This window comes from Leptodactylus fuscus, chromosome 1 (assembly GCF_031893055.1).
Source record: "Leptodactylus fuscus isolate aLepFus1 chromosome 1, aLepFus1.hap2, whole genome shotgun sequence".
NCBI lineage: Eukaryota > Metazoa > Chordata > Amphibia > Anura > Leptodactylidae > Leptodactylus > Leptodactylus fuscus.
In genome coordinates this window covers 332,285,427-332,354,521 of record NC_134265.1, presented here as the reverse complement: position 1 = coordinate 332,354,521, position 69,095 = coordinate 332,285,427, and the positions used below count along the sequence as shown (strand labels likewise).

The window sequence follows — 69,095 nt, the reverse complement described above, 5'->3', positions numbered from 1 at the left end:
TGATGTCACAGTACAGGGATAATACACACAGTGATGTCACAGTACAGAGATAATACACACAGTGATGTCACAGTATACAGATAATACACACAGTGATGTCACAGTACAGGGATAATACACACAGTGATGTCACAGTACAGGGATAATACACACAGTGATGTCACAGTACAGAGATAATACACACAGTGATGTCACAGTACAGAGATAATACACACAATGATGTCACAGTACAGGGATAATACACACAGTGATGTCACAGTACAGGGATAATACACACAGTGATGTCACAGTGCAGGGATAATATACACAGTGATGTCACAGTACAGGATAATACACACAGTGATATCACAGTACAGGGATAATACACACAGTGATGTCACAGTACAGAGATAATACACACAGTGATGTCACAGTACAGGATAATACACACAGTGATGTCACAGTACAGGGATAATACACACAGTGATGTCACAGTACAGAGATAATACACACAGTGATGTCACAGTATACAGATAATACACACAGTGATGTCACAGTACAGGGATAATACACACAGTGATGTCACAGTACAGGGATAATACGCATAGTGATGTCACAGTACAGGGATAATACACACAGTGATGTCACAGTATACAGATAATACACACAGTGATGTCACAGTATACAGATAATACACACAGTGATGTCACAGTACAGGGATAATACACACAGTGATGTCACAGTACAGGGATAATACACACAGTGATGTCACAGTACAGGGATAATACACCTAATGATGTCCCAGCAGAGAGCCATGAATTAATGACACCTGGCTCTGTGTGATTATTTTGCACTTTATATCAGATATTTTGAGTGAAGGCAATCCTATGACTTATTCTCTGATATTTCAATCTATCAGACTGTTGTGTTAAGGAAGAAGGCAGTAGATGAGTGTTTAATAAATTCCCCCAATGTCTATAGAGGGTTTTCAGGTCTGAATCAATAAACCAGGACTCAGATTATTATAAAGAAATGAATCGGAGCAGAATTTTGGATCTCAATGGTTTCCCTCATCTTTTCCTGGTGCACGGAGGAGGCTGCTCTGCCCTGGTCTGGGTATCTGGGAATAGCCTCACCCCTTGTACACCCCTTGTACATGGACCCTCCATTTTCACGCTGACAGCCATTGGTGCTAAGTTTACAATTAGTGAATCCATCTATAAGCCTATTCCAGGAAATGTATTATTGATAGACACCGCTGAGATATTATCTCCTGTCCTTCAGCACACTCTCTGCAGTTCTTCTCTACTGAAGCGTTTTCAATTAGCGGCTGAAACACAATGAAATATCTGATAAATATATCTACCAGCACGATTTCTGGGAAATAGCACTGAAGAGAAGACGGCGCTCTGCATACAATATGAGCATTTCACATGCTTGTCATCATCTATGCTTTTAACCTGAGAACATTATTGTGTGCTGTACAATGTAATGCATACAATCCGCTTACACAAAGAAAGGCGGTATATCAGAATAATACCACACCTAATAATACTGGAGGATCTGACCCTTATTTCCTTCCTTGAAGGAGAAAACATAGTCCTATGCAGGGGTGGGGATGGGAGGTTCCTGACACTCTTCAACCATCCTCTGATCACTGCAGGAGAAAAATGGTCATATTAAATTATATAATTACTTCTTACACCACTAGACGGAGCTAACTGCATGTTAATTTATATTGAATTCAATTGGAGCTGCATAAATCCTTATGCAATGAGCGCCTTCTATTGGCAGGTGCTGGTAGACAAAAATTTAACAGTGATTAGAGATGGGTGAAACTCTAAGGATTCGTTTCATTTCGAAGAACAAGTCTGGTATGAACCACACTTTAAATTGACTTAAAACATAGTGTAGTACACTGTCAGGGCTCCTAGGAACCTATCTATAAAACATAGTGTAGAACACTGTCAGGGCTCCTAGCAACCTATCTATAAAACATAGTGTAGAACACTGTCAGGACTCCTAGGAACCTATCTATAAAACATAGTGTAGAACACTATCAGGGCTCCTAGGAACCTATCTATAACACATAGTCTAGTACACTGTCAGGGCTCCTAGGTACCTATCTATAAAACATAGTGTAGAGCACTGTCAGGGCTCCTAGGAACCTATCTATAAAACATAGTGTATAACACTGTGGGGGCTCCTAGGAACCTATCTATAAAACATAGTGTAGAACATTGTCAGGGCTCCCAGGAACCTATCTATAAAACATAGTGCAGAACACTGTCAGGACTCCTAGGAACCTATCTATAAAACATAATATATAACACTGTCAGGGCTCCTAGGAACCTATCTATAAAACATAGTGTAGAACACTGTCAGGGCTCCTAGGAACCTATCTATAAAACATAGTGTAGGACACTGTCAGGGCTCCTAGGAACTTATCTATAAAACATAGTGTAGAACACTGTCAGGGCTCCTAGGAACCTATCTATAAAACATAGTGTAGAACACTGTCAGGGCTCCTAGGAACCTATCTATAAAACATAGTGTAGGACACTGTCAGGGCTCCTAGGAACTTATCTATAAAACATAGTGTAGAACACTATCAGGGCTCCTAGGAACCTATCTATAAAACATAGTGTAGAACACTGTCAGGGCTCCTAGTAACCTATCTATAAAACATAGTGTAGAACACTGTCAGGGCTCCTAGGAACCTATCTATAAAACATAGTGTAGAACATTGTCAGGGCTCCTAGGAACCTATCTATAAAACATAGTGTAGGACACTGTCAGGGCTCCTAGGAACCTATCTATAAAACATAGTGTAGAACACTGTCAGGGCTCCTAGGAACCTATCTATAAAACATAGTGTAGAACACTGTCAGGGCTCCTAGGAACCTATCTATAAAACATAGTGTAGGACACTGTCAGGGCTCCTAGGAACTTATCTATAAAACATAGTGTAGAACACTGTCAGGGCTCCTAGGAACCTATCTATAAAACATAGTGTAGAACACTGTCAGGGCTCCTAGGAACCTATCTATAAAACATAGTGTAGAACACCGTCAGGGCTCCTAGGAACCTATCTATAAAACATAGTGTAGAACACTGTCAGGGCTCCTAGGAACCTATCTATAAAACATAGTGTAGAACACTGTCAGGGCTCCTAGGAACCTATCTATAAAACATAGTGTAGAACACTGTCAGGACTCCTAGGAACCTAGCTATAAAACATAGTGTAGAACACTGTCAGGGCTCCTAGGAACCTATCCATAAAACATAGTGTAGAAAACAGTCAGGGCTTGTCCCTGTGATGACGTCACTACAAGGTCCTTCGTCGTCTTCTAAGTAGTGATCTATGCAGAGCAGAGGCTGCAGCTCCCTGTGTCTATCATAGCATAGATGTACTGTACACATGGAGAGCTATGATAGACACAGGGAGCTGCAGCCTCTGCTCTGTATAGATCACTACTTAGAAGACGACGAAGGAGCTTGTAGTGATGTCATCACAGGGAAAACCCAATCACAAAACAGTAGTGACGTCATCACAGGTCCTTTTCCAGAAGCAGGGAAGAGACAGTTGGAACTGGTGAATTGAAAGCAGGAGGAGGGACTTACATAGAACAACCAAGAGAGGAGGGCGTGAACAGAGTATGATGTGAGGGGTGCACGGGAACGCCCACAGTGCACGGAGGGCTCATTTACATATAAGTTTAAAAGGTTGATCATTAAAAAGGGGGGGGTCTTTTAACAAATGATTAGCAGGGCGTGAATAGCCTTTTTAAAGGCCACTCAGGCATGTTTATCGAAAATAGCGAAAATCCAGTGATAGAGCCCCTTTAAGGAGTCTGATGTTCACCAACAAGTTAGCCACCTATAGGTGGCACTAGAGGAGCGTTTTTTTTTTTTTTTCTCTCATAGTAATCTAATGCTTAGTAAAACTGTATCTAGAGAGAAATATGACATTGGGATTATACAAAGCAGCGCTTTCTAGCATTTTAAGCAGCAGCTCTTCCATATTTTATGACTGTTGAGAATGTGTTTAACTGCGGTAATTGTGTTAAATGTTGTACAATCACATCCTGCTAAATATTACATCTTATAATTCCTCACAAGTACACCGCCATACTGCTGTAGAGGTTGAAAGATTCATGAGACTTGGATTTAATTCACATTATTATCTTGTGTTTCCATTGGCGTCTATAGATGCTTGCCTGGTGTGATTGCTTTTCCTTATGATCACAGTAAGAGCTAGGTCATTGTTTCTCAACGTTATTAAACGAATTATCCCCTAGTCCCAACCGAGTACCCCCAACGTAGTGATCACAGTGCCCCCACTTATAGTATAATGGTCCCCTCAGTACTGCCACGTGTAGTATAATGGTCCTCTCAGTGCCTCCACATGTAATGTAATGACCCCTTCAGTTCCCCCACATGTGATATAATGGCCCCCATAGTGCCCCATAGGTAATATAACTGAACCCACACTGTGCCATGTAATATAAAAACCTCCGCAGTGCTCCATGCGTAATATAATGATCCCCACAGAAATCCACATGCAATATATTGGCTTTACGTGTAATATAATGACCCATACAGTGCTCTACATGTAATATAAGGTTCCCCACCCTGCCCCAATGCATTATAATAACCCTCTAGTGCTCCACATGTAATATAATTGCACACAAACTGTCCCCTTGCTCTATAACAACCCAACAGTGCTCGATATCCTATTAATATTATAAATGTGAAATGTTTGTGAGTTTGTAGGTTTGTGACTTTGGATGTTCGGATGTTTGGCGGTCAATCACGCAAAAACCGCTCCACCGATTTGGCTGAAATTTTCCACAAACATAGTCTCTACACTCGATTGCGCAATAGGCTACTTTTCGTCACAATAGTGCACATACGTTTTTTCCCAGGACCCCCACAAAACCCAAACTCACATCACTATCTCTGCAATCTCACACACTTTGGACCATAGCAAGCCACAACATTCATATTACCCTACAGCAGAGGTCAGCAACCCCTGGCACACATGCCAAGAGTGGCACTCCTGCCATATTTCACTGGCATGCCAGCAGCACAGGACCTGCAAGAGTTAAATGAAGTCCGAGGTCCCTTCAGTGCTCTGCTAGAGCTGAGGCATAAGGACACTCCCCTTTGTGAGGGGTGCAGGAAACCCAGGGGGTGGAGCTTAATCGCTCAGGTCTGTGCCTGCCTGCTATAGTGATTGCTCCTGTCATCTGCACCCTGCAAACGTTCCCCAAGGAGGAGAGGAAGCTGCTAGCAAACTGAAAGTAAGAAACACACAGCTACTTCCTTTAGTTCCTATTCTCATTAATGTCAGGCATTTGGGGTTATTAGTTTAGTGTTAGTAACTCCATGTGCCTCACATTAATAGGAATAAACCCCATCATGTCCCTCATATTAACCCCTGTGTGCCTCACATTAATAGGAATAAACCCCATCATGTCCCTCATATTAAACCCTGTGTGCCTCACATTAATAGGAATAAACCCCATCATGTCCCTCATATTAACCCCTGTGTGCCTCACATTAATAGGAATAAACCCCATCATGTCCCTCATATTAACCCCTGTGTGCCTCACATTAATAGGAATAAACCCCATCATGTCCCTCATATTAACCCCTGTGTGCCTCATATTAATAGGAATAAACCCCATCATGTCCCTCATATTAACCCCTGTGTGCCTCACATTAATAGGATTAAACTCCATCATGTCCCTCATATTAACCCCTGTGTGCCCCATATAAAGGTTACTAATATGTGAGACATATGGAGGTACTAATAAAAGACCTCAATAATGAAGATACTTAATTATTACCTCCAAGTCTCTCACATATCAGTAACTAGAGATGAGTGAGTACTGAAGGGATCAGCTGATCCGAACAGCACGCTCCATAGAAATGAATGGATGCACCTGGTACTTCCGCTTGGACGTAGCCGGTGCGCTTAACCCCCCGTGTGCCGGCTACGTCCATTCATTTCTATGCGAGCATGCTGTCCGGATCGGCTGATCCGAACACTACTCGCTCATCTCTATCAGTAACTCTTACACAGGGGTTAATCTGAGGGACATTATGGGGTTAATTAATAAGAGGCGCATGGAGTTACTAAACTGTCATGCACAGGGACAGACTTTATGTGGCTTGCTCAAGAGTATCCTGTGCCCAAAACTTACATGTACTGGCGGAAAATAACAAATCATACAATGTCGTATATCCAAGTATATTAACCTGAAATACCTCTGTCCCAAAGACACTATGTACAGTTTCTTAGAACACCGTATAGCAGCTGAAATACAAATTACATTCAGCACTAAAGTCTCACGTGTTCTCAGAATTACAGCAAAAACAAGATACACAGTTACATTTCATATCCCATTCCTTATACACAGTACTAAAACCTACGCGCCTAAGTACCCACTTCTACAATCACCGCAGACGAAGTCGCGGGTACCAGCTAGTATAATATAATGACCACCACGGTACCCCACATGTAATATAATGACCCAACAGTGCATCACATGTAATATAATGGCACCCTCACTGCCCAATATAACAACCCCAAGTATAATATAATGATCCATACATATAGTATAATTGCCCCACACTGCTTATAACAGTCCTCACATATGTAATACTAGCTGGTACCCGCGACTTCGTCTGCGGTGATTGTAGAAGTGGGTATATACAGGTGCGGGTAAGGTTTTCGTACTGTGTATAAGGTATGGGATATGAAATGTAACTGTGTATCTTGTTTTTGCTGTAATTCTGAGAGCACATGAGACTTTTGTGTTGAAGGTAACTTGTATTTCAGCTGCTATACGGTGTTGGTATAAACTGTACATAGTGTCTTTGGGACAGAGGTATTTCAGGTTAATATACTTGGATATACGACATTGTATGATTTGTTATTTTGCGCCAGTACATGTAAGTTTTGGGCACAGGATACTCTTGAGCAAGCCACATAAAGTCTGTCCCTGTGCATGACAGTTTAGTAACTCCATGTGCCTCTTATTAATAGCAATTAACCCCATAATGTCCCTCACATTAACCCCTGTGTAAGAGTTACTGATAGAGATGAGCGAGTAGTGTTGGGATCAGCCGATCTGAACAGCACGCTCACATAGAAATGAATGGACGTAGCCGGCACGCGGGGGGTTAAGCGCGCTGGCTACGTCCAAGTGGAAGTACCAGGTGCATCCATTCATTTCTATGGAGCGTGCTGTTCGGATCGGCTGATCCCTTCAGTACTCACTCATCTCTAGTTACTGATATGTGAGAGACTTGGAGGTAATAATTAAGTATCTTCATTACTGAGGTCTTTTTTTAGTCCCTCCATATGTCTCACATATTAGTAACCTATATATGGGGCACACAGGGGTTAATATGAGGGACATGATGGGGTCTAGTCCTATTAATGTGAGGCACACAGGGGTTAATATGAGGGACACGATGGGGTTTATTCCTATTAATGTGAGGCACACAGGGGTTAATATGAGGGACATGATGGGGTCTAGTCCTATTAATGTGAGGCACACAGGGGTTAATATGAAGGACATGATGGGGGTTATACCTATTAATGTGAGGCACATGGAGTTACTAACACTAAACTAATAACCCCATGCCTGACATTAATGAGAATAGGAAGTAAAGGAAGGGAGCTGTGTGTTTCTTACTTTCAGTTTGCTAGCAGCTTCGGCAGGAGCTATCACTATAGCAGGCATAAGGTAGTTATGTAAGAGGTGCAGGTGACTGGCAACAAACTCACTCAGACAACGGAATAAAACAGGAACGGCTTTACTTGTTATGATTCTTGAACACAGCAACAGGCTCTTGAACTATTGCAACAGGTAAATCATATACTGGAGGGACATAGTCTCTATAAGAACTTGGGTATGTAAAGGAGGGGTATGGCTACAGCTTTAGTGGCACTGTGTCACTTGTTACAGTCTCTCAATGGGCTTTGCTTACTGATCCTGCTGGAGGGCACTGGATTCCTCTGGGGCTCATGCTCTGTCTCTTTCCAAGGTAGTACCTTTCTCCTTATTGCAGTGGGGAAGCTGGCTGCACACTCCTGTGTCTTTTCTGCACTTCTATCACATGTGCTCTGCACTACAGTTACTTGCACTGCTCTGTGTTGCTCTCCTTCTTCAGTGTTTGCTTCAGCACTGCTGTGTTTCACTGGGCTGTTCTGCTTGGCTCTGGTCACTATATGACAGCACTCTTGCTTTCTGTTGGCAGACACTGCTTCTGCTCTCCAGCACTGTAGTCTTCTTCCCCTGGAAACACTGTGAGTCCTCCACTTCCTGTGCCCCCAGCTTCTACTTTCCCAGGTCACTCTATTGTCTCTAGCTGAGAACTGGCTCCCCCTGCTGGATTGGGATGATTGCAGCAAGCCTCCATGTTCTAACAATGCAGCCATACGTCCTGACATTACACCTTCTCTCCCCGATTTGAGGGTGGCCGTCCCGGCAACCTGAGTACCCCGGACATAGTCATTATAACGGGCAGGCATCCTTCCAAAGTTAGAACGCTGAGAATGTCGTAGCTCTACTGGCTGCTCCACAGGTGAACCATTGTTCTCCTCTTGTTGCACAACTGGTTCTTCCCTTCTTTCCAAGGAGATTGGTTCTGGTAGAGGTGGTACCCACCATTCCTCTTCCCCAGACGGCCTTGCTGTCATGGTGGGGTTCTCTGGTATGGGCTCAGGAGCCCTTCTCAGAAAAGTACATGGCCGGAGCATATTTCGGTGCACTGTGCGCACAGGTCCATTTGCACCTTCAGGTTTCACCTTGAACACTGGAATGCTTGGATTGGGTTGCTGGAGTACTTCGTAAGGAGTGGTCTCCCACCGCCAATGCAACTTCCCAGCCCTTCTGGCAGCCCAATTTCGTACCATTTCCCGATCTCCCACCTGCAACGGCAATTCCCTCAATTTCTTGTTTGCAGATAATGTGCGGGGGCCCAACCGTTGGGCAACCAGGTCATACATCTCTTGTACCTTCTTCCGATGGTCTCCCATCCAAGTCTCAGGGGTCCACCCCTCACCTTCTTCACTGACAGGCATCATCATATTCAGAGGGCACCTTCCATTTCTCCCGAACATCAGCAAAAAGGGTGAATAACCGGTGGCTGAATGCACTGTGTTGTTGTACACCCACACTAATTCTGCAATAAAGTCTGGCCATCTCTCCTTTTTCTGTTCCTCCAATGTTCGCAACAGCTGTAGTAGTGTTCTGTTCAAGCGCTCACATGCACCATTTCCCTGTGGATGGTAGGGTGTTGTGCGTGTTTTTCGAATCTGGTACAGCCGACATAGCTCTTCAATCACTCTGCCTTCAAAGCAAGCCCCTTGGTCAGAGTGCAGTTGCGTAGGACAGCCATAAGGCAGGATGAAATTCTTCCACAGGCTTTGTGCTGCCGATTCTGCAGTTTGGTCCCGGGTCGGGACTGCTACTGCAAACTTAGTAAAGTGGTCCACCATGACTAGCAGATACTTGTATCCACGCAGGGACTCTCCTACCGACAGATAGTCCATCATCAGAAGCTGTAGTGGGTAACCAGTCTGTATAATGCCAATTGGGGCCTGTTGATCCCCAGCTCGTGCTAGGTTGCAGTTTCGGCAGTTTCTGCAAATGTCGTGGGCCACTCTTTGTAAATTGGGATGATAGTAGAATCTCTGCAACCATGCATAAGTCTTGGCCGGTCCAAAATGCCCTTTCCTTTCATGCATCCACTCTGTTATTCTCCTTATTTCACTATCCGGCACTACTACTTGCCAGGTGGGACCAATCTCTGTAGGTAGCTGTACTCTTCTGCATAGGACTCCCTCACGGAAGGTCAGACGGTCTCTCTGCTGCCACAACTTCCTCTCAAATGGTGTCAAGGTCTCCCGCACACTGTATGCTGGCTGGTAATCGTTAAGGAGCCATTCTCTTACTCTGGCAATCTGTGAGTTTCGCTGCTGACAGTCCTTCCACTCTTCCATGGACCCTCTAGCAGTGACCTCAACTGCAGGTTCCCTCTCCTGGACTGGAGCACTCTTCAGTGGTTGAGGCGCTTTACCGAAATCGGGGGTCTCGACCTCCTCTCGCTCTTCATCTGTGGGACCACTGGGATTCTCCAACGGGTTACGAGACAAGGCGTCTGCATTAGCATTACTCCGTCCTGGCCTGTATTGCGTCTTAAAGTTAAATTTACTGAGGCGAGCTGCCCACCGCTGCTCTAAGGCTCCTAGTTTGGCAGTATTCAGGTAAACCAGTGGGTTATTATCAGTCATCAGTACAAACTCTGCTCCAGTCAGGATGTCTGCAAACTTTTCAGTCACTGCCCACACCACTGCCAACAGTTCAAGTTTGAATGAGCTGTAATTGTCAGGGTTCTTCTCACTCTCCCGCAGACTTCTACTGGCATAGGCTATCACTCGCTCTTGGCCTTCTTGTTCTTGGGCCAGTACAGCTCCCAGTCCCTTCAGGCTTCCATCTGTTTGCAACACAAAGGGCCTTGTGAAATCTGCATAGGCCAGAATGGGAGCACTGGTCAATAACTTTTTGAGCTCCCTAAAAGCCAGTTCTGCCTCCTCATTCCAATTGAAAAGCTTCCTCTTTGCTTCTCCATTTGGGCATCCATGGAGGAGGGTGTATAAGGGTGCTGCTACCTGGGCAAAATCCTTGATGAATCGCCGGTAATACCCTACCAGGCCCAGGAAGGCCCGCAGTTCACTGACGCTACTGGGTACAGGCCATTGTTGTACAGCCTGAATCTTTGAATTCATGGGCTGGACTCCTTCCCTTGTCACTACATGGCCTAGATACTCAATGCTCTTCTGGAACAAGTGGCATTTACTGGGTCTCAACTTCAACCCATGCTTCTCTAAGCGGCTGAGGACCACATCCAGCCGCTCTAAGTGTTCTGCAAAGCTGGATGAGAAGATGATTATATCATCTAGGTAGATCAGCAGGCATTCATAGTTCAAGTCACCCAAACACAACTCCATTAGTCTCTGGAAAATAGCTGGGGCATTGTTCAGTCCAAAGGGCATCCGGAGAAACTCATACAGCCCCATGGGCGTAACAAACGCTGTCTTTTCTCTGTCTTTTGCTGCCACTGGCACCTGCCAGTATCCACTTGCCAGGTCCAGAGTAGAGAAGAATTTGGCACGGCCCAGGGCCGCCAAGGAGTCTTCTATACGAGGGAGTGGGTATGCATCCCGAACTGTACATGCATTCAAGCGTCTGTAGTCCACACAGAATCGCAGAGTCCCATCCTTTTTCTTTACAAGTACAATGGGTGAGGCCCACGGGCTCTTGCTAGGCTGGACAATGCAACTTTCCTGCATTTGCTTTAGCAGGGTCTTGACCTCTTGGTACAGTGCTGGTGGTATTTGTCGGTAGCGTTCCCTCACTGGTCGAGCATCTCCAGTAGGAATTTCATGTTCCACTGTGTGTGTCATTCCAAAGTCTCCTTCATGACGGGAGAAAGCACTTAGGTGAGACCCCAGGACCCTGGCCAACTGCTCCCTTTCCTCTTTAGACATCTCGGCACCTTCCAAATGTACCTCTTTCAGGAGCTGTGCTCCTGTCGTCCCGACAGATTCAGTCATTACTTGACACAAGGTGAGAGTGGTAGTGGTCATGTCAGTCGACTTGATGTGCCAGCTAGGTTCCTGTAGAGCTTGAACCTCCTGGATGGGAAACACATCTGCCACCAGTTCCCTGGGTGCCAGAACAACACTGTGGTTATTAATGTTCATTAATCTCATCAGTACTTGGCCATCCTGGACTGTGCACAAGGTTCGTCCCACAGCTATCCCTTCTCTCTGTAGCGCAGGCTCTATCATGACTGTAGCCCCAAGCAATCTGTGACTGGTGCCCACTGGCAGGGGCAGCAACACCTCATGGCCAGCTGGCACTTCCAAGGTAGTTGAACAGGGTACTCTCACACATCCCACTTTTCCTGCTAAGCTGGATAAGGTCGCTTGCATCCGACACTGTTTGAGTGATCTCTGTAGGGCCACTTGTGGTGGTTTCAAGTTTGGGACATTCTTCCAATATTTGGGACCCAACTCTCGAGCCATCAGTCCATCTAGTTCTCGCAATACATTCATTCCTAGTATCACAGGGACTTCTGAGTCCATTGCTCTCTGTACCACCACCACTCCTTTCTTCTTCATGGTCCGGCCCCAAAGCTCAATGTCGACCTGCATGACTCCAACTGTTGGAATAGGAAGACTATTGGCAGCTTTCAGATTCACCCAGTCTGCACTGTCCCGGTGTAGGGAGGAGGAAAAGTGAGCCTCAAAGATTTCCCTGGCCATTGTTGTCACTTGTGACCCCGTGTCCAGTAGACAGGACAGTTCTATTCCATTGAACTTGGCTGTAACGACTGGGCTCTCTCCCACTAAGTCCATAGCTTCAAGAAAGGGGCGCAATTCTGTGCTTCCTCCTGCGATTTGCCCCTCAATCGCAGGTGGGACTAGTTTAAATCCCTCTGGTTGCAGCTAAGGCCACGGTTGGGGCAGTTCCTTGCTAAGTGTCCCTCTTGGTTACATGTCCAGCATCTTCTTGCAGGTCGGGCCCCTCTGTAGGACTGTTTGGGAACAGGGTAGGACTGCCCTCTATCATGGGTCTGAGGTGCCACTCTCTCCTCTCTCACAGTCAGTGCCTGTTTCAGTTCTCTAATCACCTCTTCTAATGATGACAGCCGGGCCTCCATACCTTTCTCCTTGGATGGTGTCACCTCCGCTTGGTGGGCTATTGGATTCATAGTACCCAGTTCCTCTTTTTCCAAGACAATGGCTTCCTTTAGCGCCTGGTGTAAGGTTAAGTGGGGCTCCGACTTGAATCTCTCACGTAGGATCCTCCGTAATGGCTGGCTCCTCAGGCCAAGGAGAAACTGCTCTCGCAGGACCACTTCTGCATTAGTGATGGATGTGACTGCCTGTTCTTCTTTTCTTTGTAATTTGGCCATAAGCTCTTGCAAGCCATTTGCATATTGGGGTAGTGTTTCATCTTCCCCCTGGTATCTGGTGAAGAATCTCTTCCTCAGCATAGCTTCAGATGTCGTATCCCCATATACATCTTCCAGGATGCTTGAGATCTGTTCAAACGTCTGTCTTGACCTCGCCGGCTGCAGCAGTACTGTCTTTCTGGCTTCCCCTTCTAATGTGTTCAAGGCAAGCTCTGCTTTCAGATGTGAGGCAATATTACATAGACGTGCAGCTCCCTCCAGCCTCTCTTTCCAGTCCTCTAGTAACACATTAGATCCATTAAACTTGGGCAGATGGCTCAGTAGCGCCCCCACTGGAATCATAGGCTGTGTCCCACTCACTGAGGATGTTGCCCCTTCTGTCACCATATTTGTTTCCATCCTGTTTGTGACGCCACGTGTAAGAGGTGCAGGTGACTGGCAACAAACTCACTCAGACAACGGAATAAAACAGGAACGGCTTTACTTGTTATGATTCTTGAACACAGCAACAGGCTCTTGAACTATTGCAACAGGTAAATCATATACTGGAGGGACATAGTCTCTATAAGAACTTGGGTATGTAAAGGAGGGGTATGGCTACAGCTTTAGTGGCACTGTGTCACTTGTTACAGTCTCTCAATGGGCTTTGCTTACTGATCCTGCTGGAGGGCACTGGATTCCTCTGGGGCTCATGCTCTGTCTCTTTCCAAGGTAGTACCTTTCTCCTTATTGCAGTGGGGAAGCTGGCTGCACACTCCTGTGTCTTTTCTGCACTTCTATCACATGTGCTCTGCACTACAGTTACTTGCACTGCTCTGTGTTGCTCTCCTTCTTCAGTGTTTGCTTCAGCACTGCTGTGTTTCACTGGGCTGTTCTGCTTGGCTCTGGTCACTATATGACAGCACTCTTGCTTTCTGTTGGCAGACACTGCTTCTGCTCTCCAGCACTGTAGTCTTCTTCCCCTGGAAACACTGTGAGTCCTCCACTTCCTGTGCCCCCAGCTTCTACTTTCCCAGGTCACTCTATTGTCTCTAGCTGAGAACTGGCTCCCCCTGCTGGATTGGGATGATTGCAGCAAGCCTCCATGTTCTAACAATGCAGCCATACGTCCTGACATTACAGTTATATCTGAAGAAGAAGCTCAGAGGAAGCTTCGAAACGTCATATTCTGTCATCATTATGAGTTAGCCATTAAAAAAGGTATCACCTACTGAAGACTTGCAAAGTTTTTTTGTTTTTTATATTTTATAACCACTGGCTAACACGGTACCAAAACAAACATTTTCCTTATAGCAGGCAGGCAGAGACTTGAGCGATTAAGCTCCACCCCCTGGGTTTCCTGCACCCCTCTCAAAGGGGAGCGTCCTTATGCCTCAGCTCTAGCAGAGACTTCATTTAACTCTTGCAGGTCCTGTGCTGCTGGCGTGCCAGTGAAATATGGCAGGAGTGCCACTCTTGGCATGTGTGCCAGGGGTTGCTGACCTCTGCTGTAGGGGGTAATATGAATTTTGTGGCTTGCTATGGTCCAAAGTGTATGAGATTGCAGAGATAGTGATGTGAGTTTGGGTTTTGTGGGGGTCCTGGGAAAAACGTATGTGCGCTATTGTGATAAAAAGTAGCCTATTGCGCAATCGAGTGTAGTGACTATGTTTGTGGAAAATTTCAGCCAAATCGGTGGAGCGGTTTTTGCGTGATTGACCGCCAAACATCCAAACTCACAAACATTTCACATTTATAATATTAATAGGATAATGGGCCTCCACAATCAATGATGTGTGAATAATAAGCTGCATATCATTACACTCTGCTCTGTGCTGCTCACTCCAGCTTTTAAAGTGATAAAGTGATAGTAGTAAGAAAAGCCATTGTGGCACAAAATAATGGTTTCCAAGTTTAAAGGGATTGTCCGGAGTCCTAGAGCTCATAATTTTCCATATTATTTATGATGTCAAAGAAGAGGGGCCCATAGAGCGCCAGAAATGGCTTTAGGTCGGTTGGTTCCCTTTGCAGTACTCTATAATATCTGCCCCTTCCAGTGTACTATATAGTGTCCATATAATGCAGTCACACAGTGCTCAAATACAACCCTCAGCCAATAAAGGTGCACACTCTGCACAGGTACAAAATCGAACTTTTGGGCAAGGCACATCAGCTCTATGTTCACAGACGGAAAAATGAAGCATGTCTTGAAAAGAACACTGTCCCTACTGTGAAACATGGAGGAGGCTCTGTTATGTTCTGGGGCTGCTTTGCTGTATCTGGCACAGGGTGTCTTGAATCTGTGCAGGGTACAATGAAATCTCAAGACTATCAAGGGATTCTAGAGAGAAATGTGCTGCCCAGTGTCAGAAAGCTTGGTCTCAGTCGCAGGTCATGGGTCTTGCAACAGGATAATGACCCAAAACACACAGCTAAAAACACCCAAGAATGGACAAGAGGAAAATATTGGACTATTCTGAGGTGGCCTGAGTGGTCTACCTGCTGAGAGGTCAGACGTCTCATTGACAGTTACGGGAATCGTGTGATCGCAGCGATTGCATCAAAAGGTTGTGCAACAAAATATTAAGTTACGGGAACTGTCATTTCTGTCCAGGCCGATGTCATGAGTTTTATTATTAAAAAAATTCTGTTGAAGCGGAAAGCAATGTCTGACTTCCATTTGTCCATTTTCATAGAATTTTTATTTATTACTTTTGTCAGATTCCAGTTATTTCTGTGACCATTGTGGGGTTTTCTTTCATAAAACGAGGGCGACCAACAATTTTGTCCACGTGTGTATAGTTTATCATGCTGTATATATTCAGCTTTTGCATGATATCCTTCCTCTTCAGTATTCTCTTCGCCTGATGTCAGGATCTTATGTAACTTGGAAGAGATTGTACAGCTTTCCTGTGACTCAGCGACCTATTCCGTATTCTGGCGGTGATGGGTGACAGCTGACATTTATCTGATGACTGGCACCGAGGTGACAACAGATAGTGAGAGCACGAGAAGGGCAAATTGTAAAGCTATGGAGAATAATGCTGCCATACACCGAGGGCCTAATATTGTGTAATGCGATTTCCTGCTGTTATTTCAGCATTAGGGCCCCCTGCTGGTGATGGTGGATGCATGGACTCACCTCCAGCCCATTCTTCTAGTGAAAAATGGGTAGGACAAAATTACCCTATGATGAAATACTCTTATTTTTTTTATCAATAAAGAGGCGCCCTCTGCAGGATATATATATATTTGTAAACCAAAAGCCAGACGCACACATTATGGTTGGCCAAATTCATATAGGAGACTGGCCAACCATCTGTTATATACAAAAGATGTTGTAGGAAATAAGTATCAGACAGTTGGATTTCAACATGCCCAATCCTTTTGGTCTCCAATAGAAAAGACTGGCGGGAACTTACTCCTCTGCCCCACTTCAGAATACATACACCCTTGGCTTAGCCAAGCATGCATGTGTATGGACGAGAAGGCTCAGATATAGATAGCCTATAGGTGGCTATCTATAGTGTATTGCTCTGCCCCGTTGATGAGTATCGCCCTTGGGTTATGTCACACGGCGGAATCTGGAGAGGAATTTGAGGCAGTCTTCTAAATTCCAGAGCATGAACAAACTCTATAGTGGTTTCCACGACTTTAAAAGGATCCTATCATTAAAACAAATTTGTTTCTACCTAACACGTCGGAATAGCCTTAAGAAAGGCTATTCGTCTCCTACCTTTAGATGTCTTCTCCACGCCGCCGTTCGGTATATAATCCGGTTTTCGTCGATATGCAAATGAGTTCTTTCGCAGCACTGGGGGCGGGCCCCAGCGCTCAAACAGCAATGGGGGCGTCCCCAATGCTGCGAGAGAATTCTCCAGCACCGCCTCCATCTTCTTCAGGAACAGGTCTTCTTCACGTCTTCTTCCGGCGATGGCTTCAAACTTCTAGGCCTTGAGCAGCCGACTGCGCATGCCTGCTGGCCACAAGAAAATGGCCGCTTACAATACTGTGTAAGTGGCCATTTTCTTGTGGCCGGCAGGCATGCGCAGTCGGCTTTGACCTAGGCCTGAGGCCTAGAAGTTTGAAGCCAACCTCCGGAAGAAGACGCGAAGAAGACCCGTTCCTGAAGAAAATGGAGGTGCTGGAGAGTTCTCTCTCAGTATTGGGGACGCCCCCCAGTGCTGTTTGAGTGCTGGGGCCCGCCCCCAGTGCTGCGAGAGAACTCATTTGCATATCGACGAAAACCAGATTATATACTGAACGGCAGCGCGGAGAAGACATCTAAAGGTAGGAGAAGAATAGCCTTTCTTAAGGCTATTCCTACGTGTTAGGCAGAAAAAATGAGTTTTAATGATAGGATCCCTTTAAAGGGTATGTCCAGAATTTGAAAAACATGGCCGCTTTCTTCCAAAACCAATGACACACTCCTCCATAGGTTGCATGTGTGTGTTCCCTTGAACGGAGGTGAGCTGCAATACCAGACACAATCCATGGACAGGTGTGGTGCTGTTTTCTGGAGAAATTATCCATGTTTTTGTAATTCTGGAGAAATCCTTTAATTGTGATGACCCAGGCTGTCACTTTCTCATTATTTACTAGTCAGTGTCAAACATTTCATAGCCACCGGGTATGCTTCTGTGGCTCAGTCCCTTTCATGTAAAAAGGACAGAGTTACATTGTGTAATACCAGACACAGCCACTACAGAATGTGTGGCGCTATGCTTGGTAATGAAGAGGCAGCAGCACTCACAAATAGCTGATCGGTGGAGGTGTTGGCGGTCAGACTCAACACTTATCTGATATTTGATGATATCATATGCCACAAAAAATGTTATGCACATCTCTTCTGGACATTACAATGCCAACTTATTATAACACCATGCCCCTTTCTTGTTATATGGGCACCAAACCTCCTTTTTGGCAGTGATTGGTGACCCCGGTGGCCCTGGAGTTCATCCCTTTTTTGTGGGAGCCTCTCGGAGAGTTTGGAAAGTGTGTTCTAGGGCCGATTTTGGAGGAACCGCATAACCGTGTATTGTATAGGGAGGTGTACTTGTAAGGGGTAGGGCAGAATAGCTATCCACCAATAGGAATGTGGTCCAACAGGGGTGCACTTACTGCCCCCTACTGGTGGCAACGGGTATCAGTGATTTTAGATACAAGTCAGACCTTATATTATTAGGGAAAATGACCCCTTAACTACTTATTTGTGAACCCCAAATGTCACAGAGTGCGATGACACCATTAGATCCCCAATATAACGCCACAATCCTGCGACAGCTTGCGGCACGACGCGGCGTTGCGGATCAGATGTTCATCTCTTTTCTTCCGTCCGTCTTACAAGAAACATATGTAATTCTTGAGTATACGTTTACAACCCCCACCACCCCTTACCCTTCATCATGTCACTTGTCTTAGGAGTACCGTTTCGGAGACTGCTCGGTTGCTATGACGGCTCGCCATGGTAACAAGCATTCCCTAATTCGCTGCGCACACAGCACTCGCTGACAAATGCAGAGCTGCTAGCAGATCGGAGCAGCCATATCTGATACCCAGAAGACAAAAGAAAAACAGGGGAAAGGTACAATGCATGCCGACCGCCATCCATCGCTGCACGTATGACATATATCACATTGCACTGGGATATGCATGACCACACCTTATAGCACAGCATAGGCGTCTACTATCTCTATAGGGAATTGTCATATCACTATCCACCTGAGCTGACGTTACGTGCAAACAAAGGGGATGATGATGATGATGATGCAATTAATAACCTAGATACATATATAGATGAATGTAGCAGAGCTGAATTCGTCACATATTATCCTTAAGGTACATTGCTGGTTTGTTGCCAATCCTATGGCAAAGATATATTCTCATGGTAAACTCAGCACCGCTCCATGTAACAAACTCAGCTCTTTATTCAATGTCATTTATTTTCACCTTGATTAGACTTAAAGGGGAATTATGTAGGTCATTGTTATGGTTTAGGCCCTGCCAGTCACTACGGGGTTAATGAGCGGTGCTTTGCGTTGACCGAAGGCTCAGCACTCACTGCAGACAGCGGGCTCAGTGTTTTCTGCAGTGGGTACGGGGCACTTTAGGAGATTTTTTTTGCCGGGATGGATTATGGGTTACATTCCACTTCATTAAAAAGTAATGAGCAGAATGACTGCATGCTATTTATCTATGCCCGCAGTGTAAAGCTTTACAGATTGCCATGTTTGTTTGCTTAGCGGAGCTGTAAGATTAGTACAAGAGGTGCCGTTATCTGGAGCAAAAGCATTTATTAAGATATTCCTCTATCTATCTATCTATCTATCTATCTATCTATCTATCTATCTATCTATCTATCTAGCTATCTATCTTCTATCTATCTATCATCTATCTATCTATCCTATCTATCTATCTCTCCTATCTATCTATCTATCTATCTATCTATCTATCTATCTATCTATCTATCTATCTATCTTCTATTGTGTGATTAATTATTGATTTATTACTCTGTATTGTCTCTGTAGATCAACCCATCTTATTTATATCATGAACCAGACTATGTTAGCGCTATATTGCTGAAAAATATTCATATCTGTCTATCTCCATCTCTCTTATCTCAACTATCTATCGCCTATCTATCTATCTATCTATCTATCTATCTATCTATCATCTATCTATCTCCTATCTATCTATCTATCTATCTATCTATCTATCTATCTATCTATCTATCTATCTATCTATCTCTCCTATCTATCTATCTATCTATCTATCTATCTATCTATCTATCTTCTATTGTGTGATTAATTATTGATTTATTACTCTGTATTGTCTCTGTAGATCAACCCATCTTATTTATATCATGAACCAGACTATGTTAGCACTATATTGCTGAAAAATATTCATATCTGTCTATCTCCATCTCTCTTATCTCAACTATCTATCGCCTATCTATCTATCTATCTATCTTCTACCTAGTTTTGCAGTACTGGTTTGAATCTGACCTAGGGCAACATCTGCACGGAGTTTGTATGTTTTCCCTATCTATCTCATTATCTGACGCTGGGTTCACACCTGCGTTTGGGGTCTCCGTTCTATGGTTTCCGTCTTCTGCATGCCAGAAGACGGAAACCATAGACCGGGTCCGGCCGTGCGCGGCGGTGAGCGTTTTAGGCTCTCCGCCGCGAAACCGGATTTTTTTATCCGGACACAGAGTACTGCATGTCCGACTCTGTGTCCGGATTATAAAACCCGGTTTCGCAGCAGAGAGCCTAAAACGCTCACCGCCGCGCACGGCCGGACATCTCTCTCACCCATTCAAATGAATGGGTGAGAGAGACTCTTGCAGGTTTCCGTATCCTGCCTGTGTTTTAGGCAGGAAACGGAAACCTAAGTACAGAGTGCCCGGCCGCAGATGTGAACGATCCCTATTATCCATGTGATATCTATTGCATATCTATCTATGTCTGTATATCTGTCTACCTATCATATTCATTTTTTAACTCATCACTTACCTTTTAACTTACCTATCATTAATCCCACAGTTTCATCCAGATCTACAGTGTCTGTAACCTGCTGCATGTTATAACTGTACCATATAGATATGGCATGTAGGTATCGAGAGTCTGAATAACTCATTACTATTGCACCATTGTTAAAGTGAATATCTTTCTTGTTTTTAAAATATTTATAAAGTATATAAGATTAATATATTTCTTGATACAGCTTTATGGCTGTCAGATCCTAAAAAAAATTTTTTTCTCACATAGAGCTCCAAATCTCCTGCGTCACTGTAACTTAAAGGGAGTTTATCACCAGGGCAAAGAATATTAAACCAGCGACACAGTCAGATAGGTCAGGCTCACCTGATTGTAATACCTTTTGTCTCATGAAAATAGCCCCACAAGGTATAAAAAGCTCCCCATAGCACCAAACAATGGCCCCACACAGTATAATATGCTCTTTAGAGCTCCCACACAGTGTAATATACTCATCAGAGCCCCCACACAGTATAATATACTCCTCAGAGCCCCACACACAGTATAATATACTCAGAGCCTCCACACAGTATAATATACTCCTCAGAGCCCCCCACACAGTATAATATACTCCTCAGAGCCCCCCACACAGTATAATATACTCAGAGCCTCCACACAGTATAATATACTCCTCAGAGTCCCCCACACAGTATAATATACTCAGAGCCTCCACACAGTATAATATACTCCTCAGAGCCCCCACACAGTATAATATACTCCTCAGAGCCCCCCACACAGTATAATATACTCCTCAGAGCCCCCCACACAGTATAATATACTCAGAGCCTCCACACAGTATAATATACTCAGAGCCTCCACACAGTATAATATACTCCTCAGAGTCCCCCACACAGTATAATATACTCAGAGCCTCCACACAGTATAATATACTCCTCAGAGCCTCCACACAGTATAATATACTCCTCAGAGCCCCCACACAGTATAATATACTCCCCAGAGCCCCCCCACACAGTATAATATACTCCTCAGAGCCCCCCACACAGTATAATATACTCAGAGCCTCCACACAGTATAATATACTCCTCAGAGCCTCCACACAGTATAATATACTCCTCAGAGCCCCCACACAGTATAATATACTCCCCAGAGCCCCCCACACAGTATAATATACTCCTCAGAGCCCCCCACACAGTATAATATACTCAGAGCCTCCACACAGTATAATATACTCCTCAGAGCCCCCACACAGTATAATATACTCCTCAGAGCCCCCCACACAGTATAATATACTCCTCAGAGCCCCCCACACAGTATAATATACTCAGAGCCTCCACACAGTATAATATACTCAGAGCCTCCACACAGTATAATATACTCCTCAGAGTCCCCCACACAGTATAATATACTCAGAGCCTCCACACAGTATAATATACTCCTCAGAGCCTCCACACAGTATAATATACTCCTCAGAGCCCCCACACAGTATAATATACTCCCCAGAGCCCCCCACACAGTATAATATACTCCTCAGAGCCCCCCACACAGTATAATATACTCAGAGCCTCCACACAGTATAATATACTCCTCAGAGCCTCCACACAGTATAATATACTCCTCAGAGCCCCCACACAGTATAATATACTCCCCAGAGCCCCCCCACACAGTATAATATACTCCTCAGAGCCCCCCACACAGTATAATATACTCAGAGCCTCCACACAGTATAATATACTCCTCAGAGCCTCCACACAGTATAATATACTCCTCAGAGCCCCCACACAGTATAATATACTCCCCAGAGCCCCCACACAGTATAATATACTCCCCAGAGCCCCCCCACACAGTATAATATACTCCTCAGAGCCCCCCACACAGTATAATATACTCAGAGCCTCCACACAGTATAATATACTCCTCAGAGCCTCCACACAGTATAATATACTCCTCAGAGCCCCCACACAGTATAATATACTCCCCAGAGCCCCCCACACAGTATAATATACTCCTCAGAGCCCCCCACACAGTATAATATACTCAGAGCCTCCACACAGTATAATATACTCCTCAGAGTCCCCCACACAGTATAATATACTCCTCAGAGCCCCCACACAGTATAATATACTCAGAGCCTCCACACAGTATAATATACTCCTCAGAGTCCCACACACAGTATAATGTACTCCTCAGCGCCCCCCACACAGTGTAATATACACCTCAGAGCCCCCAAAACAGTATAATATACTCCTCATAGCCAGCCACAGTATAATATACTCCTCAGAGCCCCCACAGTATAATATACTCCTCAGAGTCCCCCACACATTATAATATACTCCTCAGTGCCCTTCCTTACAGTATAATATACTCCTCAGAGCCCCCACAGTATAATATACTCCTCAGAGCCCCAACAGTATTATATACTACTCAGAGCCTCCACACACAGTATAATATACTTCTCAGAGCCCCCACAGTATAATTTACTCCTCAAAATCCCCCCACAGTATAATATACTCCTCACAGCCCTCCACACAGTATAATACACTCCTCAGAGTCCCCCACACACAATATAATATACTCCTCAGAGCCCCACACACAGTATAATACACTCCTCAGAGCCCCACACACAGTATAATATACTCCTCAGAGCCCTCCACACAGTATAATATACTCCTCAGAGCCCCCTACACAGGTGCTGCTGCTCCATTCATTTCTATGGGACTGTCAGAGTTAGCTCAGATACAGTACTCTACCATCTCCGCTGCTCCCACATAAATGAATGGAGCAGTAGCGTGCTTTTCGGAAGTTGACTTATGACCAGGCAAACCCTTTACTAATACAATGGGGGCTGAGACCGCAAGCAGGACAAAACTCAGGCTGGGTTCAGACGGGGTTTTTTGGTCAGGATTTTGACATGGAATCCGCATCAAAATCCTGGTCAAAAAAACGCCTTCCATTGAAATCAATGGGAGCCGGTCATTTCCTTTTTCCGCGAGCATGCCCTTTTTTCAGGTGGATAAATCAGCCACAGACATCCGCCTTGCAACACCTCCCTCCTGACTAGGCCCATTCATTTGGGCCTAATCCGGAGCGGAATGCCGCGACTGGATGCCGGTGTACTGCACTGACCAAACCACTAGGGGGTCTAATAAATGCAATAAAAAAAGAATATTAAAAAAGAATTAAAAGTTCAATTCACTCCCTTTCCCTAGAATACATATAAAAGTTAAAAATTACCGTGAAACATCATATTAGCAGTGGCGTAAAGTCTTGTGGGCCCCGCCCCCACTTCATCCCTACAGCAAATTCTTTGATAGTGATGTTTACAGGTGCTAAGAAGTTTAGGGGGATCTGTGGGTCTCCTTGGCTTATGGGCCAGATGGAAGTTGTAATAGCAACAGACTTGCAGTAACTTTATGGCACTGCTAAAAAAAAAAAATTCAAATTAAACACAAATTTTTATGTAACAATAAAGATTACATTCAGAAATACAAAAATACAAGATCTTACATGGAAATGTCAGCAAGAAAAACAGGCGAGGTAAAGACAGAGACGATGTCGCCCCATACAATATAATATGAATTAATCCTCTTATTGTTATCAGCGCCATCTTCTAATTAGTTATCGGCGCTCAGTCTCCGCTTCTACATTCTGCACTGAGTCGGGGGTTGGTGCCAGATTTGTAGGATTTTCAGAATTAATTAATTTCACTGCACACACTTTGATCTTCAATCTGATTTGAAACAGACTTTCTTAGAAATTTAAAGGATTAAGCATCTGCAGCGAAACTTCTAAACTATGTAGAAAACATATTTATAGGCCCAGGAATCGAGAGCATTGTTATGATACGTAGCTCTGAAGCTGCTATGGGGTGCCCAGGAATCGGGGCATTGTTATGATAGGTAGCCCTACAGCAGCTATGAAGCTCTAAAAAAATCAAGGGCATTGTTATACTAAGTAGTACTGCAGCTGCTATGGGGTGCACAGGAATCGAGGGCATTGTTATACTAGGTAGTCCTGCAGCTGCTATGGGGTGCATAGGACTTGAGGGCATTGTTATGCTTAGTAGCCCTGCTGCTGCTATGGGGTGCACAGGAATCGAGAGCATTTTTATATTAGGTAGTCCTGCAACTGCTATGGAGTGTACAGGAATTGAGGGCATTGTTATACTAGGTAGTCCTGCAGCTGCTATGGGGTGCACAGGAATCGAGGGCATTGTTATACTAGGTAGTCCTGAAACTGCTATGGGGTGCACAGGAATCGAGGACATTGTTATACTAGGTAGTCCTGCAGCTGCTATGGGGTGCACAGGAATCGAGGGCATTGTTATACTAGGTAGTCCTGCAGCTGCTATGGAGTGCACAGGAATTGAGGGCATTGTTATACTAGGTAGTCCTGCAGCTGCTATGGAGTGCACAGGAATTGAGGGCATTGTTATACTAGGTAGTCCTGCAGCTGCTATGGGGTACAGAAATTGAGGGCATTGTTATACTAGGTAGTCCTGCAGCTGCTATGGGGCACACAGGAATCAAGGGCATTGTTATACTAGGTAGTCCTGCAGCTGCTATGGGGTGCACAGGAATTGAGGGCATTGTTATACTAGGTAGTACTGCAGCTGCTATTGGGTGCACAGGAATCGAGGGAATTGTTATACTAGGTAGTCCTGCAGCTGCTATTGGGTGCACAGGAATCGAGGGCATTGTTATACTAGGTAGTCCTGCAGCTGCTATAGGGTGCACAGGAATCGAGGGCATTGTTATACTAGGTAGTCCTGCAGCTGCTATGGAGTGCACAGGAATTGAGGGCATTGTTATACTAGGTAGTCCTGCAGCTGCTATGGAGTGCACAGGAATTGAGAGCACTGTTATGAAACAGAAAGTGACAGACTATTTCAGGTCAGGTAAACCCTGCGGTTTCTAGCAAATCCCATCCACAAACAGCGGAAAAATATGCGCAGCAGACATACTGCGATATCCAAAACAGTATGTCAATTATACCTGCAGAAACTCTGCCGATTTCCCTATAGGTATAATGGAAGCAGAAAGTCTGCAGAGGAAACCTCTGTGGTCTTTCTGTGAAAAGTGATGCAGATAAATCTGCGAAGCGTTGCTGCTGCTGTTTTTCCCGCAGCGCTTTTGTTCTGCAACCTGGGGCCTTAGTCTTAGACTTAGTGTTGCAGTGTTAGAGTTGGAAGATCTTTTAGGATTGGTTCACATATAGATAATGACATGGAAAATTAAAAACAGCATCACCACAAATTCTTAAAGATATAGGATCTTCCTTCTTCTATTCAAAACCATCAGATTTTTTGCTTAATTATTTTTGTAAATTCCCACTGGCAGTGAGTGACATAAGGGGTCGCTCCCAGACCTCTTATTTATTTTCTTGATCAGTGGCATGATACACTTGATGGTTTCAGAATACACTTAGTGGCGCAGGGCGCTTGATGGTTACGGGTCATACTTGGGTTATGTTCACACAATTGGGTTTTTTTTTTGCTGAACTATCAGCTGCAGAGTCGACAGCAGAAATCCATCGGCATCACTGTGATTTCTGCAGCAGATTTACAATTTTCTATGCCGTGGATCGGTAATGCGTTCAATCAGTGTGGGATCTGCTTCAGTCATTGGTGTCCCTGGTGTGATTGATGTGATTATCACCTGGAATTTGGTAAGGAATATGCATTGAAATCCTTGAGAAAATTCCATTGTGTGAACATACCCTTAGTGGTACAGTACACTTAATGGTTACAGGCGGAAATTGAGCACTACAAAAGACATGTACATTGTCATACTGATGCTGCAATTTTATGTGTGATGTACCCGTACTTGCCAGCTTTCCCGGACCTACAGGCTCCCAAATAAAAGGGTGACCTCATGGACATCCAGAATACTGGCAAATCTCCTGCGCCGCCATTGAAACAGTCACTTTTGATACCTTATGTTTTGGTCACATTGGAAAAGAAGGTATTGCCGGCACGTTTGGTGCAATGTGACAAGAGGGATGTGGTCATAACTTTGCCTGAAAATTTTCATGAACAAGCCCAACAAAATGGCAACAAATGGAGAAAGGTGAACCCCCCCAAGACTCATTTCAGGTTTGGGTGACTCGGGGTCCCTTATTTATTTTGGGTCAAACTAGTTCAAAACGATCCGGAAGTCAAACTGATATTCTCTGGGGTCTCTTTAGACCCCAGAGTATGGATACTTATCCCCTATCCAAAGGAAAGGGGATAAGTGTCTGATCACTGGGATCCCAAACACCGAGTCCCCCAGATATCAGGAGAGGGAGACCGAAAGTGCTGCCATAGCCACGTCGTGAATGCCCTCTGAGCGCTGCATGGGCCCATGTTGGTACCCACAACTCTTCCTGTAATACTAACAGGGTCTATCAACTCTTAAAGTGACACACACCCCATCTGGTGACACATCATAAGTATTTACACCCCAGGCTTTAACCTAGGTAGACGTACGGGAACAGGTAAGGAGAACTTCCATTTATGCCTGGAGAGTTTCCCTTTAAGATATTAATCCACTCTGTTATTCCCAAGACTCTCTATAGAACCCGGATTAACCAAACATTCTTTCTAGTAATATCCACAGCTGACCTACATAGAAAATGAAATATTTTAGCATAGGCTTTCATGTATTTGCCGCCACAGCCTATGATCTTACAAACTACGGTGAGATACATTATTAATGGAGTCCGGGCAGCCATTTTATTATTAATCGCATGCTTTGTAGAGGTGGCAGCTGTGTTTATTCGCTTGCTCTCGCTGTTTAACAAGATAAATTGTTCTGTTTCATTGCAGGGGGACTAGGAACACAGATAACACGCAATGTCGTATAGAAACACAACAGCCAGGATCTATGCCCTGTTCCTTTTGATGATAACGATAGGGCTGCCGTTCAACAAGCTTGTCCTAGCAGAGGAGCTGGCGGGCACCACCATACCACCCGAAAGTACGTACACCTATCTGTGTCAGCTACATCTCTATCATTGTCTTCATGCATTTATTTATTTCATACATGTTCTTTATTCTTTATTTAAGCAACTTTTTTGAAAAAGTTTCAGCTGAATCTTCCTATTTTAGTGGGTTCAGCTCACCATTGCATAGAGTCCTAGCACCTTGCCTCCAGATGTTGAGATTGATCTGGATTTCAGTTTTTCTTGGAGAGTTAAGATGCTACCAGAGAAGTCTAGAAGAGTATTTCTTCCCTATCCTGTTCAGTATATGTACTGCTTGGCCAGTCGACAGATATCTCATGTGTATGGGTAACCTGAGGGGGTTCCCTTAAAGGGAGTCTGTCACCAGAACCCAGCCCTGCAGATAGATAGGTTAGTCTCACCAGAACCGAACATATCAACCACAGCCTGCAGATAGATAGGTTAGGGTCACAAGAACCAGCATATCACCCCAGCCCTGCAGATAGATAGGTTATGCTTACCTGAATCATCAGGGCTGGCTTGATATTCTGAGTTCTGGTGACAGACTCCCTTTAAGGAGCTATCAATATAAATTGTGTTCACCTATTTCTCTCATCTGCTGGGCATTCTGTTATTTTACATTTGATGCGGATCTATAATTCATTTATTCTTATGGGCTTAAAGGGATTGTGCCACCCAAAAATTACCTATTTTTTGAATAATTGTTTTTTTGTAAAAATATATTTGGTGGCTTTTTAAACATATATATATATATATATATATATATATATATATATATATATATATATAATCCTAAAATACTGCAGTTTTCACTTTGACCCTTAAGCCTAATAATAGACTGCTACTGAAGAATTTGTACTGGTGAATGTATGCATGTAGGGATGTAGCTATAGGGGGTGCTGAAATAGCAACAGCATCCAGGTCCTTATGTCTATAGGGCCTGAAAGACAGCAGTGTTATACACAGCATGTGGTAGGTTGGGCCTTTGTCACAGGCCTCTATACAGAGGAGCCCAGTTGCCCCGTCTTATTTCATATTGTCCTTTGCATAATCTGTACACATATATAACACTTGCCCGTGTAAATAACTAAAAAAAATTGTCTTAAAATTCATTTTTTCCAGGTCGCCCCTGTGTGGATTGCCATGCCTTTGAATTTATGCAGAGAGCTTTGCAAGACCTCAAAAAGACAGCATACAACCTGGACTCCCGGGTACGTGACATTTGACAAAAAGAAAACCTATGACTATTGTGTGCACTGACATTTAGAATCCATTTATTCTACTGAGCTTAAAGGGATTGTGTCAACCAAAAAAATTTTTTAGAATTCAATGTTTTTTTGTTACATTTTTTTGAAGATTTTTTTTTTTTTTTTGGTGGATATTTTTCATAAATTTATAAAAATACTGCAGTTTTCTCTGTGGCTGCTAAGCCTAATAATAGACTGACCCTTCCTGTAATGTTGGAGATTTCTTTGACCTCATTATCATTATAGGCAGGATTAGAATGACAGGTAACATATATATATATGTAGATAACACAGGGTCCACCACTCACAATAGGAGACACATACTCCCTATCTCTTCTTGCACATAGCAGTCTCTCATAGACCTCAATGACCATCTCCAGATTATTGCTACTATGGCCTATGTGGCTGTTATAAAACACATATGATTATTAACAAATATCCAAATTAAAGGGGATTGCGCAAACTCTAAATAAAAATGTGCAGGGATGGATGTAAAATAAAGCCTACACCTATATTTAGTCAATCCACCCCAGCTCCCCGCTTCCAGCAATGAATTCTAGGCTTCCCTGCTGACATCTGTTTACATGAGAATAAACAAGAAAAAATACTACACTAAAAATTAACTTTTAATGGTCAATTTAAAGGATAAAGCGTCAAAGATAAGTGAAACGTTCCTTTTAATAAAACTTCAGTGTATTATGGATAATAACAGGTCATTCCACTGCAGTAGTATCCCCAAATAACAGACTCATACTATAAGGTGATGATGTGTGTGTGACAAAGAAAAGAAAGGGTCTGAATCGCACTGGAACGGTTTGTATATTGTTCCTGAAAACCTTAACAATATAAATGAGCTATTATGAATCTTGCCTTAAGTTAAAATCTTGCCATAGGCTGGTATCATTGATGAAACAAAACCCAAATAAAGATTCCCAGACCCTGTACTTTATTTAAGGTTCAGCCCCCAGTTGTAATAAAGTTGTTGCAGATTTATGATGGAGAAAATCTACATAGCCCTCAAAAGTAAGTAGGATGATTACAGCTGACGCTAGGTTCACACTAGCGTCCAGATTCCGTTTTCAGGTTTCCATCTTCTGCATGCAGAATACGGAAACCTGTAAGACCAGGTCCAGCCGTGAGCGCCGGTGAGCGTTTTATGCTCTCCGCCGCGAAACCGGTTTTTTAAAACCGGACACAGAGTCCTGCATGTCCAACTGTGTCCGGTTTTAAAAAACCGGTTTTGCAGTGGAGAGCATAAAACGCTCACCGCCGCTCACGGCCGGACATCTTTCAAACCCATTCAAATGAATGGATATGAAACAGTCCTGCAGGTTTCCGTCTCCTGCCTCTGTTTTGTGCAGGAAACGGAAACCTGCAGAACGGAGACCGGGCGCAGATGTGAATGAGCCCTAACACACAGTCAAACATCACCCACAGAAAGCTAAGGAGCCGACTGGGGAATTTTACTAACTACTGCATGGATGTTTACTGAATAGCGTAACCACATACACACGAACATACAACTGGCTGCTGGTCAGTCCAAAATCCACCACCTAATGCGTTTCTGCTGATCTAAATGATCAGCTTCATCAGAGGTGCAGTATAAATATTGTTAGAACATAATTCAAGGTTGCGTAGTCACGAGCATAATGTGGCATCGCCCGGTCGGCTATGATGGTGCGCTGTAATTATCCTACTTACTTTTGAGGGCTATGTAGATTTTGTCCATCATAAATCTGCAACAACTTTAAGGTTCAGCCCACAGATGGCAAGATTTTAACTTAAAGGGGTATTCCCACGTCGCATACTCACCGCTTTGTTGCATCATTGGTGGGCGGGGTTACATATGCAAAGCCAGCGGCGAGAAGTCGTCGCTTCTATGCCGCTGGCCCTGCGTGTGCACCGCTGATGCACTAGGCATCGGACGTACAGCCTTCACAATGTAATACAGACCCGGCATCCGCTGTAATAGAGAGGCGGATGCCGGGGAGTGTAGACGCCGGTACAGGTGAAGCCAGCAGTGGCAGGAGCGATGCTGCTATTCCGCTCCTCTGCCCTCCACCCCCCCCCCTCCCCTCCGGAATATCAGCATCACTCCTGCCGCTGCTGGCTTCACCTGTACCGGCGTCTACACTCCCCGGCATCCGCCTCTCTATTACAGCAGATGCCGGGTCTGTATTGATGAATAAATGAATAAAGTAATATAACGGCCAAACAAAGCAGTTTTGCTGAAGTAATGTATTTAGGAAAAGTCTTACATTGACATTAACAAACAGTATAGATAGGATCCTTGTGATGGGACAACCCCTTTAAGGCAAGATTCATAATAGCTCATTTATATCGTTAAGGTTTTCGGGAACGATACACAACCGTTCCAGTGTGATTCAGACCCTTTCTTTTCTTTTTCACACACACACACATCATCACCTTATAGTAGGAGTCTGTTATTTGGGGACACTACTGCAGTGGAATGACCTGTTATTATCCACAATACACTGAAGTTTTATTAAAAGGAACATTTCATTTATCTTTGGCGCTTTATCTTTTCAATTGACCATTTAAAGTTAATTTTTAGTGTAGTGTTTTTTCTTGTTTATTCTACTTATTAGTGTACACATACCATTTAGATTAGTTGCTTTGAGCAATAATTCTTTTTTCATCTGTTTACATGGCTGCAGCAGGGAGGTGTCCTAATACTGTATAGTATACAGTGTATACACATCACCGCTGCAGTGATGTCTGCATCATACTGTCATTCAGTGTCCAAATAATACTAACATATAATAAGTAAATAATACCGCCATACAATATCCCCAGGGGTTGGATGCATCCTGTTCTTCTGACCCGGGTGTTTTATAATACCACTAGAGCTGGTAGAGAAGGAAGCCATAGACTTCCTGCCCTAACACTTTCCAATTTGTAAGCCGTAGGCCATATTAGGTCTGTGACCTACAAGCTGTGGGAAGCGAGAGGTAAGTGTCATCTCAGTACCGATCTCTTTGCTCCATGGCCCACCTGCTCCTTCCTGCTCTGGGTCCACATGACATATCACAGCAGTGTGCTCGTAGCTGAGAAGGCTTGGGGCCGGGGAGCAGAAAGACGAATACTGCACTAATACTCACCTGTGTCTGTGGGGCAATTAAAGGGAGCCATTGCATTGTAAAGGGTAGTGATGGGAGCCATTATACTGTATGGGGAACCCTAATGGGGGCCATTATATTCTGTGAGGGCAGTGATGAGCTATTACACTGTATGTGGACACTGATATGGGCCATTATATTTTATGGAGGTAATGATGGGGCCATTATACTGTATGAGGACACTAATGGGGGTCAATATATTGTGGGGGGCATTAAACTGTGTTGGAAATTAGGGGGAAATATTAAAGGGGTTATCTACCTTTCTAAAATTGATCACGGGACAATAGGGGTCAGATTTTGGCGCGGAATCCACATCATAATCCGCCCCTCACAATAGAGGTCTATGTAGACTTTTCAAGCGGACAGAAAAACCCGACATGTAGGGTTTTTCTGTCCGCTTGAAAAGTCGGACATCTTTACATGCGGACAGTGAAGGAAGGGCATGGAGTGCAAAAGAACGCACCCGATCGCCATTTAAATAACTGACAAGTGTCACGGACACAGCTAGTGTCCGCTCCTAATGTCTGTGCCAGATTTTGAACGGACACTAGGAGCGGACACTACCTGTCGGACACAGACGGTAGTGTGAACGCCCCCTAGAGGTCCTGTAGGAAATGGCATTGAATGACCTTGAACCAATGACCAATTGGCCGCCCCTAAAAACGATCCTTATCTGCAATATTATTCCTTTCCATTCTAGACCTTTCATGATGTTTTTCTTCTTTGTCTCTTTTATTTTTTAAGACGGAGACACTACTTCTCAAGGTGGAGCGGAGAACCCTGTGTGACTGCATATCTATGGAGGGACTGAGCTGAAGATGAGCGACATTTCATAAGGACATCCCCCTTAACTCTTCTGCTGCTGGTTCGGGTCTGGCAATGCATTGCTTTGCAGTGTGGACCAGCTCCCTCTGGCAGCCTAAGTGTTAAACACGCAGCCCATCTCATGAGTTATGAATATACACGACCAATCCATCCTGACACTGATCCGTGCATGTGTGCGAGGAGGCACTATGGCTGGGAGGAATTCTCAATAAAGATCACAGGATTTTTTTTTTATTGTATTCATTTTTTTGGGGGTATTTTTTTTCCTTTTATTGAAATAATGAACATTGTCATCAATATCACGCCGCGTTTATCCATACCAAAATAAATTTATTTTCCTACAGCCATTGGGAGAATGACTCAACACTACCATATTATCTCTTTATTTATATGTCTCAAGGGGCATTTGCCCCAATACAAAAACATCCAAAAAATTGGAGTCAATGGGAGGAATTTTTTAAGAGGTTCCGTCCCCTTAGTAAATCAGGCACCAGAATGGGAGTCTATATTAGGTTAGAACATTCATAAAATTTGTTGGGCCAAGGCGTCCTCATCCCGGCCAGCCTTGATCTCCAACCCGTTCCATCATCTTTCACAAAGAATGGTTGATGTGGCCCATCTTTGACTCAAGAAAGAGCCACTCTCCAAAGATAGGCCACAAATGCACCCATCTATGACAACAATTGGTATGTATGGGTTGATAAATTCCTCCCATTGAGTCTTCCTTATTCTAGGGGTGTAGCCATCGGGAGTTCAGAGGCAGCAATGACTCCCTACAGCAAAAGGAACAACCAGTCTTATAGATAGCCCTTGGTATGTGGCGGACCCATTATATATTTGGCATTGGAGCCTCGTAGCTTTGAGTTGCAACTCTGCCTTATGCCATGTTAAACAGGGTTCACTTTTGAACTCAGTCCCATCCCATATGGAGGGTAGTTCGCACTCTCTACTGAGGCCACAAAGAGTAGTATGATATGTTTGGCGTGTAATTCTGCCAGACCCATGACGAGCTATTATGACACCAAAAGGGTATACTTATATAGTGGTACATGTCCAGCCTCCTGCATATATATATTGGCTTTTCAGGGTCATTGGACTAAGTATGCATATGCACTAAATGGGGGGAAGGTAGTAAGTCGCTGTCAGACACCTCTGGGGACAGCTTACTTTTCATGAGAGCAAAATATAGAGCAAGTTGATATCTTACATGTCGAATCCTTCTTTCTTCTGACATCTATCTACAGGGCTAGGTTGATAAGCTGGTTCTGGTGACACTAACCTATCTATCTGTGGGGCTGGGGTGATATGATGGTTCTGGTGACCCTAACCTATCTATCTGCAGGGCTGGGTTGATATGCTGGTTCTGGTGATCCTAACCTATCTATCTGCAGGGCTGGGTTGATATGCTGGTTCTGGTGATCCTAACCTATCTATCTGCAGGGCTGGGTTCATATGCTGGGTTCTGGTGACTCTAACCTATCTATCTGCAGGGCTGGGGTGATATGCTGTGTTCTAGTGACACTAACCTATCTATATGCAGGGCTGGGGTGATATACTGGTTCTGGTGACACTAACCTATCTATCTGCAGGGTTGGATTGATATGCTGGTTCTGTTGACACTAACCTATCTATCTGCAGGGCTGGGGTGATATGATGGTTCTGGTGACCCTAACCTATCTATCTGTATGGCTGGGGTGATATGCTGGTTCTGGTGACTCTAACCTATCTATCTGCAGGGCTGGGTTGATATGCTGGTTCTGGTGGCGTTAACCTATCTATCTGCAGGGCTGGGGTGATATGCTGGATTTTGGTGACAGTTAAATCTGCAAATGTGACTCGTAGGACTTATAGTCATCTGAGCTGCTGTCATCAACCGTGCAGTAACAATACAGTCAAGATGGCGGCCAGAAGCTGGATTAGGGATGACATTAGAATAAATGTAAAACACTATTATAATATGGGCAGGGTGACGGTATGGCGGTAATCTTGTCTCTGACGGATATTCTCTGGAATAATTTGCCATTTTTGCTCATTCCAAAGTGAAATAATATAGGAAAAAACTCAGTCTGTCAAAATGAAAGACAGGGATGTAAATTTTTATGGGATTGCCCGTTATTTTCCTTGACATGTGGAGTAGAATAGCGCGTGGTGAGATAAACAGCAGCTGTGTGTACACGTCTGTAAGGCGTAATTGTATGTCTCAGTAACACAATAGCTCGTACCAGGCATAAACTCCCGAAATAAGGCGCGTTGTTTTTAGTTGTTTAAGGAGAACAGGGTAATTCATTTAACTCCTTCCCACACTGCTCCGTATTATTATGTCGCCATCATTGTTTGGCGCTGTAATGCCGCTGGTACAAGAGCTGTATCTGCGGCATTACTTCTGTTACTCGGCTGTGTTATACCACTTGAATGGGACTGAAACGCCACTGAACCAATGAACGTGGTATCACATGGCCTGTGAAGTAGAAGTGGTGATTTCAATTTAAATAGCTGATCTGCAGGGGTTCCCAGATGTTAGGATGGTAAGGATAGGTCATCAATAAGTAAACCCTGGAAAATCCCTTTAAGCCCTAACCCCCAAGTCAGCCCCATACTGGTTGGCAAAACCTACATTTGGATGATCTGCATATATAAGTCCATTTTTGAGAGAATTTAGCCATAATTGTTCCTGAAAATTTATGTCAATTCCTGCAAATTTTGGCAAGCATGGTGATGATGATGATGGTTTGGTCAGTGCAATACAAAATGGAGGCACAGACATGGTGGCAGTGGAGTGTCTACCATATAGGCAGGACATAGGACTGCTGTGGCACTCATGGCAAGAGGGTTCCCAGCACAGGACTGCTCCACACTGCCCTAGAAGCTCCCACTAGGGGGAACTTGAGTTCAATACAAGGTGCATCAATCCACAAGCTATTAGCTCCCCCTAGTGGTGAAGGCATATATCCAGAATTATATCATGTATTCAGACTTTCTTTTCTATTGTTGGTGTGTTGTATAATATATTTGGTGGAGCCCCCAGTGTGAATATCACTTTGGGGCCCCTGTATAGTCTATGGGGTCTATCAGTACTATCACTTTGAGGCCCCTGTATAGTCTATGGGATCTATCAGTACTATCACTTTGGGGCCCCTGTATAGTCTATGGGATCTATCAGTACTATCACTTTGGGGCCCCTGTATAGTCTATGGGATCTATCAGTACTATCACTTTGGGGCCCCTGTATAGTCTATCAGATCTATCAGTACTATCACTTTGGGGCACCTGTATAGTCTATGGGGTCTATCAGTACTACCACTTTGGGGCCCCTGTATAGTCTATGGGGTCTATCAGTACTATCACTTTGGGGCCCCTGTATAGTCTATCAGGTCTATCAGTACTATCACTTTGCGGCCCCTTTATAGTCTATGGGGTCTATCAGTACTATCACTTTGCGGCCCCTTTATAGTCTATGGGGTCTATCAGTACTATCACTTTGGGGCCCCTGTATAGTCTATGGGGTCTATCAGTACTATCACTTTGAGGCCCCTGTATAGTCTATGCAAAACAAAAACAGAGACACCGAGCGCTCTAAATGTATAAGCCCTTATAAAGGGAGAGAGAAAAGTTTTTTTGTTTCAGAAATAAATGACCAATATAGTCTCTCACCTGTGGGGGTTGTGAAGCTGTCACAACACCTGAAATCTATATACACAAGGTGGATGGACCGGGTGAGAGTGGCAGCGGTTCCGTGGTAGACACCGGAAAACCGGGAGAAAATACGAGAAGTGGATGTGGTCAGGGATCCGCGCTCAGAGGTCATATGAAGAAATGATGGGTTCGAAAACCATTTGGTTAAAACGGATTGTCTTTTTATTGTAGATAAAAACAGTAGGCACAACGCGTTTCGGATTACAGAAATCCTTTTTCAAGTGCGAGAAATCACTGTATAGCAAAACAAACAGAAACAAGAATGTATGTAGAAATAATCAGTTAAAAAAAAAAAGGTGGGGGGAGGGGTTACCCATATTAAAAAAGGGGCATATTCTAGCATCACGCCCCTTATAAATATTAGAATAGAATAGTCTAAAAAAGGCTTACAAATAGATAAATATTATAGACCAAATTCATATTACAAACCATATATAAGCTACATCATATCCAGTGATGGTTGATAGTGGTTAACAATGAAAATTCAAACCTGTGTAAAGTATACACTAAAATATACATCCTGCTATGACATGGATTTAGAGTGAGATCAGAGTAAATATAAAACCAGTTTGACACAATTTATAACACTTTCCATAGTGTGCTAATAATGTAATACAGAAAAGAACAACAAGCAAACATTGCTCCTGAGATAACTCAGCAGAGTGTATACTTAAAGATCAGGAATCCGTTAGGAGGCAAACAATTTAAACCTGACCATCAGGACAAAGTCCCCAGAAAACAGCAAAGAGATCAGCATAACAATAAGGACAATAGCCCATATATTTGTGATGCAAACATAGTTTAGTTAAGGTGCCTATGAATAGTTTCCTTACCAGGACCACGTCGGGTGAGATGCATGCCCGTCCGCGGGAAGTTCCACTGTTTATAGAGGAGAGGAGAAAGCGCGCGCTCGGGATTGGGAGCGTGCATGCGCACTAAGCCGCACGTGGAGATCGGGCGCCAAGCTGACGGCGTCCGGCTCCACGTACTGCGCATGCGCCCGCGCTTCCCCTTTGGTATCTATCTATCTCTTGGGATATGCACAGTGCCGTCCGTTGTATCGTGTGAGCGGCAATGGTTATTATTTAGTCTATTGGGAGACAAGAAAAAGCTCCTAAATTGACATTGTCAAGTTCCTAGGATGGAACATTTAATTCTTTTGTCACTTCTGATTGGGAGCTAGGAGTACAGGAACTCCATGGATTGTACATATACATATAAACATATTCAAAGGATGGGCAAATTGTCAGAAGTGGTACATAGTAGAAGCTGTGTATAGTAAAAGCTTATTTGCATGGAATGAAAAATATAAAATATAAGAGAAAAAAAAAACCCACAAAATATGAAGGATAAAATGTAAAAATAGGGTGGATTATTTTGATGATTTTTGATGTGTCGTTCCTTGAATAGGAACCTATATATAAAAAGATATGTATTAAAAGGAAAACTGAAAAACTATAAATATTTTATTGGATATTTACATGTTTGGAGGTGTAAGGAGGACTAAGAGTGGAGAGGGGGAAAAGGGCCAGGGATAAGGTGGCCAGATGGGGAATGGGGGGGGGGGGAGAATGGGGACCAGGAAGATGAAGAATGGGTGGATGTGCGAATATTCATTTGGTAACGTCTTCTGAAGCGATATTTAGCCCTGCAGGATATAGGGTGTTTAGACGATACATCCAAAACATCTCTCTCCGGTTGAGGGCTTTAAGGCGATCTGGGATTGAGGGAGGGACACTATCAATAGGGATGACTCGAAAATTTGAAAAATCCCTTTGGTGGTACATAAGGGCGTGGCGGGAAACACTATGTTTTTTTAAACCGTTTAATACATTATACCTATGCTTACTAATGCGTTCTCTCAGGGGTCTAGTGGTGCGGCCAACATACTGGAGGCCGCATGGGCATTCAAGTACATATACCACCCATGCGGAGGAGCAATCCAAATGAAGTTGTAAGTCGAATGGCTCCTGTGTGGTATAGCTAGTGATGGATTTAAGTTGGTGGCCAATTGTGAGGCAACATTTACAACGTTTATTTTGACATCTGAAGCTCCCTGGTGTAATGGAAATTGAGTTGCCGTCATTATTAATCAGGGGTTTGAGTCTGCTAGGTGCTACAAAATTTTTTGCCTTTCTCAATGTTAAAAATCCTACCTTGGCAATTTTCTACCACTTGCCCAAGTTACATAAAGACGCAAAAAAAAAACCTGGGAGGCCGATTATTTCGGGAATAAATTCCATCACTAGAAACCTCTCCCAGTACATAGATGTCAATCTACAGCGGCGTCCGAGTAGAAAAATGTTTAAAGTTCTCGCGCATGCGCGAACTTGGTGCAGAGGTGTGTTTATGCTAACCAATGAGAGTGGGAGTATGACGCACAGCTCCGAGGGATGGTTTTCGCACGGGGTGCCAATTGGATGCCGCCGACCAATGAGAATGATTGGTTAGTATGACGGTGGAAGGGTGTGGAAATATGCTTTAAATATCGCGAGTATAGCAGGGCAATTCACCGCTGATTAAATGTGCGGCGGTCCTGCTAGCGGTCAGACCATCTACCGCAGACCTTAATGTTTTTGGCTTGAGCTCTGACCTATAGAGCCAAGATATAGACCCCTGATGAATCTCCTTTATAGAGAGGAAACGCGTAGGGTCGCAGCAAAGTTAATGGTGTAGCACCCACACACGGGTAGCCTGAGTTTAGACACAGCCAGTGGTACCTCCCCTCTTCGTTGGTGTGACATTAGGTCAGTATCCTCGGAGGGGTGGGGGATCATTCCACTGAGCTCACGCATGTGTGTCTTGCTCTGACTTTAAACCTGTGAGTTTTGGTGCACATCGTATGTATTACTAGGGAGGTAGAGAGAAAATAATGGCAGGGCTTATATATGCAGTAGCCTCTCCTCTCCCCCTAGAGACATTTGTCTGATTTTATATGGTGGATTGTGCACGATTTTTTTCACTTTTTTTTGGTGTGTCAATTTTATGGTCTAGAAATAAAAGTGAAGTTTTATATTTATATATTATTCCACTGGTGGATGTGTCAATCCCCCTGCAGTGAAACTATTCATAGGCACCTTAACTAAACTATGTTTGCATCACAAATATATGGGCTATTGTCCTTATTGTTATGGGCTATTGTCCTTATTGTTATGCTGATCTCTTTGCTGTTTTCTGGGGACTTTGTCCTGATGGTCAGGTTTAAATTGTTTGCCTCTCTAACGGATTCCTGATCTTTAAGTATACACTCTGCTGATTTATCTCAGGAGCAATGTTTGCTTGTTGTTCTTTTCTGTATTACATTATTAGCACAGTATGGAAAGTGTTATAAATTGTGTCAAACTGGTTTTATATTTACTCTGATCTCACTCTAAATCCATGTCATAGCAGGATGTATATTTTAGTGTATACTTTACACAGGTTTGAATTTTCATTGTTAACCACTATCAACCATCACTGGATATGATGTAGCTTATATATGGTTTGTAATATGAATTTGGTCTATAATATTTATCTATTTGTAAGCCTTTTTTAGACTATTCTATTCTAATATTTATAAGGGGCGTGATGCTAGAATATGCCCCTTTTTTAATATGGGTAACCCCTCCCCCCACCTTTTTTTTTAACTGATTATTTCTACATACATTCTTGTTTCTGTTTGTTTTGCTATACAGTGATTTCTCGCACTTGAAAAAGGATTTCTGTAATCCGAAACGCGTTGTGCCTACTGTTTTTATCTACAATAAAAAGACAATCCGTTTTAACCAAATGGTTTTCGAACCCATCATTTCTTCATATGACCTCTGAGCGCGGATCCCTGACCACATCCACTTCCTGTATAGTCTATGGGATCTATCAGTACTATCACTTTGGGGCCCCTGTATAGTCTATGGGGTCTATCAGTACTATCACTTTGTGGCCCCTGTATAGTCTATGGGGTCTATCAGTACTATTACTTTGGGGCCCCTGTATAGTCTATGGGGTCTATCAGTACAATCACTTTGCGGCCCCTGTATAGTCTATGGGGTCTATCAGTACTATCACTTTGGGGCCCCTGTATAGTCTATGGGGTCTATCAGTACTATTACTTTGGGGCCCCTGTATAGTCTATGGGGTCTATCAGTACTATCACTTTGCGGCCCCTGTATAGTCTATGGGGTCTATCAGTACTATTACTTTGGGTCCCCTGTACAGTCTATGGGATCTATCAGTACTATCACTTTGGGGCCCCTGTACAGTCTATGGGGTCTATCAGTACTATCACTTTGGGGCCCCTGTATAGTCTATGGGGTCTATCAGTACTATCACTTTGCGGCCCCTGTATAGTCTACGGGGTCTATCAGTACTATTACTTTGGGTCCCCTGTACAGTCTATGGGATCTATCAGTACTATCACTTTGGGGCCCCTGTACAGTCTATGGGGTCTATCAGTACAATCACTTTGGGTCCCCTGTACAGTCTATGGGGTCTATCAGTACAATCACTTTGGGTCCCCTGTATAGTCTATGGGGTCTATCAGTACTATCACTTTGGGGCCCCTGTACAGTCTATGGGGTCTATCAGTACTATCACTTTGCGGCCCCTGTATAGTCTATGGGGTCTATCAGTACAATCACTTTGCGGCCCCTGTATAGTCTATGGGGTCTATCAGTACTATCACTTTGCGGCCCCTGTATAGTCTATGGGGTCTATCAGTACTATCACTTTGCGGCCCCTGTATAGTCTATGGGGTCTATCAGTACTATCACTTTGGGTCCCCTGTATAGTCTATGGGGTCTATCAGTACTATCACTTTGGGGCCCCTGTATGATAACTCTGCATTGGAGAAAATGGACACCTTGCTTCAATCTCGGGTTCATCAGTACATGATAAATGACATGTCAGAATATAGTTTAGAATGTATCATAGAGCAATGAATATCTATATTTAGCCCCTAGATTTACAGCATCAGCAGGAAAGCGATTCTGTATTATGCATTAATTCAGCCCCATATGTTCTCAATGGCGACAAGGCGCGAATACCGGAGGGCTGTACATGTATTGTGAGGATAAACTGCAAAACCTGACAGCTTCTCGGGAAGACATATTCCATTGATCTCTACCCCAGAAGTTCTCTCATTGATGGAGTCCTGTGAATGGGTCCCTGTGCCTCCTGTGATAAATGGATGTATACAGCTATACAGCGTGATAACGTAATATCATCTATAATTCATTACCCAGGACTCGGAATAGCGCGTGCAAGGGATTTTATCGATTCCATCTTACAGCAATAGACTGGATCTGCAAAACACATCATATTATATAACAAAAGTGGTGAAACGGCTCATTTTTCACTATATTCTGCAGTTCTCTAGAAAAGAATGCATTGTTTCCCCTATAGTGCCTGATTTCTCTAATTCAGACAATGAAATGGCCTCAACAATCTCCCATTGTGTGGTGTCTACAGCTCCTATGCGGATCTATGTATCACCATGGTAACAAACTACAAACAAACCCTGTGTAGTCTGATCCTGTAGATCCTGCATACTCATTTTATATGTCCTCCATTTCTTGTAAAATAACTAAGAAACAGGGGAAGATGGAAGACAATATGACTTGAGGATCAGACTACACTGGGTTTTCTTGGAACCAAGCAAGGGCAATGTAGTGATGTCATCAGCAGGAGGCAGTGGGGGTCACAATGAGGGGGCATTATAGTGAGGGGCCACAATGAGGGGGCATTGTAGTGTGGAGGCCACAATGAGGGGCCATTATACTGAGGAGGCCACAATAAGGGGGTATTATAGTAAGGAGGCGCACAATGAGGGGGTATTATAATGAGGAGACCGCAATGAGTGGGTATTATAGTGAGGGGCCACAATGAGGGGGCATTATAGCGTGGAGGTCACAATGAGGGGGCATAATACTGAGGAGGTCACAATGAGAGGGCATTATAGTAAGGAGGCCACAATGAGGGGGCATAATACTGAGGAGGTCACAATGAGAGGGCATTATAGTAAGGAGGCCACAATGAGGGGGCATTATAGTGAGGGGCCACAATGAGGGGGCATTATAGTAAGGAGGCCACAATGAGGGGACAGTATAGTGTGGAGGCCACAATGAGGGGGTATTATACTGAGGAGGTCACAATGAGGGGGCATTATAGTGTGGAGGCCACAATGATGGGCCATTATAGTGAGGAGGTCACAATGAGGGGGCATTATAGTAAGGAGGCCACAATGAGCGGGCATTATAGTGAGGGGCCACAATGAGGGGGCATTATAGTGAGGGGCCACAATGAGGGGGCATTATAGTAAGGAGGCCACAATGAGGGGGTATTATAGTAAGGAGGTCACAATGAGGGGGCATTATAGTGAGGAGGTCACAATGAGAGGGCATTATAGTAAGGAGGCCACAATGAGGGGGCATTATAGTGAGGGGCCACAATGAGGGGGCATTATAGTGAGGGGCCACAATGAGGGGGCATTATAGTAAGGAGGCCACAATGAGGGGGTATTATAGTGAGGAGGTCACAATGAGGGGGCACTATAGTGTGGAGGCCACAATGAGGGGGTATTATAGTGTGGAGGCCACAATGAGGGGGCATTATACTGAGGAGGTCACAATGAGGGGGCATTATAGTGTGGAGGCCACAATGAGGGGGTGTTATAATAAGGAGGCCACAATGAGGGGGTATTATAGTGTGGTGGCCACAATGAGGGGGCATTATAGTGAGGGGCCACAATGAGGGGGCATTATAGTGAGGGGCCACAATGAGGGGGCATTATAGTAAGGAGGCCACAATGAGGGGGTATTATAGTGAGGAGGTCACAATGAGGGGGCACTATAGTGTGGAGGCCACAATGAGGGGGTATTATAGTGTGGAGGCCACAATGAGGGGGCATTATACTGAGGAGGTCACAATGAGGGGGCATTATAGTGTGGAGGCTGCAATGAGGGGGTATTATAGTGTGGAGGCCGCAATGAGGGGGTATTATACTGAGGAGGTCACAATGAGGGGGCATTATAGTGTGGAGGCCACAATGATGGGCCATTATAGTGAGGAGGTCACAATGAGGGGGCATTATAGTGAGGGGCCACAATGAGGGGGCATTATACTGAGGAGGTCACAATGAGGGGGCATTATAGTGAGGGGCCACAATGAGGGGGCATTATGGTGAGGGGCCACAATGAGGGGGCATTATAGTAAGGAGGCCACAATGAGGGGGTATTATAGTGAGGAGGTCACAATGAGGGGGCATTATAGTGTGGAGGCCACAATGAGGGGGTATTATAGTGTGGTGGCCACAATGAGGGGGCATTATAGTGTGGAGGCCACAATGAGGGGGTATTATAGTGTGGTGGCCACAATGAGGGGGCATTATAGTGAGGGGCCACAATGAGGGGGCATTATAGTGAGGGGCCACAATGAGGGGGCATTATAGTAAGGAGGCCACAATGAGGGGGTATTATAGTGAGGAGGTCACAATGAGGGGGCACTATAGTGTGGAGGCCACAATGAGGGGGTATTATAGTGTGGAGGCCACAATGAGGGGGCATTATACTGAGGAGGTCACAATGAGGGGGCATTATAGTGTGGAGGCTGCAATGAGGGGGTATTATAGTGTGGAGGCTGCAATGAGGGGGTATTATAGTGTGGAGGCCACAATGAGGGGGTATTATAGTGAGGAGGTCACAATGAGGGGGTATTATAGTAAGGAGGCCACAATGAGGGGGTATTATAGTGAGTAGGTCACAATGAGGGGGTATTATAGTGAGGAGGTCACAATGAGGGGGTATTATAGTAAGGAGGCCACAATGAGGGGGTATTATAGTGAGTAGGTCACAATGAGGGGGCAGTATAGTGTGGAGGCCACAAAGGGGGAGTATTATAGTAAGGAGGCCACAATGAGGGGGTATTATAGTGTGGAGGCCACAATGAGGGGGTATTATAGTAAGGAGGCCACAATGAGGGGGTATTATAGTGTGGAGGCCACAATGAGGGGGTATTATAGTATTATAGTGAGGAAGCCACAATGAGGGGGTATTATAGTATTATAGTGTGGTGGCCACAATGAGAGGGCATTATAGTAAGGAGGCCAAAATGAGGAGGCATTATAGTGAGGAGGCCACAATGAGGGGGCATTATAGTGTGGAGGCCACAATGAGGGGGCATTATAGTGTGGAGGCCACAATGAGGGGGCATTATAGTAAGGAGGCCACAATGAGGGGGTATTCTGTTCCCCTCTCCGCATGAAAAATGTGGAGAGAAAAGTCCTACAAGCAGCACTTTTCTCTGTGCATTTTTCGTGCGGAAACCACATGGACCCCATTATAGTCTATGGGGTTCATAAGGTTCCTAAGATAATGCTTTTTTATGCTGATTAGGTTTCCATTCAGAGAGTCCCCAAATGGGCCCCCCAAATGGAAACCCGAACACAGATGTGTAAGTTGGAGAATGCATCTGATTTATGTCTCCTCATAAATGAGCCATTGAAAATGCCAGTCTTCCAAAATCTGCCCCATGGAGATCAAAACTAGCTGAATAGCTCACTATGACATTAGCCCCCTCTAGTGGTAACTTTATGCAGCCAAAATGTTATCATTCTATGTCATGACTTTTACCATGTAGTAAAAGTAAAGCATCAATCTGTATGAAAAGATGTACAAAGTTCCACTGGACATTATCTGTAACAAATATGCGCTATATTTATCGGCGCTCTCATAAATATGTCCTGAATAATAATGCACAAATGTCACAGCTTCCCATCTAAAATATAAAATGGCCATATACAGCTGGAAAATAAACCTGTAATGCAAAGCAATAATAAAAATAAAATATGGCTTTAGGCAACCGTGAACTGTAGAAATGCTCCGCCATGTACTGTAAGCTGATGATGGAGCAACCACTGTCTGGTGTATGAGAGCAGATTGGATGGATTAGACAATAAATGGTTTTCACGCCATCCGTGAAATTGAGTTGTTTTTATCACAACACAAATTTCCTTTCTAGAAAACATAATATCTGAAAAATAATATGGCCCTTAGGGATATCAGAGTCCTCTATCTATCTATCTATCTATCTATCTATCTATCTATCTATCTATCTACCTACCTACCTCTTATCTGTCTGTCCAGCTTCCTGTCCTATCCATATACCCTGAGTACTGTACTGGGAAACAGCTGATCTGCAGAGGTCCCAGAAGTTGGACTCCCACCGATATAAAATGAATGTCATATGAAGCAAAGATTCCTATCTCACTAGCGCCCTGCCCAAGGTGTTCTTGATATTGCTGACCTGTGACCTGTATAGTGACCTTGGCGTGTTATCTGACCTCTCTCCTGCTACCTATTTTGTCTCTATTGTTTACACTGGGTTCACACTAGCGCCATGGTTTCAGTCGTTCAGGTCTGCCGGGTGACCCAAATGACGGATAATCGGATGGCTAAAACAACAGTTACATGCAAACCCAGGGTTATCCATTAGGGTTGACATTAGCTTGTTTTCTTGTTTTATGCACCTGTGCCGCCTGTACTGACTGCCTGATCTTGAACTTGCACAACTTCTGCTCACCCTGACCTCTGGCCTGTACCCAAACAATTCTCTACCCTGACCCCTGGTATTTAGCACCAGTGTCTCTTGGCCTGCTTGGCCGGCTGCTACCAACACCAGGACCACTCCCATAACCAAAAAGGGTAAATACCAGGGGGGGGGGAACGCTTTTTACACAACACCCGTAAAAGTAGCCTGAAGTCAAAACAAGGTGTCCTTTAGAAGGATAACACATGTGAGTAGGGTTAGATGACCCTTCATTGCTAATCATCTTTGCCTTTAAATATTCTGAGATACATTTACACTCATCATTGTGACATCACCGTTTATTATCCCCATACTGTGACATCACTGTGTGTATTATCCCTGTACTGTGACATCACTGTGTGTATTATCCTGTACTGTGACATCACTGTGTATTGTCCCTGTACTGTGACATCACTGTGTGTATTGTCCCTGTACTGTGACATCACTGTGTGTATTATCCCTGTACTGTGACATCACTGTGTGTATTATCCCTGTACTGTGACATCACTGTGCGTATTATCCCTGTACTGTGACATCACTGTGCGTATTATCCCTGTACTGTGACATCACTGTGCGTATTATCCCTGTACTGTGACATCACTGTGCGTATTATTCCTGTACTGTGACATCACTGTGTATTATCCCTGTACTGTGACATCACTATGCGTATTATCCCTGTACTGTGACATCACTGTGCGTATTATCCCTGTACTGTGACATCACTGCATACCTCCCAACTTTTGAAGAACTGAAAGAGGGACAAAATGTGTGCCCCGCCCACTTTTGTGTTAACTCCGCCCACTCATTAATTTTTCATGTGCCCGCACACAGTATAATCCTCCTACAGTCACCCGTAAATTATATGTCCCGCCTCTATCTCTCCCCCAGTTTCATATACACCCTTCATCTGCCCCCAGTTTCATGTCCCTCTTCCATCTCTTCCCCCAGATTCATGTTCCTCCATCTCTGCCCCCAGATTCATGTTCTCTCCATCTCTGCCCCCAGATTCATGTCCTCTCCATCTCTGCCCCCAGATTCATGTCCTCTCCATCTCTGCCCCCAGATTCATGTCCTCTCCATCTCTGCCCCCAGATTCATGTCCCCACATCTCTGCCCCCAGATTCATGTCCCTCCATCTCTGCCCCCATATTCATGTCCCTCCATCTCTGCCCCAGATTCATGTCCCTCCATCTCTGCCCCCAGATTCATGTCCCTCCATCTCTGCCCCCAGATTCATGTCCTCTCCATCTCTTCCCCCAGATTCATGTCCCCTCCATCTCTGCCCCCAGTTTCATGTCCCCTCCATCTCTGCCCCCAGATTCATGTCCCCTCCATCTCTGCCCCCAGATTCATGTCCCCTCCATCTCTGCCCTCAGATTCATGTCCCCTCCATCTCTGCCCTCAGATTCATGTCCCTCCATCTCTGCCCCCAGTTTCATGTCCACTCCATCTCTGCCCCTAGATTCATGTCCCCACATCTCTGCCCCCAGTTTCATGTCCACTCCATCTCTGCCCCCAGATTCATGTCCCCACATCTCTGCCCCCAGTGTCATGCCGTCCTCTCCTTCATCTGCCCCCAGATTCACGTTCCACCTCCACATTAAACTTACCTTCTCCTCCGCTCCCTCGCCGCTCTCTGCCCGCCTCTCTCGCTGACACATGCGGCTGAAGGAAGGAGCTGACACAGGTCAGCTCCTCGCTTCCCCGCCTCTCTCCCTGACACATGCGGCTGAAGCTGCTTGCGTGCTCGCTTCGCCGCTGCGTCTCTCTCTCGCTGACACATGCGGCTGAAGCGAGGAGCTGACCTGTGTCAGCTCCTCGCTTTGCCGCTGCCGCTGGCTCCTGGCTTGTACATCGCGTCTACAAGCCAGGAGCCGGCGGCAGCGTCGAAGCGAGGAGCTGAGACAGGTCAGCTCCTCGCTTCAGCCGCATGTGTCAGCGAGAGACGCAGCGGCGAAGCGAGCACGCGAGCAGCTTCAGCCGCATGTGTGTCAGGGAGAGAGGCGGGCAGCGGCGAAGCGAGGAGCTGATCTGTGTCAGCTCCTTGCTTCAGCCGCGTGTGTGTTCAACTCAGATCGGCGTCCTCTGGACGCCGATCTGAGTTGAAATCGGGACATACCTCCCTCCAACCGGGACCGCGGGACATGTCACCCAAATCGTGACTGTCCCGCGGAAATCGGGACGGTTGGGAGGTATGTCACTGTGCGTATTATCTCTGTACTGTGACATCACTGTGTGTATTATCCCTGTACTGTGACATCACTGTGCATATTATCCTGTACTGTGACATCACTGTGTGTATTATCCCTGTATTGTGACATCACTGTGTGTATTATCCTGTACTGTGACATCACTGTGTGTATTATCCCTGTACTGTGACATCACTGTGTGTATTATCTCTGTACTGTGACATCACTGTGTGTATTATCCCTGTATTGTGACATCACTGTGTGTATTATCCTGTACTGTGACATCACTGTGTGTATTATCCCTGTATTGTGACATCACTGTGTGTATTATCCTGTACTGTGACATCACTATGTGTATTATCCCTGTACTGTGACATCACTGTGTGTATTATCCCTGTACTGTGACATCACTATGTGTATTATCCCTGTACTGTGACATCACTGTGTGTATTATCCCTGTACTGTGACATCACTGTATGTGTTATCTCTGTACTGTGACATCACTGTGTGTATTATCTCTGTACTGTGACATCACTGTGTATATTATCCCTGTACTGTGACATCACTGTGCGTATTATCCCTGTATTGTGACATCACTGTGCGTATTATCCCTGTACTGTGACATCACTGTGCGTATTATCCCTGTACTGTGACATCACTGTGTGTATTATCTCTGTACTGTGACATCACTGTGTGTATTATCCCTGTACTGTGACATCACTGTGTGAATTATCTCTGTACTGTGACATCACTGTGCGTATTATCTCTGTACTGTGACATCACTGTGTGTATTATCCCTGTACTGTGACATCACTGTGTGTATTATCCCTGTACTGTGATATCACTGTGTGTATTATCCTGTACTGTGACATCACTGTGTATATTATCCCTGTACTGTGACATCACTGTGCGTATTATCCCTGTATTGTGACATCACTGTGCGTATTATCCCTGTACTGTGACATCACTGTGCGTATTATCCCTGTACTGTGACATCACTGTGCGTATTATCTCTGTACTGTGACATCACTGTGTGTATTATCCCTGTACTGTGACATCACTGTGTGAATTATCTCTGTACTGTGACATCACTGTGCGTATTATCTCTGTACTGTGACATCACTGTGTGTATTATCCCTGTACTGTGACATCACTGTGTGTATTATCCCTGTACTGTGAAGATCAAAATTATCATATCTGGTTCAAGTTTTTAACTTGCTGCTCATGTGTTCATGGTAGAGTGAGGCCCTGGTCCAAGCTTTTGTATGGGGCCCTATGGTTACTTGTTACTCCCTTGTACACTGTATTGTATTTATCATTATGTTACATTATTATTATACAGTCCTATGAAAAAGTTTGGGCACCCCTATTAATCTTAATCATTTTTAGTTCTAAATATTTTGGTATTTGCAACAGCCATTTCAGTTTGATATATCTAATAACTGATGGACACAGTAATATTTCAGGATTGAAATGAGGTTTATTGTACTAACAGAAAATGCGCAATATGCATTAAACCAAAATTTGACCGGTGCAAAAGTATGGGCACCTCAACAGAAAAGTGACATTAATATTTAGTAGATCCTCCTTTTGCAAAGATAACAGCCTCTAGTCGCTTCCTGTAGCTTTTAATCAGTTCCTGGATCCTGGATAAAGGTATTTTGGACAAACAATTCAAGTTCAGTTAAGTTAGATGGTCGCCGAGCATGGACAGCCCGCTTCAAATCATCCCACAGATGTTCAATGATATTCAGGTCTGGGGACTGGGATGGCCATTCCAGAACATTGTAATTGTTCCTCTGCATGAATGCCTGAGGATTTGGAGCGGTGTTTTGGATCATTGTCTTGCTGAAATATCCATCCCCGGCGTAACTTCAACTTCATCACTGATTCTTGAACATTATTCTCAAGAATCTGCTGATACTGAGTGGAATCCATGCGACTCTCAACTTTAACAAGATTTCCGATGCCGGCATTGGCCACACAGCCCCAAAGCATGATGGAACCTCCACCAAATTTTACAGTGGGTAGCATGTGTTTTTCTTGGAATGCTGTTTCTTTTTGGACGCCATGCATAACGCCTTTTTTTATAACCAAACAACTCAATTTTTGTTTCCAAAATGAAGCTGCCTTGTCCAAATGTGCTTTTTCATACCTCAGGCAACTCTATTTGTGGCGTACGTGCAGAAACGGCTTCTTTCTCATCACTCTCCCATACAGCTTCTATTTGTGCAAAGTGCGCTGTATAGTTGACCGATGCACAGTGACACCATCTTCAGCAAGATGATGCTGCAGCTCTTTGGAGGTGGTCTGTGGATTGTCCTTGACTGTTCTCACCATTCTTCTTCTCTGCCTTTCTGATATTTTTCTTGGCCTGCCACTTCTGGGCTTAACAAGAACTGTCCCTGTGGTCTTCCATTTCCTTACTATGTTCCTCACAGTGGAAACTGACAGGTTAAATCTCTGAGACAACGTTTTGTATCCTTCCCCTGAACAACTATGTTGAACAATCTTTGTTTTCAGATCATTTGAGAGCGGGCTGTCCATGTTCGGCGACCATCAAACTTAACTGAACTTGAATTGTTTTGTAGAAAGAAATGGTCCAAAATCCCTTCATCCAGGATCCAGGAACTGATTAAAAGCTACAGGAAGCGACTAGAGGCTGTTATCTTTGCAAAAGGAGGATGTACTAAATATTAATGTCACTTTTCTGTTGAGGTGCCCATATTTTTGCACCGATCAAATTTTGGTTTAATGCATATTGCACATTTTCTGTTAGTACAATAAACCTCATTTCAATCCTGAAATATTACTGTGCCCATCAGTTATTAGATATATCAAACTGAAATGGATGTTGCAAACACCAAAATATTTAGAACTAAAAATGATTAAGATTAATAGGGGTGCCCAAACTTTTTCATAGGACTGTATATGCTACTAACATTGGTCTAAATAAATCCTCACATAACTCCAGCCCACTACATGATTTTCTTCATTTCCCTGGTTTGTGGCTCCTTTATCTGGATAACACCGGCATTATTCTGGAGTTTAGCTTTAGTGCATCTTAAATAATGGAGGAGGCTGATAAATGGGGCCGCCGGCTGCTTTATTTGGCCCATGAGTCATTTCTTGTCAGCAATGGTAAATTACATGGTTATTCCAGTGACCGCAACAGCTCCGAACATGTCCTGGGAATACAATGTGAACACCAGTACAGCAAGCCATAGCAAACGGAGGCATGATGCCCATCATCCACATGCGGTGATGTCTCAGGAAGAAGAAGGGTCACCTTCTAATTATACTGATTATCTTTTTATTGATCCAAATAAGAGAAATTGATAAATGTTTGGAAAACATTAAAGGGAGTCTGTCAGCAGGAAAACAGGTACAAGTAGTGGCATAACTAGGAATGGCGGGGCCCGTGGCAAATTTTTGACATGGGGGCTTTCCCCTCGAAGATCCCAACCGACCCCCCCCACACACACACACAAACACACACATTCCTGTACACAGTATTATGCCCAACAGTGGTCCCTGCACACAGTATTATGCCCCATAGTGGCCCCTGCACACAGTATTATGCCCCATAGTGGCTCCTGCACACAGTATTATTCCCCATAGTGTTCTTTGTACACAGTTCTATGCTCCATAGTGGCCCCTGCACACAGTATTATCCCCCATAGTGGCCCCTGCACACAGTATTATGTCCCATAGTGGCCCCTGCACACAGTATTATGCCCCATAGTGGCCACTGCACACAGTATTATCCCCCATAGTGGCCCCTGCACACAGTATTATCCCCCATAGTGGCCCCTGCACACAGTATTATGCCCCATAGTGGCCCCTGCACACAGTATTATGCCCCATAGTGGCCCCTGCACACAGTATTATGTCCCATAGTGGCCCCTGCACACAGTATTATGCCCCATAGTGGCCACTGCACACAGTATTATCCCCCATAGTGGCCCCTGCACACAGTATTATCCCCCATAGTGGCCCCTGCACACAGTATTATGCCCCATAGTGGCCCCTGCACACAGTATTATCCCCATAGTGGCCCCTGCACACAGTATTATGTCCAACAGTGGTCCCTGCACACAGTATTGTTCCCCATAGTGTTCTTTGTACACAGTTCTATGCTCCATAGTGGCCCCTGCACACAGTATTATGCCCCATAGTGGCCCCTGCACACGGTATTATGCCCCATAGTGGCCCCTGCACACATTATGCCCCATAGTGGCCCCTGCACACGGTATTATGCCCCATAGTGGCCCCTGCACACAGTATTATCCCCCATAGTGTTCCATACACACGGTACTATGCCCCATAGTGGCCCCTGCACACAGTATTATCCCCATAGTGGCCCCTGCACACAGTATTATGCCCCATAGTGGCCCCTGCACACAGTATTATCCCCCATAGTGGCCCCTGCACACAGTATTATGCCCCATAGTGTTCCATACACACGGTACTATGCCCCATTGTGGCCCCGGCCCATGAGACGTCTGTAACATCACCAAGTAGGCCAAAAGCCTGCCAGAGCCAGGAGAGGTAAGTGACAGTATTGTTTTAAAGTTCCCTCCCCTCTCCTGGGTCATTATACTTAGGGCATCTGAAAAGACCCCCCAAGTATAATTATAATGTTTGTGGGCTTCACAGGCCTCACTTACCGATCCTGGCTCTTGCTCACAGCCTCCACAGAAGAAGCACTGGCGCCATGAGCAGAAGCGTGGATCTGTAGTTACTCCAGCAGGTACCGGACTATGAAAAAAATTTAAAAATCTTCCGCGGTAGCGGCTGCCGCCGGGCCTCCATATATCCTGGGCCCTGTGGCAGCCGCTACTACTGCTACCACAGTAGTTATGCCCCTAGGTATGAGTATAATGACAGTGCCTTGTAGAGTCGCTTCTACACGTTCCAAAGATGGCTTTCTTATTCTGCACTGCAGCTCCATTTTCATGAAATCAGTCTTTATGCAAATTAGCTGAAAAGGAGGCGTGTCTACTGAGATTCACTTGTCCCTAAGGCCTTTTCCAGCTAGTTTACATAGTAATAAAATCCTGATTATTATGAAAATGGAGCTGCAAAGCGGAATAAGCAAAGCATGTTTGGAAAGAGTAGAAGCTGCTCTCCTTCCCGTTGGTTTCAATATACCCCAGTAATCGACAACCTAGTAAAGTCTTATGCATCAATAAGACTCCATCAATATACAGCGAGTACAGTGTGAACACTTCCCAGCTCCTGAAGGCTGAAAACAAAGGACGATTCATGTTTGTTGCTGATCAGTAATATTTGCCTTACCCCCCCATCACATACACCCCCTCAAAACTCATGGCTTCAGATCTTTGGAGGCCATTAACAATTCATTTGAAGACATTGATGTCTCTAGGGTTGGGTGAACACTTGTGGGTGAAGCTTGTTAGAGCAATAACCGCTCTATAATAGGAGAGCTCTCAGTCTATGGCAGATTTGCTGGAAGATTGCCTCGTGTCTGGGGCTGGGGACTCCGCTGTAATGTGAAATAGCTTATGAGGAAAATCACTTTGCGTTAACAGGATCGTTGCTATTACCAGTAGCCTTGTGGATTAATCGATGCAAATCCTCTGCATTGTACCTGACACAGCATCTCTCCCAGTAACTAACCCATAATATATCCACGGGATGGTATTGATGTCCTGTAGACGATGCACTCCAGCTGACACAAGCAGTAAACGTCTCAGGCTGCCGCGCTGAAGCGTGAAGTACAAGGTTTCTAAAGGGAGGGGGCAACATCTTGGTTCATTGAAAAGGGCCCATGAACAAGATGAGAGTGTAGCATTGCTTGGCCTGTGGTCATTGCATAGGGTGGCATAGTGATTAGACCTGGGGGATACTAGCTTGGTCTCAGTGGCTAAGACTATGCTTGACATGAAGCAACACCAATACAGAAGAGTGCACAGTTTAGCCCTATCCCCTTTTACCATGGGTGGTGTAAATCGTCGTCCAGTTCTGAGTTCACTCATTTCCCATCATGCATCTTACTTTGGAATAATGAAGAGAGTCTTATAACACTTCACTTAGAGACCTATTTCACATTGAAATACACTGGAGATTCTGCACACAGCACTCAGAGATAGTAATAGGTTGTTTGAGTCAGGAGATTTTTATAACACTGTTGCAAATATGGTATCATTGCATTCTTAGTTCCTTACATAGGACTGATATTATATCTTCAGCAGCACTAAGGAGGGTGGATCTGGAAGGGACAGAGAGAACTGCCAAAATGGATTTAGTATATGATGATGTCATCCTATAGTTCACAGGAAGTCCTGCACACAGGCGAGACTGACCTCCACACATAGAGAGCAAGTTCTGAGCTTTGTGTCAGCCTGGTGATCACATGAATGCAGCTGAGGTGTAATGAAATAAAATACAGGCCTAGAATTTTGCCGCATTAACATCCTGGAGTGTTACTTTAATCCGCTGTTATTAAGTTCTATAAAAGGATATAAAAAATGGTGCTATTTTTTTATTTTTATAAGACTGTGGGTAAATTTTGCCTTTAACTATTGAAGTACCAAACAGCAAAAAAACATACAAGCTCAAAAACTTATACAGCTTCAGCTCTGCTACATCTCCACTTTGCTTATGAATTCTGAGCTATTTCTGGACTCTTATCCTGAATATCCGGAAACAGATCCTCGGTTTGCTTGAAACCAGCTGTTTTTTTGTACAGTCCATTCTGTTCCTATGGGAATTCTCTATAGCAATGACCCACTCTGCATGGACGAGAGGAAGTCAGCGTCACGTCTGCTCAGCGCTCGTCTGCCGCAACTACACAGCTCAGTCCCAAAGGTAAGAGATAAGGCCATAGATCTGAGGATGTCAGCACAGCGTATACGTCCTATTAGCTATATAGTCTCTGCTACCTAGGCCTGATGCTTTATATTATGGCACTTTCTCATGTACGTTGTGTTTAATATCTGATCATTGTCGGAGAACTGAAATTGTTCGCATGCAATGGGTTAAAAATTTGTTAAATAGTTAAACAGCATAAACATAGACCAGACAGTCATAAGATGCACCAGATTTATCACTGTTTCATTCACAACAATGGAACGGACCTGCAATACCAAACACAGCCAATAGACAGGGGTGGCGCTGTTTTTCTAATCTTGTACAATCCCATGAATCCCCGCCTAACAAAAATGTTTATAATGTTTTTGATGTATTACAGGTTTTGATGATGTCACAGCTTGCAGTCAGACCTGCTATCTGGTGGCTGATGGTTGTGGTAATGGTTGTCAGTACATCACTAGCTATCCAAACAAATGAGAAGGTTGTCAGAGTGAATTCTGAAACAGGGACAGTCATTATGGCTGACAGTAAGTAACAAATCATAAGGAATAATCTAGCTCTTGGTCCCATGAGTTCCACACCTGTCCATGGGTTGCATGACTGAGACACTATTTTCCCACGGAAACACAGAGTGCCACCATATTGAGAAGCATCGCCTTCTCCCAAAACAAGAGGGGTGAAGATCCATTGCCGTGACAGCTCGGAGCCTATCACAGGTTTCCAGGCTTATCATTACATTACTTCTATTACAGGCTGTGCTAGGCAGCCTGTGAGAGAAGTATAGAGATTTCACAATACATAGCAATGCATTAGCATTGCAGTGTATTGTACAAGTGATCAGAATTTCTGCAGTTGATGCCCCCTAGAGGGGGTCTAAAAATAAGTAAAAAAAATAAAAATGTGTGTGTGTGTATATATATATATATATATATATATATATATATATATATATATATATATATATTAAAAGTTCAAATCACCCCCTCTCCCTTGATCAGATATAAAAATAAATAATGTAGAACACATACACATCAGTGCAAATGGTTTTTTTTTATTTAATTCTGCCTCATTCTGAAATTTTTCCAGCTTCATACATGTATGATTTGTCTTGCAAAAAATTATGGTCTCATACAGCTCCGTGAACAAAAATTTAAAAAGTCATTTGTAAGTCGGGGGTTCAAAAATGAAAAACTAAAAAATGTCTGTGCCAGGAAAGGGTTAAGCACTATTATATAGCATAATTACATTGATATACAATACGCATTGTGGGCAAGCTCTGTGACTTGTGCAGAGGTCATCATTGTGCAGAGAGCTGTGACCATCACTTATGATCAATGGTGGATCCAGTGTCATCTGTACATAGTTACCCTTTATTGTATTCCTGCCTATGATAATAATGGGATGGCTGTAGAGAAGTGATATCTACAGAACAGGAAATGTCAGCCCATTATTAGGCTTTCTGGCCAGAGTGAAAACTTCAAAATTTCTGGATTTAAAATTTTTTAAAAATCACCAAAATGAATAACAGAATTACTGCAGATAAGAGATATCTATAGAATAGAAAGTTAGTCCATTATTAGGCTTACTGGCCAGAGTGAAAACTTCAAGATTTCTGGATTTTTAAATTTTTTTTTTTTTTTAAAAAAAGGAAAATTCTGGAAAAAAATCAACATAAACTATTTTCACATTTGTTTGCTGCAGGAATGGAGTGTAACATTTGCTCTGTGTGTTTCTAGCTCGCCTTTGTGTTGACTGTCACACGTTTGAGTTTATGGAGCGGGCCATCCAGGATCTGTATATAGCGGCTCGTAGCCTGGACTCCCAGGTAACTGCATGGAATACAATGTTCTCTTACAGGGCTTATACAACGTTCTAGCACACTCCCTTCCTTAGCGTCCAATTATACAGCAGAATCTCATGTATTCTGTCCTGACCCTGGCAGGCATTATGCAAACTCGGCACTTTTACCTCTTGTAGGCAAATTCCCTTTTTCAACAACAATTTACAACAAAAATCAGTGAAAGTGTGGAAATATACAAATATTATAGCACTTATATGGTGCTAATCCTACATTACAGCTTGTATTAGCTATTAAAGCTGCATTTACAGTTCTGCAGGCTTCAGAGCTGAAATCTCCCAGTATTCATTGCTAGCTGAATGCTCTCTTGGGTGATTTGCATTTGGTATTGATCGTCTTAACACTGTACAGCAATGTGACTTAGGAGACAAAAACTCTTCCCAGGGGTGCAGCTATATGGAGGCATAGGTAGCCCAATTCCTACGATATAAATGACATATGTAGGGTGAGGTTCCTGTTACAGGAGTCTTAAAGAACCCTTATATAGCTGTTATGGATATGTCTAATAAGCTTGCCAGCCACTTCCAATAACCACTAGCAGAATTGTGAGTGCAGCTCTGGGGTATAATATACAGTGTAACTCAGGATCAGTACAGAATAAGTAATGTATGGAGTACATATCCTCCTACTAATATTATAAAAGTTTGTGTGTTTGGATGTTTGTTCCTCAATCATGCCAAAACGGCCATACGGATTTGCCTCAAATTTGCCACACACATAGATAGGAACCCCAATTAAAACATAGGCTACTTTTTATCCCGGTAAATAACGTCACTACACAACCGCTATGAACAAATTTAGCTTCACCCTACACTAAAGGACCCGTGATGACGTCATCACAGGTCCTAGAGCCGTTCTCGGATAGGATCACGCCATTGGGTGGGTAGAGCTATATACTATTTAGTGGGCGGAGCTTTATAGGAGGAAACAGTGTGAAAGCTGAAGAACATGGAGTCTCATGGAAGATCAGGAGACTACAGAACATGCAGGCTGTGTGTGGGCAAGAAGAGTATCAGGTGTAGAGTTTTGGTCAGTACGACGGGGAATGTGTTGTTCTGCCTCTGATGGGGGAGGGGGGAGAACTGTGCACATTTCAGCAACATCAGTTCAGCCGTTTGTAACACAGAAGCTGCTCAGACACTCACATAACCAAACCCCTGTAATCACAATTGCCTGATGTAGCAGAGCTGAGGCAGCACTGTGGCACAGCTCTGTAGGCTCACCATATGCAAAGATGTACATACAGCTGGCTATCCTACGCATATGCAGCGATGTAGCAGAGCCGAGATGTGGGAGCAGGCTGATCGAACTGTGGCCAATTTCAGCAACATCCGTTCAGCCGTTTCCAACACAGAAGCTGCTCAGACACTCACATAAGAACACCCCTGTAATCCAAATGACAAGATGTAGCAGAGCTTAGGCAGCGCTGTAGCACAGCGCAGTAAACTCTCCATATTCAGAGATGTACATACAGCTGGGTATGCTGTGCATATGCAGCGATGTAGCAGAGCCAACACGCGGGAGCAGGCGGATCATCGACAACAGCAATTGGCTAAATATAAGCAGCTCAGTACCAACACCAACCCGCAGACGAAGTCACGGGCAGATGCTAGTATACTATAAATGTGCAGGAGTCGTTTCCAAAAATTCTGAACAATTTTGGCAAGTATGTCCGTGGACATAGGCGGAGCTGTTTCTAGAACAAGCTAATGGTAGCAATCTGTCTCATTCACTAATATACATATATGTGGACACTATACTAACAGATATTCATTCCTATTCAGGATTCCCAGAATGAGTAAGGGGCTATATATAAATGTATTTGGCATATTACGTACACTTGTCGGAGAGGGCAATAGGCCTCCTTTTCAGGCTACTTTGCTAAAAGGAATGAAAACGCAAAATAGCTTGCAGACATCTTTCTTCCATTTGGAGGAGTTGTTCTGGTTTGGTTTTAATCCCAGATTATGTCACTAGGTTTCTTGAAAACCAACATTGATCTATAGGGAGCTGCCTTCCACAAGGTGGCACTAGAGCAAGTTTTCCATTTCCCAAGGAGAACTTATTGAACACCCTGTACACTTGTCAGGCACATTATGTGATCTTTTCCCTGTAGGCTCACAAAAGCCAATTGTTGTTGGTGACAGTTGAACAAGTGGGCCTGTGGAATTTGACCCTGGCCGTCTGTGTTGATTTACCAGACGGAGGAGGAAAGACCCCAACAGATACTTATTGTCTGAACTAGGGCCTGACAGAACAAATGAGTCTAAGCAGCGAGGAACAGGCTTTGTGTGACTATGGCGGCAGTGGGTGACAATTCCTCGGTGCAAGCAAATTTAATGTGTAACGGAGCAAAAGTATACGTCTTCCTCCGGATGGTCTTTTGAATCAACACGGACGCAAGAGGTCGGGAGACAACAGCAATTTATTGTAATCCACAAAGTTAGTAGCCGGCGGCGGTCACATCAACCGTAATAACAATAAGTCCACAGAAGTCACAATCCAATGATAACTTTGGGTTCTTGGTCCTGTAACTAAGTCCTGGCTCTCTGCAGAGCTGTGCACAGGCCGGCTAACACATACTAACTGCTAGCTATATCTATATACTAAACTGTTACTTCCTCTATCTGTGGGTGGGAAGGGCTGAGTCACAGATCCTTCCCCCCTCACCTATACCAAGGAGAGCAGACTCCCTGTCTCTTTTGAACAATGCACAGTCCAACATCTTCTTGGAGACACTGATCAGATTATCTCCACCCATTGTCCTCACTGGTCCTCACTAGTTAGAGGGATTTGCATACAATGTGCTAACACACTAGACCCGAATCAGCCAACTACACACTGATGTTTACAACAGGTTAGAGAATACATTCCACATGAAATATATATTACACATTGCCTATAGTATAGACTCTAACCATCCCGTGACAACCCCTCCCCCTCTCAAAACATGTGCATGACACAATTGGCCTACACAGGTAAATTGGGGAATGCACATCAGTCTCTATAGCTCATATGTCCTCCTGCCGGGATAACCCATCTGTGTTCTGGTGTTGGTTCCCTCGGCGGTGCTGAATGGTAAAGTTGTAGGGTTGAAGGGCTGGCATCTGTCAGAAAATCCGGTGGATCCATGTTGGCTTCTCCCTGAGCTTGGCTTCGGGTCACTGCTCCCACAAAGTGGCACTGTAGATTTCCAACATCGTTGCCTAACAGAACATCGGCCGGCAGCCCGCTCATCACACCAATTGTGCATCGTTTTGGTCCATAACCATAGTCGAGTTCCACGGTAGCTTTAGGAATACGTCTCCGAGTACCTCCTGCCAACTCGATAGAAATGCCAGGGCCCTCCTCTAGGGCCTCGGGTCGAACCACTCGGGGGTCCGCTACCGTTAGGAAAGCTCCCGAGTCCCGGAATCCAACAACTGTTCGGCCATCCAGTAGGACCTCCTGCAAGTGCTTCCGCTGAGGGTTTGCGGGATGTGTGGCAGAAGGCTGAATCCCATAGACCCCTGGAGGTGGAACAGATGGGTCATTCATGGAGTCATCTGGAAATGGGGCCAAACTTTCTGTCCTAGGGGTGGTTCCCAGGTAGTGAATAGGCCGGGATGCCACGGTGGCCCGTGCCCCCATGTTAACAGGGCAACTAGCTTGCAAATGTCCAGGCCGCCCGCACCCAAAACATCTGCGCTCTAGCATTCTTCCAGTAGGTCGTTGTCTAGGGACAGGGTTGTTCATAGCTGGAGGCCGATGGGCTGGGGCAGGGGTAGAGGGGGAATTGTAATCCTGAGGCCGGGCACGAAAGGTGGGTGGCTGGCTGAAGGGTGTCTGGCAGACTGTGGTAGTTTTCCGCTCCTCTGCAAACAACCTCTTCCACTGCGGCTTGATGGTCAGGCCCTCATCTGCAAGGGAAGCAGCTTGCTCCACTGTGGCTGGGTTCCGTTCCAGCACCCACTCACGGATCTCAGCGGGGCACTGGGAAAAGAACTGTTCCTTAAGTATGACTTGGAGGATCTTATCGACTGTGACAGCCTCCTCTCCTTCTAGCCAGCGCTTGCATGCTTGCTTCAACTTGTGGGCGAACATGTGGAAGGAGCTTCCCCCATTGTAAGACAAAGAGCGGAATTGAACTCGGTAGGTCTCTGGAGTGACTGCATAATACTTCTGCACCGCTCTTTTAATGGCCTCATAGTCCCGCTGATCACTAGGGTCCATGGCTCTGAGAGCTTCCGCAGCCCCATCTCGTAGGTGCCCCACCAGATACCGGACCCAATCCTTCTCTGGGACTTCCATCAGGTGGCACTGGTGTTCGAAGTCCTGAAAATATCCATCAACATCCCCAGCCGCTTCATCAAAGGTCTTGAAGTGTTTATGGGAGACATATGGTGGTTCTCTCACTGTTGGGCTGGGGGTCGGCGTTTGATTATAATTCCGCGTAGTTATCTCAGCCATTCGCATTTCATGCGCCATTCTTTCCTTTTCATGCGCCATTCTCTGTTCCTCCTTCTCCGTTTCCTGAGCCCTCTGTAATGCTCTACTCCTTTGCTCCGCAGTTGCTCCTAGCCCCAGCACTGCCAATTCCTCCTCATACAAAACAACCCATCTGCTCTTTTGGGTCTGTACCTGCCACTCCCGTATCTCTACTGTCTCCTGGGGGCAGCCCTCCTCATGGTCGCTTTGCAGGGTCATCTCCTCCAGTGCCTCGATCAGTTGATCTTTCGTTCTTCCCTGGTAACTCAGGTTTAGTTCCCGGGCCCTTACTTGTAGACTTGCCATAGTCCAGTTCCTGTATTCTGAGGTTGTGGCTCCATTAATCGCTGAGCTGCTGTAGTCCATCTCGCTGTCCGCTGTTGATCCCACCGCTGCCAACCAGTTGTAACGGAGCAAAAGTATACGTCTTCCTCCGGATGGTCTTTTGAATCAACACGGACGCAAGAGGTCGGGAGACAACAGCAATTTATTGTAATCCACAAAGTTAGTAGCCGGCGGCGGTCACATCAACCGTAATAACAATAAGTCCACAGAAGTCACAATCCAATGATAACTTTGGGTTCTTGGTCCTGTAACTAAGTCCTGGCTCTCTGCAGAGCTGTGCACAGGCCGGCTAACACATACTAACTGCTAGCTATATCTATATACTAAACTGTTACTTCCTCTATCTGTGGGTGGGAAGGGCTGAGTCACAGATCCTTCCCCCCTCACCTATACCAAGGAGAGCAGACTCCCTGTCTCTTTTGAACAATGCACAGTCCAACATCTTCTTGGAGACACTGATCAGATTATCTCCACCCATTGTCCTCACTGGTCCTCACTAGTTAGAGGGATTTGCATACAATGTGCTAACACACTAGACCCGAATCAGCCAACTACACACTGATGTTTACAACAGGTTAGAGAATACATTCCACATGAAATATATATTACACATTGCCTATAGTATAGACTCTAACCATCCCGTGACATAATGTATTATATATACAGTGCTATTTATCATCACAGGGGCTGGTGGAATGATCTGTCTTCTATATATATGCCCCCTCCTCACTTTATCGGGCTCCCACTGGCTCCATTCTAATTAATTAGCAAATCAAAGATATATTTAGAGATCTGGAGAAGAATGAGGCCATAAAGAGCGGTGGGAGACACAAAACAGCGGTGGTTACGCAGGCGCCATTCATTAAAGCCGCTATTCATAACGACTTTGATAAATTAGTCAGTTTATTATAACCAGGCAACCCGCACACTCAGCACTGCGCCTATGGGGAGGTAGGTAGTTATTAGTTATTAATATGCAAATGACTAGAACTTCTACATATATGTGTAGGGTGACCCTATAGTGCAGACCATAACTTACAGATGTCTGGTATAACAAAGTATAACAGGCTGACTATGGGTGCATGTCCTATATGTATATGTACCCTCTAGCTCAGGGGTGGGCAATTAATTTTCCCATGGGGCCGCATAAAAAATTGAAACTATGCTAGAGGGCCAAGCCAAGGCAAATTTAACTCCACCCACTTCTACATTGACTCCGCCCATTCCCAATCATCTTTCCTTGTCCCCCCACAAAGTATAATCCTCCTACAGTCACCCATACATTATATGTCTCCACATTACAATGTTCCCTTCCAACTGCCCCACAGTATTAAGCCCCTCTCCTGGTGTCTCAGTGTAAACTGGTTGAAACTAGAGGGGACATGAAACTGGAGCAGCTGGAGGGGACATTAAACAGTGGGGGTAGTTGGAGGGGGGCAATAAATTAATGACAGCTGGAACGGGACATGAAACTGGGGGCAACTAGAGGGGGACATTAAAATTGGGCAGCTGGAAGCAGACATTAAACCGTAGGGGTAGCTGGAGGGTGACATTAAACTGGGGGCAACGAGAGGCAGACAGGTCCCCCTACAGTCTGAATCAGGTAGAGGGCCGGATATGGCCCGCGGGCCTTGCTTTGCCCAGGTCTGCTCTAGCTGGTCTACTAGGCCGCACCATATACTGTAAATTGTACTACCCTACTGTACATTGCTTACACTATGTTCACATAGGGCAGTACAGTAAGAAATCCAACCTGTATACATTTCCTCTAGTTCATGTCCGGACACATTTTGGGGGATTTTATTGGTATATTTTGAAGGCTATAACTTATTTTACGTTCATTCTCCATGTGCTAGCCATCGTAGCATACGGCTACTATGGATCTATTCAAACAACCATGTGAAAAATCGTACGAAAACCTAGTATATTGTAAATGTAAAAAAAATGTAGAGACAAATTGGAAAAAAAAAATCTGAGAAAAAATAGAACCGATGTCTTGGGCTGAATTCACGGATCCCTCAATAGTCTCCTTGTCATTGTAGGATCTTCTCGAAGTGGATTACCCTCGGGCCGACTGCAGGCTCTGTCGTGTGATTTTAGACTTAATTTTTGCATCTTTAATATATAGGGGGCTTTATTTTTATATGATGTTTTATTTTTCCTTTTTTTTTTTTTAACAGCTGGATAAATGTAGTAAAAGTCAAAGAAAACATTTTTTTTTGTTATGTTTTTTAAACTAGTCTTCCCTTTCCATTATGGTAGTGATATTCTTGTTTTGTTTTGTTTTTAATTTTTTAGGTTGTTTTTTTTTTGTTTATTTGTCAATATATTGTCCCCCTATTAGGTCATAATAGACCTTTGGGGGGCATTTTCACTTGACTTTTTTTTGTAAAAAAAATTTTTCTTTTTCATTTCAGACAGAGACTCTTCTCTTGAGGACTGAGGATCGTGGGCTGTGCCGCTGTCTTGTAGAAATCTAAGAGATGCTTATGATGACTGCCTATATACTCCAGAAATAACAAGCCTCGTAATATAACGATAGTCACATGCATTAACATCTACAGGAAGTCTGAAGCTTTTGAATTTTTTTTTAAATAAAAAAAATTGTATTATTCTGTCTAAAACAACTATACTTTATGGACATCGCTACAGGAGGGGCAGAAGTTCCACCTGGGCCTTGTGGCCACAAATCCTGTGCCCCAAAGTGAAAGCCAGGTATTGGGTAATGAGTCCCTTTAAAAAGAAACAAAAAACATTGCTGGCTATTAAAGAGTTAAATGTAGTACAAAAAGTTACAGTGTTATTGTAGACCATTCACATAAATGTATAAATGTTACGTCTATATCTGCAAGGGTCCAAAGATGGAAACAGGAATATTGGGAATTTCCATTCAGCCCCCCGGTACGTGACGTGTCCACTTTACGAGACAGATAACTGTATGTTAGCATGTACCCTGTTGAGTTGCCCCAGTGTAATCCTCGCATTGACTATGTTGATTTTGCAGTAAATGGCGGCACATATATATTGCATTAATTAAATAGCAGGACTAATTGACACAATAATCCAGGCTGGCTTTCTAGCCCATGCCCTCGGAGAGACTACTTTACAGCTTGAGTGATGTCTCAAGATGCTCCTGGGAATATCTGCAGAGCCTCTCACTGGATCGGCTTCTTGAAGTGTAATAATAAGACTCAGCGAGCCACCGCCATTGTTTGCTAGGAAACCTGTAGAGTATGAAGTCTGCTCTTAACTCCTGCAACCCAGCGGGAGGGGGCAGAAAATATGTCTGCCATTATACTCATACAAACAGAGAGGATTTTTCAGAAAAGCGATGATTTAATCTTATAAGAGAAGTAAATTTTATGAACGAAGATGGAAATCAAAATAATAAGTAATGTTTCATAAATGGGCCCCACACACAATTTAATGTACAAAAAAGCAAAAGAAAGTTATATGACTCACCATACGATACAAGGTGCACGACCTAGTTCTTCCGGACTTTCAGAAGAAAAACACTTGCGAAGATGAAGGAGGTAAAGTCCGCAACTCTTGTTCGTAAAAAATATCAACTTTTATTCCATCATTTAAAAAGTTTGACAAAAGATGTCATACAAAAGAAGTGAAAAAAGAAAGAAAAAACGTGAAATAAAACACATCAAGAGATCATATCTCTGGCTTGGCTGACGCGTTTCGAAACCGCAAAGGTTTCTTAATCATAGCCTGGTGTATGAAGATTTTACCAAACTCGAAAGAAAAACCAGATATAAAAAAATACCTAACAATAATCTAACATGGAGTGAAAGAAGGGCTTTTCGGGAACTAATTAAAGAACAAAATTTGATCATAAAAAAAGCAGACAAAGGTGGAAGTACAGTAGTGTTAAACAAAAGTGATTATATAGAGAGCTGTTATAAGATCCTTAAAGATACGGATACCTACCAGTTACTCACATACAACCCAACCGAAAAATTTAATAACGAGATAAAAGATCTAATATCAGAAGGGGTTGCATTAGGTATCTTTTCACAATTGGAAGCAGATTTCCTATATAACCCTAACCCTATAGCACCTACCCTATATGGGTTACCCAAGCTACACAAATTGGAAAGACCAGTACCGTTACGCCCGATAATCTCGGGAAAAAACTCCATCAACGAGCGTTTAGGTACTTGGCTCGATAAAATTTTGCAGCCCCTAGTCATTCGTACTCCGGGTTTTATACGAGACAGTAAAGAAGTCCTGAATTGTTTCAAGGATTTTAGATGGGATCATAACTGTTCTTGGATTACATGTGACGTGCAGGCTCTGTATCCCAGTATCCCCCACGGGGATGCTCTGGAAGCACTGGCATTTCATTTATATAAATATAGTTTATGTACTGAAATTTTCAATGAATTTATTCTCTTAGCTACAAAATTTTTGTTGAGTCACAATTTTTTTGTTTTTGATAACAATTTTTATTTACAGATTCGGGGGGCACCTATGGGTGCCCCCTTTTCACCTTCGTTAGCAAATTTGTTTTTAGCGTATTGGGAAGAACGGTTTTTGTTTTCTGTTCACAATCCTTTTTTGATTCATTTACACTGGTATGGGCGTTACATAGACGACCTACTTATTGTGTGGGTCGGCGATGTAACGCCCATACCAGGTTTTATTGATTTTTTGAATAACAACAGTTATGGTTTAAAATTTACTTTTGAACATCAGTCGGTTGAAATCAATTTTCTTGATATTTCTTTGAAGGGGTCAATTAAGGATGGGAAAGTTATAACTAACCTGTACAGAAAACCATCTGCTGGCAACAGTTTATTGAAAGCAAACAGTTGTCATCCAAGTGCCACCGTTAGGGGTGTCCCCGTGGGGGAATTGATACGTGTCAAAAGAGCATGCAGCAGCAATGAAGATTATATCGAACAAGCAGGAAAACTTGTAGGAAGGTTAAAACAAAGAGATTATCCAAATTGGATGATTGAACGAGCATTAAAATTGGTAGATGAAAGAGAAAGAGATACTCTATTATTAGATCGTAGGACAAGTAATGAACTTGACACTCAGAGAATAGTTTTTTCTACATCATTCAGCCCTGAGTTCAAAGATATCAAAAAAATAATTCAAAAAAATCTACCTATTCTTGAAGCTGATGTAACTACAGGTAAAATCTTAGAGAAAGGTGTACAGTTTGTAGCTAAAAGAGGAGTCACACTAGGGAATTCATTGTCCCCCAGTTTTCTTTCTACAGATAATAATAAAAAATCTACAGAGAAAAAAGGGTTCTTTAAATGTAATGAATTAAAATGTAAGGCATGTAAATATACCAGTAATAGAACTGGGTTGTCGAGTTTAGTCACTAGTTACGAAGTGAGATATCAATCATATATAAATTGTTGTACCCAAGCGGTAATATACTGTATAAGGTGTGAGGAATGTATGTTGGAATACATAGGGTGCACAACAAGACCTTTAAAAATCAGAATCATGGAACATATTAAAGATAGTAGTAAGAATCTAACGGAGGGAATGTCGGGTGCCTCAAAGCATTTTGCTTTAGTACATAGGGGTTCTGTCTCTACATTCAGATTTTGGGGAATAGATGTCATCCAAATATCCCAAAGGGGAGGTAATATTAAAGAAATGTTGTTAAAAAAAGAAGCCCTTTGGATCCTGCGCTTTGGCTGTAGACAACCGCAAGGTCTCAATATGAGATCGGATTTATCCCTTATTTACTGACGGCTATGGTTAGTTTTTGACACCCGCCCTTCAAATATGTAACTGTTGTATTCTGGTTGGAGAATACATCTTTATATTATTGATGTCAACGAAGTATTAAGGCTGTGAATGGTAGTCCATCATCCAATCATTTACACTGATTCATTACACAGAACCTTGGGATTCAGACAATATAAACTCGACATCATAAAGAGAGTTTTTTAATTAATTAAAAATGAATTTTTAAATATAAAATGCGAGTTCTTTTCGAATTGCTTCGGGGTCTTACAGACACTTGAAGTATTTTGTTAACTTAGATCTGGCTATTAAGTACTTACCTTTGTTTACACTTATGGTTGCTGCTGTGTGGTTGCGCTGTCAAATTGGGCATTCGCTGGTCGCTTTCTTTTGACATGCATGGTTATACAAACTACACTACGCTTTGTTACGGAGGTAGTGGATTATTATTGGTTGGCTCCGGTCACGTGATCGGAATAGAAACCATGAGTGGGATCTAGGGAACATTCATTGGTTCATTTATAGTCACGTGACCGTAAGTCGCAGATTGAAAAATTGAATAATACTATACAGTCAAAAGTTTGTTTAATGAAGATGAACTTATAATATGAGAATGTATATACAGACTTATATGTTGAGAGTTTGGTTATGAAAAGTTATGGATCTTTTTAGCCCTATTCCATGATATACATGGCTATGTAAACTACAACATATCCCACTGCGGAGGTAGTGGGTTATGATTGGTTAGCTCCGGTCACGTGATCGGAGCAGAAACTATGAATGGGATCTGGGCAATAGTTACGGGAACATGTCCCTCTCTACGATTTCACATACCCTTAGTCAAAAGTTTGTTTAAAGAAGATGAACTTATAATATGAGAATGTATATACAGACTTATATGTTGTGAGTTTGGTTATGAAAAGCTATGGATCTTTTTAGCCCGATTTCATGATATACATAGCTATGTAAACTACAATACATCCCACTACGGAAGTAGTGGGTTTTGATTGGTTAGCTCCGGTCATGTGATCGGAGCAGAAACTATGAATGGGATCTGGCTAATAGTTATGGAAATATGTCCCTCTCTTCGATTTCACATACCCTTATCTCTTTGTATTTAGACATAAGTAAATACATTAATCGTTAGTGATATTTTCACTGTGTCAACAGTAGTATAAATAGAAATGAGTCTCTTTTTTAACAAATCTTTATTTACAAACTTGTAGTATACACAACAGGAAGTTACCATCTTCCCTGATAGAAAGTCTATTAATTACACCTGTTGAATTTAGTATTTATAGGGAATGGTGAGTGTTAGTCCATGTAAGGCATACACCAGGCTATGATTAAGAAACCTTTGCGGTTTCGAAACGCGTCAGCCAAGCCAGAGATATGATCTCTTGATGTGTTTTATTTCACGTTTTTTCTTTCTTTTTTCACTTCTTTTGTATGACATCTTTTGTCAAACTTTTTAAATGATGGAATAAAAGTTGATATTTTTTACGAACAAGAGTTGCGGACTTTACCTCCTTCATCTTCGCAAGTGTTTTTCTTCTGAAAGTCCGGAAGAACTAGGTCGTGCACCTTGTATCGTATGGTGAGTCATATAACTTTCTTTTGCTTTTTTGTATATCTTGTTGGACTTTTTTGTTATATAGTCTCACCTAACATTTTCTATTGATTATGGATCATATGATTAACAGATCCGAAAAACTTGCGGCTATTTTTGGTGGTGCCGCTAACAACTTGGACTTAACCTCTACCCCAGTTAATGATTTATTTAAAAACAAAGAAAGACTTCTAATTCA

General features: G+C 43.8%; 2 protein-coding genes across 2 annotated transcripts; both read left to right on the top strand.

The window, feature by feature from the left end:
• Positions 1–18,366: 18,366 nt before the first annotated feature.
• Positions 18,367–32,855, top strand: LOC142196160 (NELL2-interacting cell ontogeny regulator 1-like). Its single transcript, XM_075266387.1, has 4 exons — positions 18,367–18,547; positions 27,268–27,418; positions 28,527–28,615; positions 32,536–32,855. Exons 2-4 carry the CDS (start codon positions 27,295–27,297, stop codon positions 32,605–32,607), a joined length of 285 nt encoding a protein of 94 aa, XP_075122488.1. The 5' UTR covers positions 18,367–18,547; positions 27,268–27,294; the 3' UTR covers positions 32,608–32,855.
• Positions 32,856–54,840: 21,985 nt separating this feature from the next.
• LOC142196152 (NELL2-interacting cell ontogeny regulator 1-like) lies at positions 54,841–64,081 on the top strand. The gene is made up of 4 exons (XM_075266380.1): positions 54,841–54,890; positions 55,273–55,420; positions 56,630–56,718; positions 63,981–64,081. Exons 2-4 carry the CDS (start codon positions 55,279–55,281, stop codon positions 64,041–64,043), a joined length of 294 nt encoding a protein of 97 aa, XP_075122481.1. The 5' UTR covers positions 54,841–54,890; positions 55,273–55,278; the 3' UTR covers positions 64,044–64,081.
• The last annotated feature ends 5,014 nt before the right edge of the window (positions 64,082–69,095 follow it).

What these genes read in the sequence shown, in the direction of transcription:
- LOC142196152 (XM_075266380.1), top strand. Translation starts at nt 55,279, where the DNA reads ATGATGTCACAGCTTGCAGTCAGACCTGCTATCTGGTGGCTGATGGTT. An exon ending in GACAGTCATTATGGCTGACA is followed by an intron (nt 55,421 to 56,629) that starts GTAAGTAACAAA and finishes GTGTGTTTCTAG; the next exon opens with CTCGCCTTTGTGTTGACTGT. An exon ending in CTCGTAGCCTGGACTCCCAG is followed by an intron (nt 56,719 to 63,980) that starts GTAACTGCATGG and finishes TTTTCATTTCAG; the next exon opens with ACAGAGACTCTTCTCTTGAG.
- LOC142196160 (XM_075266387.1), top strand. Translation starts at nt 27,295, where the DNA reads ATGTCGTATAGAAACACAACAGCCAGGATCTATGCCCTGTTCCTTTTG. An exon ending in CACCACCATACCACCCGAAA is followed by an intron (nt 27,419 to 28,526) that starts GTACGTACACCT and finishes CATTTTTTCCAG; the next exon opens with GTCGCCCCTGTGTGGATTGC. An exon ending in CATACAACCTGGACTCCCGG is followed by an intron (nt 28,616 to 32,535) that starts GTACGTGACATT and finishes TTATTTTTTAAG; the next exon opens with ACGGAGACACTACTTCTCAA.